The following is a 72,089-nucleotide window of genomic DNA, read 5'->3' on the forward strand; positions in this document are numbered from 1 at the left end:
GATTCGAGCACCATGAGATCATCTGGCTCAGTGCCATCATGTGGCAGAAAAAGGTATAACAGCAAAAAGATCTGAATCAATTTACATAAGAAATAGGAGCAGGAGTAGGCCATCTAGCCCCTTGAGCCTGCCCCGCCATTCAATAAGATCATGGCTGATCTGATAGTGGTTTAGTTCCACTTACCCGCCCGCTCACCATACCCCTTAATTCCCTTATTGATCAGAAATCTATCTACCTGTGACTTAAACATATTTAACGAGGTAGCCTCCACTGCTTCAATGGGCAGAGAATTCCAGAGATTCACTACCCTCTGAGAGAAGAGGACACTGCGCAACCAAGATCTTGGCTTTAACTCCCTAACAATTCCTTAGTTCCTCAGACCTTCTAGTATTCTCTAAACCCCTTTTCCTGGACTCATCCAGGAAAGTTCCTCCTCAACTCTGTCCTAAACTGACTCCCCCTTACTTTGAGGCTGTGTCCTCTAGTTCTTGTTTCCTTTCTAAGTGGAAAGAATCTCTCTGCCTCTACCCTGTCTAGCCCCTTCATTATCTTATATGTCTCTATAAGATCTCCCCTCAGCCTTCTAAACTCCAACGAGTACAGGCCCAATCTACTCAATCTCGCCTCATAAGCTAACCCCCTCATCTCCGGTATCAACCTGGTGAACCTTCTCTGTACTCCCTCCAAGGCCAATACATCCTTCCGCAAATAAGGGGACCAAAATTGCACACAGTACTCTAGTTGCGGACTCACCAGTACCTTGTACAATTGCAGCAAGACCTCCGTGCTTTTATACTCCATCCCCTTCGCGATAAAGGCCAACATTCCATTTGCCTTCTTGATCACCTGCTGCACCTGCAAACTGAGTTTTTGCGATTCATGCACAAGGACCCCCAGGTCCCTCTGCACAGTAGCATGTTGTAATTTTTCACCATTTAAATAATAGTCCATTTTACTATTATTCCTTCCAAAGTGGATAACCTCACACTTGTCAACGTTATACTCCATCTGCCAGATCCTTGCCCACTCACTTAGCCTATCCAAATCTCTCTGCAGACTTTCCGCATCCTCCACGCAATTTGCTTTCCCACTCATCTTTGTATCATCCGCAAACTTTGTTACCCTACACTCGGTCTCCTCCTCCAGATCGTCTATGTATATGGTAAACAGTTGAGGCCCCAGCACCAATCCCTGCGGCATGCCACTAGTCACGGATTGTCAACCAGAAAAGCACCCATTTATTCCGACTCTCTGCTTCCTGTTAGATAGCCAATCCTCAATCCACGCTAACACTTTACCCCCAACTCCGTGTACCCTAATCTTCTGCAGCAACCTTTTGTGAGGCACCTTATCGAACGCCTTCTGGAAATCCAAAAACACCACATCCACCGGTTCCCCTCTGTCAACTGCACTCATTACATCTTCATAAAAATCCAGTAAATTCGTCAAACACCGACTTTCCCTTCATGAATCCATGCAGCGTCTGCTTGATCGAACCATTTTTTTCCAGGTGTCCTGCTATTTCTTCTTTAATGATGGATTCCAGCAATTTCCCAACTACGGACGTCAAGTTAACCGGCCTGTAGTTACCCGCCTTTTGTCTACCTCCTTTTTTAAACAGTGGCGTCACATTAGCTGTTTTCCAATCAGCCGGCACTTCCCCAGAGTCCAGCGAATTTTGATAAATTACAACCAACGCATCTGCTATTACTTCTGCCATTTCTTTCAGTACCCTGGGATGCATTCCATCTGGGCCCGGGGACTTGTCTACCTTTAGTCCCATTAGCCTACCAAGCACTACCTCTTTAGTAATAGCAATCGTTTTAAGGACCTCACCCCCTACAATCCCACGACCATCAATTTTCGGTAAGCTATTTGTGTCCTCTACCGTGAAGACCGACACAAAAAACTTGTTTAAGGCCTCGGCCATTTCCTCGTTTCCCATTATTAAATCCCCCTTCTCATCTTCTAAGGGTCCAACATTTACTTTAGCTACTCTTTTCCTTTTTATATATTTGTAAAAACTTTTACTATCAGTTTTTATATTTTGTGCTATTTTAGTTTCATAATCTGTCTTTCCTTTCTTTATCGCTTTCTTAGTAGTTCTTTATTGTTTTTAAAAGCTTTCCCAATCTTCTAATTCCCCACTAGTTTTGGCCACTCTGTACGCATCGGTTTTTAATTTAATACTCTCCTTTATTTCCTTAGTTATCCACGGCTGGTTAGCCCTTTTCTTACATTCTTTATCACAGGAATAGAGTTTTGCTGAGTACTGAGAAAAATCTCCTTAAAAATCTGCCACTGTTGCTCAGCTGTCCTACCAACTAGTCTGCGCTCCCAGTCTACATTAGCCAATTCTGCCCTCATCCTATTGTACTCCCCTCTGTTCAAGCAGAGGACACTGGTTTGGGACCCTACTTTCTCACCCTCCATTTGTATTAGAAATACAACCATATTGTGATCACTCATTCCAAGAGGGTCCCTCACAAGAAGATCATTAATTTTACCAGTCTCATTACACAGGACCAGATCCAAGATAGCTTGCTCCTTCGTAGGTTCTGTTACATACTGTTTGAGGAAACTATCCCGACAGCATTCTAAGGACTCTTCCTCAAGTCCACCACGTCCGACTTGAGTCAACCAATCAATATGCAGGTTAAAATCCCCCATGATTATTGCTGTTCCGTTTTTGCTCGCATCCATTATTTGCTTGTTTATAGCCCGACCCACCTCAAAGTTATTATTTGGGGGCCTATAGACCTCGCCCACCAGTGACTTTCTCCCATTACTATTCCTTATCTCCACCCACAACGATTCCACATTATGCTCCTTGGAGGCTATATCGTCTCTCAACTACCGCCCTGATGTTATCTTTAATTAATAGAGCTACCCCACCTCCTTTTCCTTCCTGTCTATCCTTCCGAAATGTCTGATACCCCTGGATATTCAGTTCACCCTGCAACCACGTTTCTGTAATGGCCCCTAGATCATACCCATTTGTACTGATTTGTGCCATCAACTCATTCACTTTGTTTCGAATGCTACGTGCATTCAGGTAAAGTGCCTTAATGCTCGCCTTTATATGGACCCAATTTGTTAGTGCATTCTTTCGATTGCACGCTCTGTCCCTGTCGCAAACTGGTTATCCTTCCCCAGACCATCTCCTTACACTGCGTTGACCACCTTCCTTCTTGTGTTTGTCACCTTTTTTACTCTGCCTGAGCCCTGGACTCCTTTAACTAGATGAATGTCCTCATCATTAACCTTCACTCGTACCCTCGCCTTTACCTTTAATTTGGAATTAGGTAAATCAATCAAATCAGGACCGCAGTTTTCCAGGGATTCGAACCCCCCCAAAAAAATAGTGGGTCCAACCCCCAACCCTTAGCTGTACCCTCAAGGGACCTCAACCCTCACCTCTACCTGCTTACCCTGATAATGTCCACAAAGGACAGCATGTGCATTCCCCTGGTCAAGTTGGCTCAATGCTGCACTGTAGGGTTTCTATGATCTAATGCCGTCAGCGAGGCACCACGCTTCCTTCCTGTGTAGACACTCCAGGGATTTGCAATCTCGGCAGAATCTCCAACGTGGATTCTTTAGAGAGGGTGCAAAGGTTTACCAGGATGTTGCCTGGTCTGAAGGGTTTTAGATACTAGGAGAGGTTGGATGAACTTAGATTGCTTTCACTGGAAAGATAGAGGCTGAAAGTCGACCCGATAGAAATTCACAAATTATGAGAGGCATAGATAGGGTGGATAGTCAGAGGCTTTTTCCCAGGGTGGAGGGGTCAACTACAAGAGGGCACAGGTTTAAGGTGAGAGGTAGTAAGTTTAGGGGAGACATGCGGGGAAAGTTTTCAGAGGGTGGTGGGCACCTGGAACGCACTACCAGTGGTGGAAGCAGGCACTTTAGTAACATTGAAGCTGTATCTTGATAGACATGAACGGGAGGCGAACAGAGGGATAGAAACCGTGTATTGATACAGGCTTGGTGGGCTGAACAGCCTTTTCCTGTGCTGTATGGTTCTTTATTCAGCTACAAAGTTGTAAACAATTAAATATATGCAAATACAAAATTAAGAAAAAAAAGGGTAAAAATTACTGACGGGGGTTAAAAAGAATAAAGTTGGAACTGAAAATCTAAGATACTCATCAAGTACTACTTTACAAATACTAAGACAAAATAATATTCTTAAACAACAGGGAAACAATATCAGAAAGCTCAAAATGCAGTGGTATGGATTTTTATTGTTGAACTTTAGAGGTTCATGCATTATAAACATAGAAGTCTTTATTTTGCATCTTTCAATTAATCTCACTTTATACAGGTAGCTGATCAGTCACAAGCAAAACAATGTACATAATTAGACCTTCTAATATAATTAAAATTTGATGTTAAATTTGACAGAGATTAACTGCTCTGAGCACTTGATGGAATGACAAAACAATCTTTGCTTTAGAGTGAGGTCCCTTTGGTTCAAGTAATTCTTCACTGATGTTTACCTGATCATGTCACTGGAATACTCTTCACTTTCATCTTTACTGAGAGTGACTGTGAAGTTAAACCCCTGACCAACGTTTAATGCAATGTCAGTCAGACGTAGTGCTGTAGCTAATATTCAACTTAATCTCATGGGAAGTAAATGTGGTATTGTCCAGGAATATTGAAAATGCAAATTCAAGAAAGCCTCAAATAATGTTGCAGAAATTGGCCACCTGTATTTTAGACAGTAGTTTATGAAGTTACTGCAGTGTGCTAATACTGAAGAGTAATACTTGTGGTTCTGTTCCCCCTCCACATTGTAACATTTCAACATATAGTATTTCCACACTGCCCCAATGTTGTTTTTGTCATTCTTAAAACAATTAGGAAAAACACCTATATATGTTAATACTAATTGGAAGTGACATGGTTATGCAAAATTAAGCATATTGTAACAATAATGATGCATAAGATATAGTCCAAAATTAAACAAAGATTGATGCAGAAGTATTTGTCTGTGATTTTTTTTTCTACAATGAAAATTATACAAAAGTTCAGAATAATTAAAAATGCAATCTCAACTTTTAGATCCAACATTAAGTTTCAACATCATAAGCTGAACTTAAATTACTTAAGTGGTTTTCTTTCTAATTGAACTTTTGCATACTCTAAACAGCAAATGAAAAACACTGAAATTTAGTTCGTAATTTATGTTTTGAAAACTATAGCTCATGAGATTTTTGAAATTGAAGAGATTGGCCTAATTTAAAGTGACATATAACACGACTAGTAATAGTTCTGCCTGTTTTTTTTTGTATTCATTTCTGAGTACCCCAGTGCTTTGCTACAAGCAGGTTATGGTTTTCACCAAAACAAATATTCTACTAAAAGCAGCCATTAGTGCTATTCAGGAATACAATGCCATTTGGCTCCCGAAGCACATTTTTGTTTGTCAGGTTATGTACACGAGTGGTTAAGGCAGCATACACTGTTTCACTGAAAAAAATATGCAAACCAAAGAATGTTTATGATCAACACGCAAAAGTAATGCAACTACATAAATCCTTAAGGATAAAGTGGGGTACTCCCTGGCAAAAATTCTGAATTAGTGTTGCTGTTGGAGGAAAATAAACAGCTCACTCCCAAAGGCTCAATTAAATACTCCACGTAGTTTGGTACTGACCAAAGGAAAATAAAAGGCTCAATGTTGTAAATCACATTGGTCTGTACTGAGCTGAGTTAGGCATGGTATTGGTGGGATTAGCACAACCAACCTGAGTTTCTCCAAACTCAAGAGTTTTGAAGTCAAAATTTCAAGATGGTTATTTTCCCCTCCAATCACCCCCTCTCATCCAAAGAAAACCACACACGCACAAAACACATCAGAAAATTGGACTCCAATTATATCCGTTAAAAAAGATATAAATGCTGTACACAAAGGGCTATTTTTTAATGAGTACATACTGCTGGCATGGACCCTCACCCTCATCTGAAATGTCAGCACAACTTGTTCAGCATGTGCTCTATCGTGGTTTTAAATTCATTCTCAGAATGTGGCCAAAGCTGGCAAAAATCAGCATTTATTGCACATTTCATGTTTCCCTGAGAAGGAGACAGCAGACCTCCTCCTTGAACCTGAGGCATGTAGCAGTTTGATAAAACTGACTGGCTGGCTGAGTCACTTCAGCATGCAGTCAGTTATGAGCCAACCATGCTTGCGCGGAACTGGAGTCACATGCGGTCCAGATTGGGTAAAGATGTCAAGTTTCCTGGCCTAAAGAACATGAGTGAACCAACTGGGTTTTAACAATAATCAACATCATCACTTTTACTGATCATCAGCAGTTATTTTCCATATTTTTAAACTAAATTGAAATTGACACTTCTTTGGAGAGATACGAATTCTGGATTACTAATTCCGCATAACCATTATGTATAACACCTGAATTGCTGCGTTTGGGTAAGGGCCCCCACTGATTGTGTGAACCAATAGACCTTCAAGACAGTAGCCAGAAACTTTGTGAATCACTTTAACAAATAATGTATTCCACTTTTTCTGCATCAAATGGGGAATCAATTAACCTGACCCACAAGAGAAAATTGGGAATATCTTGAAGTTACTCTCTATACATGGAAACTAGGGCCCAGCCACACTAGAGAAAGCTAAAAATCTAAATCAAGACAGGTTATGCAACAGTGAATTAAAAAAATACAAAACATTATTGCTACAATGTCAGACTGATGGTTCATATTTCTCAATAAAACTCAAAATGCTGGACACATTCTCCAAAAGTAGATCAGTTTCTGCAAGCTGAAAAGATTTAAATCTTAAATGTACTAATTTTTTTAAAAATGGTTCAGTACATTTGCAGTCTGGTCAACATATTTCCAAATGAAATTGGTAAAGAAAGCACAAAATAATAGTGGTCTGATCCACTCAAACTCAACCGAAGCCCATCAGTTGGGACACAAGCAGGGGTGCAATTCCAAATGTATCTTCAGAAGAAAACTTACTGTCAAAAGTGAGCATTGAGATTGCTATGCAAGCAAAAGATTTTAAATTGGGAAGCAAATCACAAATCCATAGCCCTGACAGCACAGGTGTTAAAGCGTCATTGGCAAAGAATTGATCTGTAAGGTATGAACTTGGAAACCTCATTTAGGTAGTGTAGCTATGTGATCATGCAGGATCAGTCATGAGCAAGTACAGTTGTCCCATATCAACAGACTTCAAAATTAAAAATTCTGAGAAGCCATTCAATTCATCAAATAAAAGTACTTCCTCAAATGTTAATTTTCAATCTGACAGCCATTCACTATTTGATCAACAATTAAAGAAATCCACAGGTGAAATAATAGAAAAACAAGAAAGAATTCAAGTATTAAAGTCTGGAATACAAATTTGGTAGATCTTCCAATTAAAATGTTATAATATACATACACAAGACAAAGAAAACTTAAATAATGACAATCAGGGTGATACTTCCTCAATCTTGAAAAAGATCCCAAGAAATGCGACGACTTTTTGATGTAGGCTTGTGTAAGTGAGCGGATGCCATTGCCCAAGGACATGATTTTACCTGCGGGCTTCCGAATCTCACCGAAAATAGGGATCAAAATCCCAGTTTGTGGGAAACAACATGACTTGCCCTGGAGCAACCAATTATAGGCTAGAGGGTGGGCTGGCTGCCCATAGGGGGTAGCACAATCTTGACCTTCCAACCTGAAAGCAGCAACGGGATGTCATGGGCTGATGGCATAAAATTCTGTGGCTGCCTGTCTCCATTCCCAACGGTAGTCATGATGTGGAGATGCCAGCGTTGGACTGGGGTAAGCACAGTAAGAAGTCTCACAACACCAGGTTAAAGTCCAACAGGTTTATTTGGTAGCAAATACCATAAGCTTTCGGAGCAGAGCTCCTTCGTCAGATGGAGTGGATATCTGTTCTCAAACAGGGCACAGACACACAAATCAGATTACAGAATACTGATTAGAATGCAAATCTCTACAGCCAGCCAGGTCTTAAATGTACAGACAATGTGGGTGGAGGGAGCATTCAACACAGGTTAAAGAGTGTGTATTGTCTCCAGACAGAACAGCTTGTGGAATTCTGCAAGTCCAGGAGGCAAGCTGTGGGGGTTACTGATAATGTGACATAAATCCAACATCCCGGTTTAGGCCGTCCTCATGTGTGCGGAACTTGGCTATCAGTTTCTGCTCAGCGACTCTGCGCTGTCGTGTGTCGTAAAGGCCGCCTTGGAGAACGCTTACCTGAAGATCCAAGGCTGAATGCCCGTGACTGCTGAAGTGCTCCCCCACAGGAAGAGAACAGTCTTGCCTGGTGATTGTCGAGCGGTGTTCATTCATCTGTTGTCGTAGCGTCTGCATGGTTTCCCCAATGTACCATGCCTCGGGAATGTACCGAGGCATGGAACATTGGGGAAACCATGCAGACGTTACGACAACGGATGAATGAACACCGCTCGACAATCACCAGGCAAGACTGTTCTCTTCCTGTGGGGGAGCACTTCAGCAGTCATGGGCATTCAGCCTTGGATCTTCAGGTAAGCGTTCTCCAAGGCGGCCTTTACGACACACGACAACGCAGAGTCGCTGAGCAGAAACTGATAGCCAAGTTCCGCACACATGAGGACAGCCTAAACCGGGATGTTGGATTTATGTCACATTATCAGTAACCCCCACAGCTTGCCTCCTGGACTTGCAGAATTCCACAAGCTGTTCTGTCTGGAGACAATACACATCTCTTTAACCTGTGTTGAATGCTCCCTCCACCCACATTGTCTGTACATTTAAGACCTGGCTGGCTGTAGAGATTTGCATTCTAATCAGTATTCTGTAATCTGATTTGTGTGTCTGTGCCCTGTTTGAGAACAGATATCCACTCCATCTGACGAAGGAGCTCTGCTCCGAAAGCTTATGGTATTTGCTACCAAATAAACCTGTTGGACTTTAACCTGGTGTTGTGAGACTTCTTACTGTCCATTCCCAACTCCAGCACAGGCCAAAAATCCAGCCCCAAGATCCATCGCCACCCCACCCTTCACCTGATCTATTCTTATGAATCTCCAAGTGTCTTGAGCCTTGGTGCAGTACGGAGACTACAAGAGCTCAAGGTAAACTTCTTTAACTGGTATGAACATGGCAATATAAACATACAGGGCATTCACAGGTTTCCAATCAGTTGGGGAGTAGCTCCAAAGTTAAACGTGATTGCATCTGACCCATCACCTATCTCCACAGAAAACACATCTCGATATTCTCCATCAGTTATGCAACTGAAAGCTTACAGTGCTCCAAGAGGAACCACCAAGTTAAAGATTTAGCGTTTAAGTTGATTAGTAACTGCTACCGATAGCTTGTTTGGTAATTTCACCAATGTTTCACCAATGAGCCATATAGAATAAAAGGAGGATCCCAATTTAAATATCTGAATTGTGTTGTGTTACTCTTACTATAAGTGTCCTCAGCATCTGTGGCTTTGGGAGAGAACCAATCAACCAATGCTACTATTCATGATCACTACCACCACCATACCCATGCATAATGATAGAAATCGGACCTGTATAATACTTCCAATGGTTGAACTGACTGCAGACACTCAAATCAGGACCACATATGAAAAACAGTAACTTGGACAAAACAGGGCTACTAGCATCCATAAAAGTATACCTAGTGGAAGATTCAACAGAAGAAAAACAGTTCAAAGTTTCACAAATGTCACAACTCTTTCTTCAATGTCGTCTAACCCAATACCGCAACTCATTCTCTCGCTAGTGATTTCACAGGACTTTTTGATTTTAGAAGAATCGAACCACCCAAAACTCTGCTTGCATGACAAAAAAAATCATGTTTTTATAATGCTTGATGCTGTGTCTCAAAATTATTCTCTTCCCCATCACAAGACTCAAAAAATCACATCAACCACTGTTCTTTCTCTTTGCGAAATTTTTCTGCCCATTTACGAGTAAGCTCTAGGTAGATATCTGGCTTGTGAGGCAAATAGTCCAGGTAAACTAACTGACTTGACTTCTTGGGCACAGCCTTTTCAATCTGAGTTCCTTCATGCCACTCATTAAAGGAAGTTATAGTGATTATTTCTGGACGCACTAGAAGGGCAGTACTTAATGCAGTCTCATAATACTTACCATTGACTCGGTTCCTAGTATTGTGGTTGTTCCAAGCCCTTATGCTGGTGTCTATATATCCTGGTCCTACACTTGGAATAAACATCAGGTTATTACTATCACAGAAATCTTTTATTGTTTGCCAGTTATGATGGGAAGAACCATGGGAGAATCCATTTGTTGCAAAGTATGTATACATCCCATCAAAACCAGCCTGAAGAATTTCATTTTTATGCTTTTCTTCCACAATCAGGGCAATGAATAATGCATCATATTGAGTGTTTCGAAGAGAATGCGATCCAGATGCAGAGAAAAAATTGGCCCAAGACCCTGGGCTTATTAAGTACGAGTCATAAATGTAGAACATTGGAAGGTTTCTTCCTGCGCTGGTCTTGCACCTGTAAAATGCAGGATGGGATCCATATCTATAAAGGGAAGAAACAAAAGAAAAAAAATACTGGCATTATTCACATGATTTTGCCATGAACATACAGGCACAAGATTTCCGAAACATTAAATTCCAAAATTTAAATTGGCCCACAGATACTGCCAGACCTGCTGAGATTTTCCAGCATTTTCTGTTTTAGTCCCAACCTCAGCGATGGGGAAGCCCAGCACAGCACAAAAGACAGAACTGAAGAATTTGCAACAACCTTTAGCTAGAACTGGCGAGTGGATGATCCATTTTGTCGTCCTCCTGAGGTCCCCAGCATCATGGATGCCAGTCTCCAGCCAAGTTAATTTACTTCACATGGCATCAAGAAATGACTGAAGGCACTGGATACTGCAACGGCTATGGGTCCTGACAACATTCCAGCTAAAATACTGCAGACCTCTCATGGCAGCAGGACAAACAAGGGCAAGGAAACCTTCTGCTGATTACCACAAACTGTCCCCCCTCAGCTGATGACTCCTCCATGTTGAATACCAATTACAGGAAGTATCAAGGGTGTAAAATGTATTCTGGGTGAACGACTTCAATGTCCATCACCAAGAGTGGCTCAGTAGAGCCACCCACAGACCGAGCTGGCTGGGTCCCAAAAGACATAGCTACTAGACTGGGACTGCAGCAGATGCTCATCCTTGCCAACCTGCCTGCTGCAGGTGCGTCTGTCCATGATGGTGTCTGTAGGAGTGACCACCATAGTCCTTTTGGAGACAAAGTCCCGTCTTCACTTTGATGATACCCTCCATCATGCGTGGCATTACCACCATGCTAAATAGAATAGACTTTGAACAGATCTAGCAACTCAAGACTGGGCATCACGTGGGCCATCAGCAGCAGAGTTTTACTCAAATATAATCTGTAACCTCATGGTCAACGCAATGCCTTGGGGAATGAAACACAAGAGTGGTTGTCACCTATTTTGTTTAGTTGAAACAGGTGCAATGTGTGTACATGTTCTGTCCACAAAGTACAGGGCCATATTTATTAATAAATGAGGCTTTTAGCACAGGCAAGTACACCACACTGCGAGCCTGGTTGATTTTTGTCAGTGTAATTCTTAGCACACTGGATTGTTTAGTAACTTTTGTCCAATCGCAGAATCACATCTAATGTTGAACACTGTTTTGGATTTTGCAAGCATGAACTGGTTGGGTACGTTTGGTACATTGCGCATTGTGAACAGCCAAAGGAACATATTTTTAATTTTTTTCATGGGGCATGGGCGTTGCTGGCCGGCCAGCATTTATTGCCCATCGCTAGTTGTCCTTGGAGGGCAGTTGAGAGTCAACCATATTGCTGTGGCTCTGGAGTCACATGTAGGCCAGACCAGGTAAGGATGGCAGATTTTCTTCCCTAAAGGACATCAGAACATGTTTGGTATGATCTTGCAGCCTTTGAGACGTATGGCCGGCATAGTTGGCTTCGCATTGGCACTAGATCCCTTTACTTTGGTGTTCTTGTGATTGGCCTACAAAGCTTCAACATGTGACTTTTTTCAGCAATAAATCAATGTCAAGGTACCTTTAGGTTTTTCAGTGCAGATTAAAATGAAAAACTGTTAATATTTGATCCACAATGTTATCATACTGTATTCTGAAAAAGCATATTCATTATACTTATATTTAAACAACGATTTAAACAAGAGATGAGTTACATGAAAAATTACTGTAATCAACACCAAGATTTAATGCTGATTGGGGAAAAAACTCACTTATCAATGATGTACTTCAAATTACTGTACAAAGTGTTTTCTCTCCCTTCGTATGGCTCAATGTGGAAGGTCACCTTTGAAAATAAAAGATCATGAATCTCTTTTAAGAGGCCCAGTTTTTATTTCAGTACAATTACACATCTATATCACAGTGCATCAGTAATCAACTACTAAAGTGGAATTTGTAAATTATCTCCTTGGGTTAGAATGGTTTCTAACTTGTCTTGCAGCTTTTTGGATTGTTCTTGGCAGTCTCACGAAGAATAATCCATGAATGTTGATACATTAAGTGTGTCATTATACAAAAAAGAAAAAGAATGATTGCAAAGCCATTCATTAATTTGAATAAAAGAATTTGAAATACATTAGATGTTACATATCAGGGGATCACTTAGTGACGAACCAGTTCCATCAGGCAAGTTCTAATGGATATTCTTATTATCTATGCTACAATAAAACAAGATAGATTTCTATTTGTATCAGGACTATTGAAATGTAATTATATCATCATGTTCAAGAAGCAAAAGTAGGGGAAACAAGCAGAAAAATCAATAGAAAATATGACCCAAACCTGTCAAGAAAGTTGCATGATAAATAGGATTCAGAGTGCCTGCCAATACGTAGCATTGTAGGTGAGAAACAAGTCCTTTTCATAAAACTTATTCATTGAAGGTCAGACAGATTAGAAGACATGCATTTGTGTCATCATTCAGACACTGAACATCTCTAAGTGCTCCACAGACAATAAAGTACTTTTGAAATGCAGTCGCTGCTATAGTGTAGGAAATATGTCAGCAAATTTACACACAGCAAGGTCCAAACAGCAAAGTGATAATGACCAGAAATTCTGTTTTTATGATTTTTATGGAGGGTTAAACATTATGCAGCATATATGGACCCCATGCTGCGGGCGGCATGGTGGCACAGTGGTTAGCACTGCTGCCTTACAGCGCCAGGGGCCTGGGTTTGAGTGCCGTCTTTGGTCACTGTGCAGAGTCTTACACCCGCCATGTTTGCGTGGGTTTCCTCCCACAGTACGAAAGACGTGATGGTTAGGTGCATTGGCTACACTAAACTCTCCCTCAGTGTACCCGAACAGGTGCTGGAGCGTGGCGACCAGGAGATTTTCACAGTAACGTATGTGTTTATGTAAGCCTACTTGTGACGCTAATAAATCAACTCAACAACTTCTTTAGTAGTGCCACAGGGACCTTGGTTTAATACTTCATCTGAAAATCATCTTCAGCAGTGTAGCACTCCTTCAGTACTGCACTGGAGTGTCTATTACTCTGTATTATCTGTTCCCACTCGCCACATGTCAAACACTATCTTAATTCTTCCACACCGCTAACATCATATGCACCCTCCCCTGTGGCGTCCTGCATAAACACTCTGATCCAACCACCCCCGGCTCCAAACGTCCTACCTCACTTGAAGCCTGCCAGTGATCTTTTACCATCTATTGTCTTTTTTTTCCAGGTTTCCCACCTGCAATGTTTAGGAAATCCATACGTTCAGGCTTCTTGGCCAAAACTCCTCCCCTGCACTGAACACTCCTCCAAGATAATATTGCGGCCAGAGTCTAAAGCACAGAACAAGGCCATCTTGTTCAATTGGTCAATCTTGGTGTTTATATTCCACATAAGCCTCCTCCTGTTTCTCTTCACCTAACCCATGCAACATAACTTTGTCCCTCGTGTGTCTATCTAGCCTCTCCTTAGATGTATTTGGTTTCAAATGAGTTCAATAACAGTCTAGAAGTTTTACTGGAACAGCATTTTCCTCCTGATTCAGATCTATCCTGCTGCTGTTGTAATCAGCAATCACCCACTGGCCTGTACAAGTTTCTGATCTGTGGTGAACAGTAAAATCAGTTTTAAGCTTCAACTTACTCTTCTTCACTGCTTCAATACTTAGCTCCAAACACTGCTTTCCCTACAATAGTTGGTCCTTTGACCATGGCGCACTCACACAGAGACTGGAATTTTCTGGTTGGAGTTCCCTCTCCAACTTGAACTGCGAAAAACGTATCTCGAGAAATCTATCTATAACATGTTTTGTTGGGGAATGAAGCCGCTGTTTATTATTAATGGCCAAGTTGCAACAATTTCGTAAAAGTTTGATAATTGTTCAAAACAGTGCAGTTGAAGATGTGAGCAGCATCGTTGCTTTTGTGGGTGAAGGTTTGGGGGTCCCGAAGGAATGTAGCCCCTCCTCTGGCTGAAGATCTGTCTCTAACGAAAGCCTCATGATGGTCCCCAACTGAATCAATGACATCGCCTCACACCTAACTCCAGATGAAGGTACCAGGAGCAAGAGGAACATTCTTCACTGCTGAAAATATTTCTTGTGGAGCCCATTACTGCTGCACTATTTTAACACACACGACCATTGGTCTTTTCACCTGGTGTCACACTGCCAAACGTTGCCTGACAGACCCTTTATGAAATTGGAGATAATAGTCTCGGGACAGAAAACAGGCTCTCAAACATCCGGGCTGAGGTGCCGCTTGGCTCTTCAATGTTCCTAAATGAAGCCATCTGTCATAGGTGAAGAAAACATATTCACGCAAGAGCGAGCTACTGAAGTTTCACCCCTTTCAGATAACGTAAACACTGTGGATAGCTGTGTAATAAAGGAATCACAATTGCTTCTGCATAACCGTCAGTAACATGCATAATGTTTCTGTGATAAAATATCATCTGATTGGTAACTGAATGCAAATCCTCTCTCTTAATTAAAAAAGCCATGGTGCTGATATGAAGGGCCCTGTTGCCAAGTTCTACATATGACTCTGCACTCGAGATCATTTTGCGACTTGGTGAAAGCTGCTTGCCTGGCCAGCTGATGCCTTCTTTCCAGTATTCCCCTTACCAAAGTTATTGACATCCCCCTGACACACCAGTGCAGAGCACATTAATTTCTATGGAAGATGTTTCCTGGGGTTACTTGAAAGTATCTGGCAGTACACCAGCTCGGTAGTCACTTTTACACAGTAGATGCAGGTTGCGCAAAGCCAGTTTTAGAGTAATAGGCAGAATATAAATAGTTACAAAAAAGTGTGCTGCCGGCAGAATTGTTTCCTGCTCAAAATGTTCATCTCCAGCAAGATATAGGTTATTGTTAGCTTCATTGTAACCTTCACAGTCTCCAGAATACATGCATTTCATTACACTATGGAAAATATAATGTTTGAAGTGAATATCAGAACATAAAAATGAAGTTACATTGACAATTTAACAAAAAGCATGAATAAAATTGACATTTCCAATGTTTGTAAAGATATGCTGATGAAAAATCGGAGTCACACCGATCTAGTTCAAACACACTATTTCTTAAAAATATTTATAGGTCAAATGCAGCACACTAAAAATATCTCACTTTTGCTTTTAAAAATTGGATTATCCAGGCCTGCAGTTTCATTAATGTCCAAACAGATAACTGTAACCCCTAGGTGCATTGTCCAGGAATAATACTTTAGATGCCATTATATAAAATTATTTTGTTTCAAGCAGCACACACGTTCAGGATACATAATCCGCTTTAGTTTGGATTTTTTGTCGCAATGCCGTTCTCCACCAGATGGAAACAGTCACCAGTTTTTATTTAGAATTAACTCCATCAGTTCATTTGAAAATGACTTTACAAGTTACAGAATATGAAATCAAAGTAATGGCTACAGGGCTAATAAGACAACAAAATTCACCGGTACTCAGTTTAATTTTAAATGATGACAAATGATTTTTTTTTAAATTCAGAGTTTCAAATGAAATTTCTCAACAACCAGTCCAGAAAAGTAAAATGATAACTGAGGCATCTGTTTCAGTTTGCTATTAAATTGTTTACAAGGTAAATGGGAAAGAGAAAAAAGGTATAATAAACACCAAAGAAAAATTAGTTCTCTTATCCACAAGATTGGTACTCTGAAAAGGCTATGTTTATAAGCCAGAAATTCCAGATATTTATTTAATAACAGTGATCTAATTTTGTTTTTAAAAATCAACCTTGCAGAAATTAAAATAAGGTAATGACGTGCGAGAGGTGGGAAATTAACATATGATTTCTGACAAATAACTTGTATTTTCCACTTTGTATGGTTTTTAAGAGAAGACACTGCTGCTTTGGAAAGAATAAGAAATTGATTCTAACTCATCGTTCTTCATCTAGTCATTCTTGTCTGGCATTAACGGTCAGTTTCTGGAATTGCAGCGAAAGACATCGGCACTCAAACCAAGCAGATTACAATGTCTGGAATAAAAGACCAACTGAAACTTCTTCCACAAGTATCAGTGCTGGGGCCTCTGTATATATATATATAAATAAATGATTTGGAGGAAAACGTAGGTGGTGTGATTAGTTAATTCACAGATGATACAAAAATTGGGGGAGTAGCAGATAGGGAGGAGGATTGTCAGAGAATACAGCAGGATACAAATCGGCTGGTGACCTGGGCCAAAAGATGGCAGATGGAATTTAATCCAGATGAATGTGAGGTGATGTGATTTGCAAAGTCTGCTGCAGAAGGAAAGTATGCAATAAATGGTAGAGCCCTTAGAAATATTAGCATAGAGGAATTTAGGTGTGCAGATCCATAGTTCCTGAAGGTGGTAACTCAGGTGGACAAGGAGGTCAAGGCGGCACATGGCATGCGGCATTGAGTATAGGAATTGTTGCGGCATTGAGTATAGGAATTGGAAAATCATGTTGCGGCATTGAGTATAGGAATTGGAAAATCATGTTGCAGCTGTATAAGACTTTGGTTAGGCCGCATTTGGAGTATTGTGTACAATTCTGGTTGCCACACTACCAGAAGGGTGTTGATGCATTGGAAAGGGTGAAGAGACTTACCAGGCTGTTGCCTGGTTTGGAGAATGTGGACTAAGAAGAAAGGTTGAATAAACTTGGATTGTTTTCATTGGAGCGTTGGAGGATGAGGGGGGACCTGATAGAGGTTTACAAGATTATGATGGGCTTGGATAGAGTGGATAATCAGAGTCCTTTTCGCAGGGTTGAAGAGTCAATTACTCAGGGGCATAGGTTGAAAGTGAGAGGGGAAAAGTTCAAAAGAGATGCAAGGGCAATTTTTCCCATAGAGGGTGGTGAATGTCTGAAATGCACTGTGAGAGGAGGTGGTGGAAGTATATTCTATAACAACATTCGAGAGGCATCTGGATAGATACATGAATTGGCAGGGAATAGAGAGATATGGACCACATAGAGACAAGAAAATATTAGATTAGAGAGGCATCTGTGTCAGTACAGACTTGGTGGGCCGAAGGGCCTGTTCCTGTGCTGTACTGTTCTTTGTCCAAAATAATCCCAAATTGACCAATCAAGCGAAAAGAACCATTATTGATCAGAATTATTACTGATAGATACACAGCATGTTCCATTGACCAAAATCTGGACACTCTCAAAATTGCTGTCTCGTTTTAATTCAAAGTATCAGTGGGCACTGTTAGCCTCATCATAAATCTCATTGCAAAACCCAGGTCAGTACACCAAGGCTTTGTCTGCCAGTTCAGGCAGGCATAAAGAGCTCCCCTAATATTATAGACCTGTCAACATCTATACCTCAATAAACAGTCAAAAACAGGCGCTCGCTCTCTCTCTCTGGCATCTTGCCGTGTGCAAACTGGTCACCACATTCAAAGATGTGGAGGTTAGATGGATTAGCCATGGTAAATGTGTAGGGTCACAGGAATAGAGCAGGGGAGAGGACTTGGGTAAGATACGTTGTCAGAGAGTCAGTGCAGACTTGATGGGCTGAATGGCCTCCTTCTACACTGTATGACTCTATGATTCTATTTCTGCCTACTAAACAACAGTGGCTGCATTTTAACAGCAATTAATTGGTTTTAAATTGCTTTGGACTCCTAAAAACATGGAAGACACTATGCAAGTGCAAGGTTTATCAAATAAGATATCATACAACATAATATATACAAACATAATGTACATTTATATTAACTGTACACTTTAAATATTATGTGCACAGTGTTGCATATCTATTCCCCATATCCAACAATAATTCCAAATTAAAAAAACAATTTCTGTTCCCTCCCTCACGTACAATCTCTCCCTTAAGCAAGCTTCCATGTCCAAACAGCTTTGCATTTTATACATTATCCAGTTAGTGACAATTTCCTTTTTTTTGTCCCTCACCGCTGAGCCACCTCACCCACCCTGAATGGCTGGAACTCCAGACACTGGTGAGGAAAGTGCAGCTCACTGCAACAACCCGAGGTACACGCAATAAACTGCAATGATATTTGGTGACGCAATGAATCAAACATTGTTTCATGCCCGATCCAGCTTAGAAGTTCAAGATAAAACTTCCACCCTCTCAAATGCCATGATCCCTTTTATATTCCTTTCACAGGATTCTGGCATTGCTGGCTAGGCTGGCAATTATTGCCCTTCCCCAATTGCCCTTGTGAGCCACCTTCTTGACCGCTGCAGTCCATGTGGTGTAGATACACCGACGCTGCTGTTAGGAAGGGAGCTCCTGGATCCTACACAGAATGGGTCATTACTTTGTTACCTATTAGCACAACTGCACACCACAAAAATACAACTAAATGATGGGATCATTCAAGGAATCCAAAGAGGTTATTGCTTCAGAAAAATGTTTCATCGGTACAACACAGTGTTCGTCTGTGGAGAGAATGGTTTGTTTAGCTTTCTTCTGAATTTTGCTACAATTGGGCCTATACTCTCTGGAATTTAGAAGAATGACGGGAGATCAAATTGGAGGTATTCAAGATGATAAAAGGTATGGATGAAGTAGGCGTGGAGTGGATGCTTCCGCTGGTGGGGCATTCTAGGATGAGAGGTCGTAGTCTTAGGATAAGGGATAGCAAATTTAAAACAGAGTTGAGGAGAAACTACTTCTACCAAAGGTTATGAATCTGTGGAATTCGCTACCCCAAAGTGCGGTGGATGCTGGAACAGTGAGTAAATTTAAACAGGAGTCAGACAGATTTTTAATTGGTAATGGGTTGAAGGGTTATGAGGAGAAGGCAGGAAAATGGGGATGAGGAGCATATCAGCCATGATCTAATGGCAGAGCGGACTTGATGGGTCGAATGGCCTAATTCTGCTCTTTTATCTTATGAACTTATAATAATTGATCCAGATATTTCAAAAGTGTGGAACTTGAGTACCGCTGAAAGAAGAGACATGCTGTTGAAGCTTTTCATTTTGCATTCATCAGATGCAAAAATGTCAAATTTCAAAGGAAGCAACAACTTATCCGGCATTGAAAAGGCTGCTGTTGGTTTGCAACTCGACTCCGGTTTAGATGTTGCCATGGAGAATGCTTCAGGGAACTATTGTCCCCCCCCGCCTCCCAACCACAATTTTGCTTAAGTCAAAAGAGGTACAATGCTTGGACATATTACTTTGCCTGCGTATAAATATATGTAGCTTCCAGCCATAAGTGAGCCGCATTGGAAGCCTGACTGAACCTTAAATTGGTTGACATTATGTCCTAGCACACTCAGGATTGTTCAGCTAGTGCTGTCCAATTGCAAAATTACATCTAACATTACATAGTATGCTCTGAGTTTTGCAAACAGGGGCTGTTGAAGTATGGTCACTGTGCCTACAACAGCTGAGGGGATGTGCTGTTTGGTACAATCCACAAGTCATTGGAATGTATGGCATACGTCCTGCCATTGTACCAATGCTAAGATTCCTATACCATCTTACTAATTTGCGTGATAGGCAGAACAGCTTTTTCCTATACTATATTACTGATGTGTGATAGGCAGAACATCTCTTTTGCTCGATGGCAGCATCCTGTTCGTGGAAATACCCACTGTGTCACTACTGTACAATAGCAGTATGAGACAGCTAGCTTCATCTGTTGCTCAAATTTTTGGCATACCTTATCCTTTCAGGGTAATTTGAGGCAGACTGGGCACTTTACAGCTCTGAAAGTACAGACTTGAGCCCATTCATGAATATGCACGATACACAGCTATCCTGTGTAATATTGGCAACTCCAATCAGATTATTGTTCACTTTGATGCTCCTTATTTTGGTACATTAGATCTGACTCTGTACTCATTTAACTTATGGACTTTGCAACTTGCACAGTTGAGTTCAGTTTTAACTACAGCATATTTGCCCAAATGATGGTGTTGCCCTAGGGCCCCCTCTAGGCCCAGCTACGACTCACCAATCCTTACAGATGCATCATTGAAATAATTCTTTCCAGATGTATCACAGCTGGATATGGCTCCTGCTCTGACCAAGACAAGAAACTACAAAGTGTTGTGAACGTAGCCCAGTCCATCACGCAAACCAGCCTCCCATCCATCGACTCCGTCTACACTTCCCGCTGCCTCAGAAAAGCAGCCAGCATAATCAAAGAGCCCCCACACACCACAGACATCCTCTCTTCCATCGGGAAAAAGATACAAATGTCTGAGGTCATGTGCCAGCCGACTCAAGAGCAGCTTCTTCCTTGCTGTCATCAGACTTACTGCAAATCCAAGCTGTGACTGTAACACTACATTCTGCACCCTCTCATTTCCTTCTCCCCTATGTATTCTATGAACGGTATGCATTGTCTTTATGGCACGCAAGAAATAATACTTTTTACTGTATACCAATACCTGTGACAATAATAAATCAACTTGCATCTGTCCTGATGTGTGCGCAAGATGAAAATCTTCAACAGCATATCTCTTTTTTCAAACAATGCCCAATTCCTTCCACTAGAAACTTGACAAGTAAAAATAATACCTTCAATTGATGTTTATGTGCAGCTTCCAATATAACTGGGACGAGATCTTCTGTGGGTTCACCATTCTCATCAGACAATCCAGGTGGATACCAGGACAAGGCCAACACACCTGCAGAGTTAGTGAACAGGAAGCCAATTGTAACTGTACAGTGCCAAACACATTCCAGAATACTGGCACACACTAAGTAACACTATGCATGGCTCAATTCACTTGATCCAATGGATCTTATTCTCATTAAGCACTATCAAGCAACTCCTTCTGATATACTGCGACAACACAAACGTCAAAGATTGTGACATATGAATAACATAAACCTGTAACACAACCAGAGCCTAATCGTAAAACAAAACGAAGGACAGAATTAGGAAGTGTTGCCACAAGACATTTGATCAAGAATAGTTAACCATTTGGAGGACACATACAGCTTCACCACCATGGTGGCACAGTGATTAGCACCGATGCCTCATTGCGCCAGGGACCCAGGTTTGATTCCCGGCTTGGGTCGCTGTTTGTGAGAGTTTCCTCTGGGTGCTCTGGTTTCCTCTCTCAGTTCGAAAGATGTGCAGGTTAGATGCATTGACCATGCTAAATTCTCCCTCAGGTGTATCTGAAGAGGCGCCGGAGTGTGGTGACTAGGGGATTTTCACAATAACTTCATTGCAGTGTTAATGTTAGCCTACTTGTGATACTAATTTTATAAAAAACCGTTGATTAACTATCCAATCTATTCGCTGCATTGTGTAAAATCATTCAGTTACGACCTGTTGGCTAATTGTACTGTAAGACATGCCTGTTAGAAATCTCTACAACAGTGTGGTTACATATCTAGTATAATAGCTGCTAGTTAAACAAAGCACTTCAGTACAATCACCAAGATGCCAGCAAAGCATAACGGTCAGTGTGCGGCATTATCATGCCAGGTCCCCAATAGTAAAAGGATAGATTTTATTCTTCCTTTCATATATCACATTAGAGTGCTTGGAGGCCTACAGTGAGGAGTATGATGCTAAAGACAACCAAAAATCAGGCCAGCACAAAGTGCATCAGCTCAAGTATGATTTTTATTTTATAAAAGCAAATTACTGCGGATTCTGGAATCTGAAACCAAGAGAGAAAATGCTGGAAAAACTCAGCAGGTCAGGCAGCATCTGTACAGAGAGAAAAGAGCTGATGTTTCGAGTCCAGGTGACCCTTTGTCAAAGCTAAAAGGCACAGAAAGTGGGAGATATTTATACTGCGGGGGGGGGGGGGGGGGAAATGAAAGAAAGATGAGCCATGGCCACAGAAACCAGGGGAAAAGACTGCTAATAGCTGTCCCCAGAGAGAATAAAGGGTGTGACTGGCCAAACGGCAGAGAAGCTGTAAGCTGTGACAGATGGGGGAGGGGTGGGGGGAAAGAGAGAGAGAGAGACAGATGGGACAGAAGTAGAATGTAAAAAAGGGGGAGAAAAGGTAAGGAAGGGGGATAAAGTAGGAGGAAAGAGTGGGGAAGGGAAGAAAAATGAAGAGAGACAATAAAGAAATAAGAGGTAGAGAACAGTATTATTTTCTAAATAAAATAAAATGAAAACAAAAGGCGGCCGACGTGGGGTAGAGCAAATCATCTAAAGTTGTTGATTTCGGTGTTGAGACAGGAAGGCTCTGAAGGCTTTAAAGTGCCTAGCCGGAAGATGAGTTGCTGTTCCTCCAGTTTGTGTTGAGCTTCACTGGAACATTGCAGCAAGCCAAGGACAGACATGTGGGCAAGGAGCAGGATCGTGTGTTAACACATCTTTCATTCTCTCACCCTGCAGTATAAATATCTCCCACTTTCTATGCCTTTTACTTTTGACAAAGGGTCATCTGGATTCAAAACGTCAGCTCTTTTCTCTCCTTGCACATGATTTTTATTTTGTTTAATGGGATCAACACACCAGATTTGTCGGATGACAACATTGCATTTATTATTCTAACTGCCTCAAGAAGAGTATTGGAAGCCATAGTGTCAGCATATTAAAGCTCCATATCCTAATAATAGCTAGCTAGAAAGGGTTTTTACATCATCTATGCCTCATCATTTTAAAAATCTGAAACACGTCTCAGATTTTTCAGGCTATTGAGTTGGATGATCAGCCATTATCATAATTAATGGTGGAGCAGACTTGAAGGGCCAAATGGCCTACTCCCACTCCTATTAATGTATTCCATTTGGAATAAATATTCTCAATGTAACAAGAATTTGAATGGATTTTCTGACGTTTACATGGACTGGATGTTTTAGCTGAATATGATGAGAGAGAAACAAAGAGATTCCTATTTAGATATTTTTCATTTGTACATTCTTCCCCTCTCACATTAAGGGAACACTTCTATCAAAAGAATCCATCAGATTTAAAACAGCCCAAGTTGCTGAATTCAAATTTAAATCTTCCAAAACAGCTTGCGCTTCTTTAATTCAGAGTAATTTCATAAAACAATTCTTAATTAGGCAAAGTAGACTGCAGGGATTGGCATTCAAGAACAGTGCTGAAGAATGAATTGCTCTAAACTTGAATGAATCATGAAAATTGAGACGTTGCTGATGATTCATTGCTCAGGTGACAAAAGTCAATTGGTGAAACCCTCCTGTGCTCTGAAATACATGTGACAGTGTAATAACTATGCTATTTTCCCCCATCTCTGCAGCATTGCTGAAGCATTCTCTTTTAGGATCACAGGGCCCTACTTTGTCATTCAAGTAGATCATGGTTGATCTATATCTCATCTCCATTTTATCCCGATACCCTTACCTAACAAAAATCTATCAATTGCTGTCTTGAAAGCTTCAACTGTCCTTAACATCCAGTCTTTTGGGAGGACAGTTCCAGGTTTCTAGTGTGAATCAGGCTTCCCGATTTAGCTCCTGAATCGCCGAGCTCTATTTTTAAGATTGTTCCCTTTGTTCTGGAGCCCCCACCAATGGAAATAGTTTCTGTATCTATAAACCTCGATAAGATTATCCCTTAACCTTCTATACTCAATGAAATACAAACCAGGTTTATGAAATCTACCCTCATAATTTAACCTTCTAAGGCCCAGTATCATTTTGATGAATCGGCATTGCATCCTCTCCCAGGCCAATAGATCCCACTGAGATGTGGTGCCCAAAAATGAATGCAATATTCCAGATGAGGTTTGATCAAGGCTTTTTGCGTATCTGAAACATAAGTGCCTCCATTTTGTATTCCAGCTCCCTGGAAATAAAGGCCATCATTCCAAAGTCCTTTTTCATTGCTTTTAATGATTTATGTATTTGGACTCCCAAATATCTTTGTTTCTCTGCAGTCCCTGGATTCTCACCGTTTAGAAAACTGTTCAACTTATCTTTGTGCTCAAAGTGCATCACCTCACGCTGAACTCCATTTGCAAATTTTCAAAGGTCACCATTCTGAACATGCAAATATATGAGCTATTTGGCTTTTGTCCTCAATTATTTTAAGACTAGGTCTTGTCAAATTATGTCACACCATTGAAATAACTGGAAAGCTGCAAGCTAATCTTTTCCAGTTTTTTTTTGAAAAAGCTGCTATTTCACCAAAACAAAATTTACTAGTGAATAGCTTATGAGGAATCTTTTGAGATAATATCCACCTTGTATTAACGTATCTTACAAGATGGAGAAGATCCCCACAGAACCGTAACAGCACTGAAGTCTCCAATTAGCAAGTGAATAACATTCACTTTGAAAAGGTTTTACAACAAAGATGACACATTGAACTAAATAGTGAAGTAGTACATCAAAAGCTTGCTGTGGGTTCACTTTGCGTGCAAGACTTAGCACTCAATTTTGCCCTAAGCCAAACCATTGATCCTGGGAACTGCGAATTTGTCCGAAAAGTTGCCAAGCCATATAAAAAAAAACAATCCCAGGTTTAATCAGTGATCTGTACAGTGGATTATCTAAGCCATAGCAGCAACTGTTATAGTGTACTCAGCTTGAGCACTTATTAGTTGAGGGGGTTAGAAAAGCAGGAGAGAAAACTGAAGAAACAAATTCTATTTTTAAATTTCGTACAAGCCAAATGATCAAAGGTTAGATCCCCAGTCTGTGCTGAACGTGTTAATCAAAGTCTCATTACTCAGAGGCTACAGACAAGAAAAATTAGCTGGGTGGCTCCTATCTCATATCATTAACCAATGAACTGTTAGAAATTGCATTTGTGTAGACAGGGTGCTCAGCTGTGCTGCCACTATCCAGGTGTACACAGAGAAAGGTGACTTGGTGCCTGTCAGCATCCCTTTGAAACTGTGCCCAGTATTAATCAGCATTCAATCTTTTTAAAAAAATGTAATTATTCCTCTTATTTACTAAAGGTGTGAATTATTTCCTTGCAAAGGGAGTTCGCAGACTCATGTGACAGCAACTTATTTATATAGTGCCTTTATGTCATACAACATCCCAAGGCACTTCACAGGAGCGTTATAATTTTTTTTAAAAAGCAGAATACAGCCGATGCTGGAAACCTGAAACAAAAATATTCAGGTCAGGCAGCATCTGTGGAAAGGGAAACATATTATATTTCAGGTCTATAACCCATCATCAGAATTTGATAAATATCGTACTTTCTAATGTTGGAGTGTTAAATTCAAGGCAGTTTAGCTCAATTTTAATGTAAAATAATGGAAGGATAAATTTTGGCAGCTTTTCAATTACTTCCCATTCATGTGCAACTAAGTTTCTTTCCCCCAGGGTGGCCCATCTGATTATCTTTATTAAGGTTGCGAATCATTATTTTCCAATTATTTATGGTTAAATTGCTACGGGTATTGCAGCTACTGTTGACAAACAAGAAATTTATTGAGGGGGGGTGGAGGAGTGGCAGGGCACGGAAAGGAAAAGAAAAACAACAATTCTACCAGTCAGATTAAAATTGTATTCAACAAAGTCAATTTCAATGCAATGATAGTCACGTTACCTATTGCAGCTGCTCGGAATTGCTTCATGTGTGCATTCAGAACTGCAGGATCCCTGGAACTGTAAGCTCCTAGCTCAGGATAAAAACTGGCACCAATGTCTTCAGGGGGAATGTGCCTTCCTTTAGGATAACTGCTTGCTATTTTAGGATCCCAGTGGGGAACCAGTGGGTGATTCCAGTGTATATATTTACCATCAAACTTTTGGTTTCCATACCATGAATAATAAAATGCATGCAAATCATAATTCACTGGAGGAAATTGGTCCAGGTTTGCATCAGACATGGGTGTTCTTTTCGTCACGCCAAGCTGTTCATTCATTTTTGAATCACGAGGAGGAGGAGTTCCAGTGTCTGATGATCTTTGAATTTTGGGGAGATCTGCGCGACGCTCACCAACATCAGCTCGGGGACGAAGTTGCGGCAATAATTCCAGTCCTACGCCATCGCCAAACCCAGCTCCTTCAGGTCTCAGAGTCTTCAAGCCCATCATGACACCAAAAACAAATAAAAGAAAAAGTACCAATGTGATCCACATTTTTCTGCGAAATCTTGCCATGATGACATACTCTAAAAGATACTGACTAAATCCACGGGTACAGCACAAGGAAGAAATGCTGTGTTTAAAAAAAATAACAGAAATGCAGCACCTCTTTTGCAAGTCTCAGTCCAATGATTTAGGCCTTGCTTTTGTAGCTGGGCATATTATTACGGTATAAATAGTTCTGGGAGTTAATTAGAAGACAGACAAATTCTGCCTGCTCAATGGCAAAAAGTCATCTTACCATTTCTTCATATCTAAAGATATTTACTGATGCACCTTATTCAGAGATATTTCTGCCTTTCAGACAAACAGAAATTCAGAGGGCCGTACAATTTTTCTTTTCATTGTCTTGTCTTACATGAAGTCCTAGTTATTGAAAATAATCTTTTACAATCCTCAGTTGTATTGTAATTACTGCAATAATCAATTACATCTTCAAGGATCCTCCTTCATTACAATAGAAGCAGCTTCTGTGTTGGGCATCTCTTGATGTTCCATTTTTTGAAGGGAGGCAATAGCTGTCTTTTTTGCCAATGCAATTTGTTGACTGTGTATGGAATTATAGCCTGGAACAAAAAAAAAACAGGATTTATTTTTCTCCCAGCCATTACCTAAGCAACAAACATATTTCTTCCGTTAGAAAATAATTAAGTTTCCCTGCAATTAAAATATGCAATTAAGTTTTACTATAATTTAAATATAGCCAGCTGTGAGTACCAAAAATAGAAAAAGGACAGTGTGATAAAAGATAACAGCTTAAAAAGAAACTGAAATATGACAGAAAAGGGAAGTGGAGTTACATAATTCTATGTGACAGCAAGTGCAACAGGACAAAAATAAAAGGAAGCTGAAAATTAAACACTAAAAGCTACAGATAACCTTTTCAGTTTTAGTTCAGATAAACACGAGACCTTGAAGCATAAAGATGAAGAAATAGTGGTAATATTCCAAAGATTGAAATAAGTTAAGAGGCCACAGCAAAAACAGAAGAAACTGAATCAATACAGGTTGAGTATTAACCAGATTTACCCAAGGACAAATTTTTGAAAAATAAGCAAGATTGCAATTTTGAGTAACACAAGGGTGAACGTAAACACTACCAGCAAAAAAAGGAAACATGCATCCATTAGCTAGTTTTGCAACATAGAAAAACTACAGGACAAAACAGGCCCTTCGGCCCCACAAGTTGTGCTGAACATATCCCTCCTTTTAGACCTACCTATAACCCTCCATCCTATTAAGTCCCATGTACTCATCCAGGAGTCTCTTAAAAGATCCTATTGAGTTTGCCTCCACCACCACTGACGACAGCCGATTCCACTCACCCACCACCCTGTATCTGAAAAACTTACCCCTAACATTTCCCCTGTACCTACCCCCCAGCACCTTAAACCTGTGTCCTCTCGTAGCAGACATTTCCACCCTGGGAAAAAGCCTCTGAGAGTCCACCCGATCTATGCCTCTCAACATCTTATACACCTCTGTTAGGTCTCCTATTATCCTACGTCTCTCCAAGGAGAAAAGACTGAGCTCCCTCAGCCTATATGCCACTCAATCCAGGCAACATCCTTGTAAATCGCCTCTGCACCCTTTCAATCTTTTCCACATCCTTCCTGTAATGAGGCAACCAGAACTGAGCACAGTACTCCAAGTGGGGTCTGACGAGGGTCTTATATAGCTGCATCATTATCCCCGGACTCCTAAACTCAATCCCTCGATTGATAAAGGCCAGCACACCATACGCCTTCTTAACCACCTCCTCCACCTGCGGGGCCGATTTTAGAGTCCTATGGACCCGGACCTCAAGGTCCTTCTGGTCCTCTACAGTACGAAGAGTCTTTCCCTTTATATTGTAATCCTTCACCCCATTTGACCTGCCAAAATAGACCACTACGCATTTATCTGGGTTGAAGTCCATCTGCCACTTCTCCGCCCAGTCTTGCATCCTATCCATGTCCCTCTGTAACTTCTGACATCCCTCCAGACTATCCACAACCCCACCAACCTTTGTGTCGTCGGCAAACTTACCAACCCATCCAGGTCATTTCTGAAAATGACAAACAGCAAGGGTCCCAGAACAGATCCCTGGGGCACACCACTGGTGACCGACCTCCATTTAGAAAAAGACCCATCTATACCCACTCTCTGCCTCCTTTGGGCAAGCCAGTTCTGGATCCACAGGTCAGCAGCCCCTTGGATCCCATGCCCTCTCACTTTTTCTAGAAGCCTTGCATGGGGGACCTTATCGAACGCCTTGCTAAAATCCATATAAACCACATCTACCGCTTTCCCTTCGTCAATGTGTTTAGTCACATTTTCGAAGAACTCCGCCAGGCTCGTAAGGCATGATCTGCCTTTGACAAAGCTATGCTGAGTATTCTTGAGCATACTAAACCTCTCTAAATGCTCATAAATCTTGTCCCTCAGGATCTTCTCCATCAGCTTACCAACCACTGAGGTTAGACTCACCGGTCAGTAATTTCCTGGGCTATCCCTACTCCCCTTCTTGAAAATAGGAACCACATCTGCAATCCTCCAACACCTCTCCCGTCTCCATCGACGACGCAAAGATCATTGCCAGAGGCTCTGCAATCTCTACCCTCGCCTCCCACAGTAACCTGGGGTACATCCCATCCGGACCCGGCAACTTATCTATCTTGATGCCATTCAAAGATTCCAGCACAACCTCTTTGTTAAAGTCCACATACTCAATCTTTTCAGTCCACCGCAAGCCCGCAGTACATCCACCCAGGTCCTTCTCCTCTGTGAAAACCGAGGCAAAATACTCATTAAGCACCTCTGCCATTTCTACTGGTTCTGTACTGACTTTCCCGCCTTCACCTTTTATAGGCCCCATTCCTTCCAGTCTCATCCTTTTACTCTGCACATATTTATAAAACGCCTTCGGGTTTTCCTTAATCCTACCTGCCAAGGCCTTCTCGTGACCCCTTCTGGCTCTCCTAATTTCCTCCTTTAGTCCCTTCCTACAAGCCGTATACTCATTTAGATCCCTATCCTTGCCAAGCTCTCTGAACCTTTTGTATGCTTTCCTTTTCTTCTTAGAACATAGAACATAGAACATTACAGCGCAGAACAGGCCCTTCGGCCCACGATGTTGCACCGACCAGTTAAAAAAAAAACTGTGACCCTCCAACCTAAACCAATTTCTTTTCGTCCATGAACCTATCTACGGATCTCTTAAACGCCCCCAAACTAGGCGCATTTACTACTGATGCTGGCAGGGCATTCCAATCCCTCACCACCCTCTGGGTAAAGAACCTACCCCTGACATCGGTTCTATAACTACCCCCCCTCAATTTAAAGCCATGCCCCCTCGTGCTGGATTTCTCCATCAGAGGAAAAAGGCTATCACTATCCACCCTATCTAAACCTCTAATCATCTTATATGTTTCAATAAGATCCCCTCTTAGCCGCCGCCTTTCCAGCGAAAACAATCCCAAATCCCTCAGCCTCTCCTCATAGGATCTCCCCTCCATACCAGGCAACATCCTGGTAAACCTCCTCTGCACCCTCTCCAAAGCCTCCACATCCTTCCTGTAATGTGGGGACCAGAACTGCACACAGTACTCCAAGTGCGGCCGCACCAGAGTTGTGTACAGTTGCAACATAACGCTACGACTCCTAAATTCAATCCCCCTACCAATAAACGCCAAGACACCATATGCCTTCTTAACAACCTTATCTACTTGATTCCCAACTTTCAGGGATCTATGCACACATACACCTAGATCCCTCTGCTCCTCCACACTATTCAAAGTCCTCCCGTTAGCCCTATACTCAACACATCTGTTATTCCTACCAAAGTGAATTACCTCACACTTCTCCGCATTAAACTCCATCCGCCACCTCTCGGCCCAACTTTGCAACCTGTCTAAGTCTTCCTGCAAACTACAACACCCTTCCTCACTGTCTACCACACCACCGACTTTGGTGTCATCAGCAAATTTGCTAATCCACCCAACTATACCCTCATCCAGATCATTAATAAATATTACAAACAGCAGTGGCCCCAAAACAGATCCCTGAGGTACACCACTTGTAACCGCACTCCATGATGAATATTTACTATCAACCACCACCCTCTGTTTCCTATCCGCTAGCCAATTCCTGATCCAATTTCCTAGATCACCCCCAATCCCATACATCTGCATTTTCTGCAGAAGCCTACCATGGTGAACCTTATCAAACGCCTTACTAAAATCCATATATACCACGTCCACTGCCTTGCCCCCATCCACCTCCTTGGTCACTTTCTCAAAAAACTCAATAAGGTTAGTAAGGCACGACCTACCTGCCACAAAACCATGCTGACTATCACCTATCAATTCATTACTCTCCAAATAACTATAAATCCTATCCCTTATAATTTTTTCCAACATCTTGCCGACAACAGAAGTGAGACTCACCGGTCTATAATTCCCGGGGAAGTCTCTGTTCCCCTTCTTAAACAATGGGACAACATTCGCTAACCTCCAATCTTCTGGTACTATACCAGAGGCCAACGACGACCTGAAGATCAGAGCCAGAGGCTCTGCAATCACTTCTCTTGCCTCCCAGAGAATCCTTGGATAAATCCCATCCGGACCAGGGGATTTATCTATTTTCAGACCCTCCAGAATATCCTGCACATCCTCCTTATCAACTGTAATACTGTCTATTCTACTCCCTTGCAACCCAGTGTCCTCCTCAGCTATATTCATGTCCCCTTGCGTGAACACCGAAGAGAAATATTGGTTCAATGCTTCACCAATCTCCTCCGGTTCCACACATAACTTCCCTCTGCCATCTATAACTGGCCCTAAACTTGCCCTAACCAACCTTCTGTTCTTGACATACCTATAGAACGCCTTAGGATTCTCTTTAACCCTATCCGCCAAAGTCTTCTCATGTCCCCTTTTAGCCCTTCTAAGCTCGCTCTTCAACTCCCTCTTAGCCAATCTAAAGCTTTCTAGTGCACTACCCGAGTGCTCACGTCTCATCCGAACATAAGCCTCCTTTTTCTTTTTAACCAACAAAGAAACTTTTTTGGTGCACCACGGTTCCCTAGCCCTACCAATTCCTCCTTGCCTGACAGGGACATACCTATCACAGACTCGCAGTAGCTGCTCCTTGAAAAAACTCCACATGTCGGACGTTCCCAGTCCCTGTAATCTCCTAGTCCAACCTATGTTTCCTAATTCTCTCCTAATAGCCTCATAATTACCCTTCCCCCAGCTAAAACCACTGGCCCGAGGTTCATGCCTATCCCTTTCCATCACTAAGGTGAACGTAACCGAATTGTGGTCACTATCACCAAAATGCACACCAACTTCCAAGTCTAGCACCTGGTCTGGCTCATTTCCCAGCACCAGATCCAATATAGCCTCACCTCTAGTTGGCCTGTCTACATACTGAGTCAAAAAACCTTCCTGCACGCTTTGAACAAAAACTGACCCCTCTAACGAGCTAGAGCTATAACAATTCCAGTAGGTACCGCACAGCTTTCGTGCACCACGGTTCCTTTAACCTACCAACTCCTCCCTGTCTGCTCGGAACGTTGTCCTGTAGAACCCTAGACAGACATTCCTTGAAAAACTGCCACCTCTCTTCAGTACATTTCCCTGAGAATACCTCCTAATTTGCTCCTCTAAACAGAGCCAATAGATCCATAGGCATGTGACCACAAGACATTCTCACACTAGGTAAGCACCTCTTATACAAAAGTCTCTCCTCACCAACCATTCTTTCAGAATCCACAATCTAGAGAAAGCTGATTGGAAGGGCAGCAATGATGCAGGGGATTACAATGTTATACTTGTATCTCAAAGTCATCAAACAGCACACTTCATTCTGATTCAATATTTTTTATTCATTTGTGGAACACGGTCGTCACTGGCTGACCAGCATTTATTGTCCATCCCTAGTTGCCCTTGTTCAGAGGGCAGCTGTGAGTCAACCACAGTGCTGGGGCTCTGGAGTCACATGTAGGCCATACCAGATAACGGAAGGCAGATTGCCTTCCCTAAAGGACATTAGTGAGCCAGATGGATTTTTTTGACAATTGACAATGGTTTCATGGTTATCAGTAGATTCTTAATTCCAGATATTTTTTTTATTGAATTCAAATTCCACCAGCTACCATGGCAGGATTCAAACCCAGGTCTCCAGAGCATTAGCTGAGTTTCTGGATTAATAGTCTAGCAATAATACCACCAGGCCATCGCCTCTCCATTCCATTTAACTTTGTGCAGATACAGCTGTATACCATTCTACCTTACTTACACATTAAAATTGAAAAGATAAATAAGTCTGTTCATCTGTAACCATGTATACTTCAGGTGGAACTAAAATTCCCCTCAGACTTCATTCAGCTGGTCTAATCATGTATGCATACTTAATAAATGAGCTTCTTGTAGAAGTCTTCATGGAACAAAATGTTGCATTTTACAGCATTTATCTGGCATTTTCTGCAATACGTAAAGTAGCAGTGAACATAAATGCACCCCTTTCACAATGTTTTGAATCTTTGCTTTTGAAACTGCAGTGGACACCAGTGCTCAAGTGGAACTTTATACTTTAAAAATTGTTCACAATCATTTCCAATTGCACACAGTTGAGGTGCAATCATTGTACCACAAGACCTCCTATTTATGTGACATTAGTCTCATTTAAACAATGGATTCACAACTGAACTATATTGCACTGGTTTGAGATCAGACGTTATATTGTCTGTAAAGATCAGTCAACCCTAATATCATGGAACTTCAATCAAAAGATTACACATGTTTCACAGCACCAGGACCCGGGTTCAATTCCAGCCTTTGGTGACTGTCAGTGTGGAGTTTGCACATTCTCCCTGTGTCTGTGTAGATTTCCTCCAGGTGCTCTGGTTTCCTCCCCCAGTCGAAAGATGTGCAGGTTAAATAAACTGGCCATGTTAAATTGCTCCATAGTGTCCAAAGTTGTGTAGGTTAGATGGATTAGCCATGGAAAATGCGCAGGGTTATGGGGTTAGGGCAGAGCAGAGGTGGGCCTAAGATGCTCTTTCTGAGGGTCGATGGGCCGAATGCACTGTAGGGATTCTATGGTTCTAACTACTGTGCAAAACTAAAACTTCCTTTGAATCAAAACTCTTCAGGTGGGAAAATCTGAAAAAACCTTCACCACCCCCCCCCCCCACAAAGTCAGTCACCCCATTATTCTGTTACTTTAAAATGAAGTCCGAGGGCAGATAAATTTTTGAAACACTCAACACCCCGAGTTCAAGAATAACCCTTCCTCGGGATTACTTCCATTAACTATATATCATGGTGATTTTACTCCATTGTTTTTCCATCTTATTTCTGAGAAGAACTCCCTCCATATTTAATTAAACACTGAAGAAATGTTCTCTTCACATTCTTCCTTTTAAAAAGAGTTCTTCCTATTTTCTTCCATTTGCAATTTCATCCCTTGTAGGTGTGCAATTCTGAAATCATGTTTTCAAATAATTTGTCATTAATTCAGTCTTTAGTTACTTTAAAATTAAGATCAAGGCTTCTTCCTTACTTCAACTTGGGTAATTATTCCCACTTTAGTAATCAAGAAATTTGATATCACCCATCTCTACTATAATCTACAATTAAATGAAATAATGTTTATTGTGATGATCACAAAAAAAATGATTCTTTTTAACCTCTAGACTCCAGTAATAAGCATGGTTCAGTGCTGAAACAATTGAAGACAGGTTGAACTTTCCATAGTAACGTTACTGGGCCTCAAGGGGCTAACAATGAAAACGCATTGGAGTACTCTAGACAAGCCCAAGCAAGCAGCTCTCTTTCTCATTCATTCACTTAAGAGCTTCCATTTGGAAAAATATATAAAATTAAGGACAAAAATCAAACAACTGGACCCTGAAATAAAAGAGTGGAAACAGATTTTCAGCAGGTCAGGGGGCATCCTTAACTTTGTCTGTATAGCGTGCAAGAAACAATATTTTTCACTGTGTACTAATGCATGTGACAATAATAAATCAAATCAAAATTATTGAGCGGGGAAGAAATAGGAGTTAACATTTTCAGGTTGATAATCTTTTGATTGGTACAGGGTGGAAACTGGGAGTAAGATGAATGGTTTAATCCTCCAAAGTGTGAAAAGTAAAGGTGGCACAGAGATTAACACTGCTGCCTCTGAGCACCAGGGACATGGGTACGATTACCGGCTTGAGTCACTGTCAGTGCGGAATCTGCACGTTCTCCCCATGTCAGCGTGGGTTTCCTCCGGGTACTCCGATTTTCTCCCACCGTCTGAGAGACTTGCTGATTAGGTGCTTTGGCTATGTTAAATTCTCCCTCAGTGTACCCGAACAGGCGCCGGACCAAGATTGTCACAGTAACTTCACTGTGGTGTTAATGTCAGCCAACTTGCGACACTAATAAAGATTCTGCAGGCTGTCTCTCTCTCTCTCACTCGCTGTCAGTGTGCAGCCTGAGTCCCTGGTGCTGCCAGCTCTGCAGAGAACACACATCAGCGGCTGTGTGTGTGTGGGTGGAGGGGTGAAGCTGCAGCCACAATCGCCCCGCTCTCCCCCTTACCCCTCTCACCTCCTCTCCTCGCGCTGACCGTTACCAGATGGACCAGCCGTCTCGCGCCAAACACAGACAGGCCACGATCCAACCACCACTGACATCCGAGCGGAACTACCGTCACATGCGCGCACAACAGGTCTGCGCGCGACCCCTTATCACGTGAGCCTGCGCCGTGGATCGCCGCGCGCCCCCGGGTTGGAGGGGGAGGAGGAGGAGGTTCCTGCGGCCTGTCAATCAATCAGTCAGCGGGCAGCACGCGCTTCTGCTGCCTGCCAATCATCAAGGCGGAACATAAGCCTTTCAGCTCATTCAACCCCCTGAGTACTGAAATCTATTAGAAACAACCAAAATACTAAACTCAAAGCCTTTCCAGCTTTTTTGTTGTAAAACCCCCTTCAGTTAAATACACCACTGGTCAGCCTGAAAAGTTTCTCTCTCTCCCTCCATGGGGGTGTCACGGTGGCACAATGGTTAGCACTGCTGCCTCACAGCGCCACGGATTCAATCCCCGGCTTGGGACACTGTGCGGTAGTCTGCACGTTCTCCCCATGTCTGCGTGGGTTTCCTCCGGGTGCTCCGGTTTCCTGCCACAGTCTGAGAAACGTGCAGGTTAGGCACGTTGGCCACGCTAAATTCTCCCTCAGTGTACCCAAACAGGCGCTGGAGTGTGGCGACTAGGGGATTTTCACAGTAACTTAATTGCAATGTTGTTAATGTAAGTCTACTGGTGACACTAATGAATAAACTTAAACTTAAACCTTGCCTCTCAGCACCTTCATCTATCTGCTCAAGTCCGAATGTGCTCTGACCGTGTCTGCAGCAGTGGTGCCCAAGGGTTCTGAGTGCGGCCCATGAGACATTTTGTTGACTTGTCCATGCAGAGTTACCACATTCTGCTGGTTTCCATCCATGTAGCTTTTTTCCTACCAGTATAACTGAAGCGATATGCATGTAAAGCCAGGGCACATGAAGTGAGGTGCATGCCGAGTGCACACAACATTGACTATAAGAGCCATGTACCCCCTCTGCATTCAGTCAAGCATAAATATTTATTTTGCTTTTACCCCTTGAAGTTGATAACAGTTCCATTAATATATGAATGATTAAGCATTTCTATAACTAGTTACACAATATTAAATGTGTATTAAATGTGTTCAATCTTACTCAACAATCATAGTGACCAAGCCTGATTTCAATCGATAGGCCAAAGGGCCTCTTCTGCACTTTATGATTCTATACATTACACACACAAGAAATATACAATTAAAGAAAGCATTGTCCTTCTACAAATATGGAAAACAGAGTAGCTAGCAGTTCACCGAAATTTGAGAGTCCAATGAAGAAGTAAGTTTTTTCCACTTTCAGATTGTAGTTCAAGTACTTTCAGATGGTTGTGGTCAGGGAAGGGTGGTCGCAAGGTCAAGTGGACAGGCACTAGTGACTGCTGTTACAGGTGAACTCAGAACTTTTCGGAAAACAGTTTGGAGGCAGCTTGTTAAAAACCCGCAGTTCTTGAAAGACAAGATGGCACAACCTTTCTCTGCAGCTGTGGTATTGTAAATGTTGGTCTGCAGACTGCCCAGGTGCTGGGTTATGAAATGAAAGATTTTCAATATCAGAGAACAGTTTCAGTCACATGATACATGACCATTCATACACAATAGGAGGTAAATGGTGTTCTTTCAGTCGTAAAGAATTAGTTTCAGCCTCATGGCCAAAGGCTATTGTTATTCAGCAGCAGGAAATAACTCAGAAAATGTTATGAAGCAACAAAAGTAATTTTTTAAAAATCCAATCAAGTCCAATTCAGAATCTCATCAGGTGAGACATTCCCGATCCAAGCTGACAAGACAGGGCTCTCACCTCCTGTCTTGGGCTTGATCTACGTGATCCAAGCTGATTGGAGTAGGCATTGCACCTCCTCCAAGGCTTGATCTTATTTGCATCTTAGCCAAAAGGCCGAGATGCCGCTTTTAAAAATTGCTTCAAATGAAGCTAAAATGTAACCTAATGACTTCAACCAAGTACAGCATGTCGATACTACACTTGATCTTAGCCAAAAAGAAGTGATGAATAAAAGTAATTTTTTAAAAGACAAATTCAATCAAATCAAGTCCAATTCAGAGTCTCAACAAGTGAGACATTCCCGGTCCAAGCTGACAGGACAGGGCTCTCACCTCCTGTCTTGGCTTGCTCTACATGATCCAAGCTGATTGGAGTAGGCACCTCCTCCAAGGCTTGATCTCATTTGTATCCTAGCCAAAAGGCCGAGATGCCGCTTTTAAAAATTGCTTCAAATGAAGCTAAAAAGTAACCTAATGACTTCAACCAAGTACAGCATGTCGATACTACACTTAGCCAAAAGGCCGATGAACAAAAGTAATACTTCACAAACCAGGCAGCAGCTTTACTGACTTAATACAGTTCTTGCTTCCTAATTCAGCCTCGGGTATGAGGCACACACGGTCCTCTGTGCGTGTGTGTGTATGTTTTTTGTTTGTTCTGTGGTTTTCTGCTCCAATTGGAAAGCAATCTCTCATCTTAAGCTTCAAATTCAGCACACCTGGCATCTCAAAGCTGCAGTTTTTTAACCACAAACCATGTGCATGATAAGTTATCTTCCTGAATTCTGATTGGCTCCATCAGCACCTGATTGGTTTAGCTCATGCATCATCAGTTGCTGATTAATTTCTCATGGTAGTCGGTTGTTGGCACTTCCTGTTCACTTCTGATTGGTCCTCTAAAGTGTCAATTACTTGTGAGGCCGTCCCCTTCATTATAGCTTTTTTTGATATTTTATTAAATTTTTGACTTTTTATAAAGCAGAACGGGAACATAGTCTCAGGGCCTTATTTTACCATTTTAAACATAATAAGAACATAAGAACTAGGAGCAGGAGTAGGCCATTAGGCCCCCCGAGCCTGCTCCGCCATTCAATAAGATCATGGCTGATCTTTTTGTGGACTCAGCTCCACTTACCCGCCCGCTCACCATAACCCTTAATTCCTTTACTGTTCAAAAATTTATCTATCCTTGCCTTAAAAACATTCAATGAGGTAGCCTCAACTGCTTCACTGGGCAGAGAATTCCACAGATTCACAACCCTTTGTGTGAAGAAGTTCCTCCTCAACTCAGTCCTAAATCTGCTTCCCTAGTTCTAGTTTCAACTTCCCTGCTTCTATCTTATCTATTCCCTCCATAATCTTATATGTTTCTATAAGATCTCCCCTCATTATTCTGAATTGCAATGTATAGCCCCAGTCTACTCAGTCTCTCCTCTTAAGCCAACCCTCTCAACTCTGGAATCAACCTAGTGAATCTCCTCTGCCTCCCCTCTAGTGCCAGTATATCCTTTCTCAAGTAAGGAGACCAAAACTGTACACGGTACTCCAGGTGTGGCCTCACCAGCACCTTATACAGCTGCAACATAACCTCGCTGTTTTTAAACCCCATCCCTCTAGCAATGAAGGACAAAATTCCATTTGCCTTCTTAATTACCTGCTGCGCCTGCAAACCAACTCCTTGAGATTCCTGCACAAGGACACCCAGGTCCCTCTGCACAGCAGCATGCTGCAATTTTTTACCATTTAAATAATACTCCATTTTGCTGCTATTCCTACCAAAATGGATGACCTCACATTTACCAACATTGTACTCCATCTGCCAGACCTTTGCCCACTCACTTAGATTATCTATATCCCTTTGCAGACTTTCAGCATCCTCTGCACACTTTGCTCTTCCACCCATCTTAGTGTCATCTGTGAATTTTGACACACTACACTTGTTCCCCAACTCCAAATCATCTACATAAATCGTAAACAATTGCGGTCCCAACACTGATCCCTGAGGCATTTTAATTCTATGTGCTGGGTGGAATTGAAACTGGGAGTGTTTCAGATCCGAGTTTTAGACCCGTTCTGAGGCAGCCCCATACGCACTCTGCCTACAAAAATATCAACGAGTCTGAATCGTGCTGCTCAAGCCTTCAGACTTAACATGCCCGAAACCCTGCAGCTCCGATTGGTGCCTCCAACTGCACATGCACAGAAAAAAAATGATAGAATGCCACTCCCGTGCCACATCCCTCCCAGGCCGGTAATGCCTCCCCTGGCCCCCACAGACATTGACCCATCCCCCAACATTACTAACCCCCTTATCCTCCCACCCCCTCCGCCATCCAGATCGATCGTGGGCCTCTACCCCACCTTCCCCCCACCCATCTCAGGCAGAGTGGCTGCGGACCCCCCTTCCCCATCACCGATCTCAGGCAGAGTGGCAGTGGACCCCCCTTCCTCACCACTGATCTAAGGCAGAGTGGCAGCGGACCCCCCTTCCCCATCACTGAGGTCAAGCAAAGTGATCCACCCTCCCTCCTCCCCTCTAATATCTCAGGCAGCGTGGCAGCAGACCCCACTTCCCCCCCACCGAACTCAAGCAGAGTGAACTTCCCCTTTCCCCCTCCTCCCCACCCTGGACCCTCCTGCGCAAGGCCCCCATCTCCTCCTGACTCCAATGGCTGTATGACACCTCCCTCTCTCTCCCCTGTCTCCAACCATTGAGGCACTGATCAGCGCACCTGCAAGTGCTCACTTGCCTTCCCCTCAATGCGAACAAGCGAATTGCATGGAACTTGCTGGAATGCTCTGCCAAACTGCCTGCTGCTGACCTGCCCTAACGAGGGGCATTGCCACAAAAAGCCCAAGGATGGACAGGCAGGCAGGCAGTACAGGAAAAAATTACTACACGAGCAGCCCCCCGATTTACTGAGGGCGATTTGGAAAGGCTGCTGGATGCAGCAAAGGCGAGACGAGACACCCTTTTCCCCTCAGGAGGACGCAGACCCAGTGGGGCTGATGGCAATGGGCCTGAGAGGCAGTTGCTGCCTCGGTCAGTGCCAAGACACTGGCCCCAGAACCGGGATGCAGTGCCGCAAGAAGGTCAATGACTACATCCAGGCACTAAGGGTGAGTGCTGAACCCCATCTAGCATCTTCCCCCAAATCGCCCCCAGATCCTCCCAACCCCAGCACCATGCATGCTTCCAGCCCCTGATCCCCAAGCACCTCCTTCCTAACCCCCAATGAGCCCCGTTGTGTTTGCCCTCTAAGGGCCACCACCTGATACTCTGCAGGAGTCACGCCACCATTTCTTTCATGGCTCCTTCTGTCTCCACAGGAGAAGACCGACTATAACACTCGTGAAAGGGCGAAGACAGGGGGTGGTGAGCCAGAGCTCCGGGTCCTCACCCCCTTTGAAGAGCGGGTGCTGGAGATGTCCAGGGAAGGGGAGATGCGGGCTGTCAGTGACAGCATGGTCGGGAAGGATTCAAGAAGTGAGCACCTGTCAATCCTCCACTCAGTTTGAGGCAACTTCCCGGGGGCATGAGTTTTGGGTGCGCGGGGCAAGGTTTAAAGGAGATGTAAGAGGCATGTTTATTTGCACAGAGAGGGAGTGGGTGCCTGGAACTCGCTGCCGGGGAGGTCGTGGATGCAGATACGAGAGTGATCTTTAAGGGGCATCTTTACAGCTACGTGAATGGGATGGGAATAGCGGCATATGGTCCCTGGAAGGGTAGAGGGTTACAAATCAGATAGGCAGCCTGGTCACTACAGGCTTAGAGAGCTGAAAGGCCTATTCCTGTAATATAATTTTCTTGGTGCTTTGTTCTATGTTCAGTGGAGAAATGTGAATCACGTTTTTGCATCCCGGATTCCTCTCCCTCCCTTGCACTTAACCTTGTGTCCTGTGTTACAGGGACAGATCCGGACGCCCCTGGACCTTCTGGCATCATGGCCCCCATTACGGTTCCCGCTCATCTTGGTGCAGGTAGCTCGGATGAGTCCTTGGAGGATATGGGTGAAGGGACCTCCAAGGATGGCACTGTTTTGGCGTCAGCTTCCACCTCACAACTCACCATCCCAGATACTGACACATCGATGGGTCCAGTTAGTTGTGAGGCTTCTGGGTCACTCTCTGGTGAGCACGACCAATCTGATAATGTACATCGGGTGGAGGAGGGAACGTCCGAGGCCTCTGGCAGGCGGGGGCCTGCCGGAGGCGAGGACTCAGCTGGCCCCAGGCTACATGCTGGGCCTCTGAGATCACTTTTCCCACAGCTGCTGGAGTTGTAGCAACAGAGCCAGGGAATGCAGGAAGGGCTGACAGCCACACTGGACCAACTGCGAGTCTGTTGGGAGGAGTCCCAAAGCTTTCAGGCGGACCAGCTATTGCCTGTCTTGCACGGTTCCCAGGCCAACACTACAAGAGTGATATCTGCAGTGGAAAGCCTGGGGCGGGGAATCTTCACCATGAGTGGCAGACTCCAAACGATGGCCAAGTCACTGCGGGCCAAAGCTGAGGGACTGAACAGGCTTCTGGAGATTTTGTGGCCCATGGCTGAGAGGCTCGAGAGCATGCAGGAGACCCAGCGGGACAGCGCTGGGACACAGCACGCTGCGGCAGCAGCACTTGAGAATGTGGCCCAGTCTCAGAGGGTCATAGTTGAGGGGTTGCAGAGCGTGGCCCAGTCTCAAAAGGCATTTGCTGTGGCCATTGACAGGTAGCCCCCGACTCAGGTGGCCATTGCTGAGGGCTCGACCACCATGGGTAGGATGCAGGTGGCCTTCCAGGACTGGCAGAGCCAAGTGACGCCGGAGCTTCTGGAGCTCACTGCAGAAGCACCGCCATCCCATTGAATGACCCAGGGGCCCACAGGAACCCCAAGGGAGGAGGAAGGGTTTGAGCCATGCCGGGGCCTTCCAGCCAGGAGATTGTGGCTGTGACTACACCTTCTGACTCCCCGCTTCCTGACACTGGGGCATCTCAGGGGCAGCGGGATGAAGAGGATGTCACGGAAATGTTCCAGACACCTGGAAGCCGGCCAGGGCCCTCAAGGCCCAGAGCTTCCAGAGGACGCCTGCCATGCGCATCACAGGCAACAGGGTGAGATAGACAGCTGTCCCCCTCCACCTCCACTGTATATTCTGGGGAGACACTGTGACGTAATGGTAGGCCATGTAAGGTTAGGAAGTTGTAGTTGCACTAAGATTGCATGGGTGAAGGGCTGCATTAGTTAGATAGATCTTTAAGCACCTTAACATTTTCCATTCACACGTTATTATGTTAGAACTAATTATTTAAACACCTTTACTGTAATCATTAAATGTTTTTTCGCCACCCACCTGTGACTAATTTGTCTCAGATTTGTCTCGAATAGGAATCCTCTTTCCATTGATGATCGCCGGAGGGATGCTTCATGTTGATGTCAGTTGGGGAGGCCCCTCAATGCTGTGTCACTGAGAAAGGGAAGCCATTGGTTCCCCAGAACACATCAGCGATTCCTGCCCCTCCCCTAGCACCCGCACCAGGGCCCTGCATAGGGGTTTCAGATCCCTTATCCACTACACAGACGTGGGCCCAGGTGCCAGCATGCATGCGGAGCTCAGGTAGGAGTCGGACTAGTTTGCACCAGGGCATCATCATAATGGTGCCTCGTGAGTTGTCATCACCCTCCTGCATGCCAAAGAAACTCGCTAATACAGCATACCCAGGCCCACCACTCTGGTGTGACAATGTTGCAGGAGGTAGAAGGACTTTGGGGGGCGGGGGGAGGGGGGTGCTGGCTGGGGGGAGGTGAGGGGGATGGAACCCACAGACACAAGCCCCTAGCGACTGAAGCGCCTGATGATCAGGATCTCACTTGCCTCCCTCGCATGCCTCATTCAAGCTGCCAGTCCTCCAACGCCTGGGTGGTGTTCCTCAGCGTGCTCTTCCTCTTCTTCCTCCTCCTCTTCCTCCTTCCCCTGCTAGTCATCCTCCCCAGCGATGCCTGGCTGGTCAGCCTCCTCGTCCTCCTCCTCTTCCTCCTCCAATAGGTCACCTCTTTGTTGTGCTAGGTTGTGCAAGGCACAGCACACCACCACAATGCAGGAAGAGATCACTGGGCTGTACTGTAGGGCCCCACCAGAGCAGTCCAGGCACTGGAATCGCATTTTGAGGAGCCCAATGCACCTCTCCACTATCGTGCGTGGTTACATGGGCCTCATTACAGCGGGTCTCCACTTCAGACACAGGCCTCCGCACAGTTGTTATCAGCCATTTCCAAAGCGGGTAACCCATATCACCCACGAGCCACCCCCGCAGCCTGGACTCCTCCTCAAATGCCTCTTGGATGTCTGAGCTCCTGACGATGAAACTGCCATGCACGATACCTGGGTGTCTTGCATAATGTTCATATTGTGGTCACGCACCAGTTGGATGTTCAGGGAGTGGAACCCCTTCCTGTTGATAAATCTTCGTGGATTCTGCAGCGGGGCCTTGAGGGCAACATGGGTGCAGTCGATGGGCCCCTGTACATTAGGCATCCCTGCAATGGCTGTGAATCCAGCAACCCAGGCTTCCTGATGGGCCTGGTCCAGGTTAAATTTGATGTACTGCCCAGCCTGGGCACTCAGGGCTTCCGTGACCTGCTTGACACAGGTGTGCATAGCTGCCTGGGAAATGCCACATACATCTCCGCTAGGGGTCTGGAAGGAGCTAGTTGCATTAAAGTTCAGAGCGGCTGTCAATTTGACAGCCACCGAGACTGGGTGTCCCCCCTGCCTCGAGGTGCCAGGTCCTGCAACAGATGGTACAGGTGTTGCACTGTCTCCTTTCGGAGGCGGAGCCATCGGCAGCACACGGTGTCCGACATCTGTTCAAATGACACTCGTGCGCGGAACTGCCGGGGTCTCCGCTCTCTCCTTCTCCTGCGCGCCCCCCGACTGATCGAATGGCGGCCACCTCCTGTCTCTGGTGGTCATCTCCCTTGACTGGGCCTCCTGCCTGCAATTCTTCTTCCTGCTCCTCCCCCTCAGCTCCAGCAGCAACCAAAAGAATAGCAAGATCAATCGGTTGCATCGCAAAAGCCATCTCGTCACTCTGAAGCGGGGGAAGGCAGGATGGTGGACTGGAGAGGCACACACGCCGAGGTTAAGGAACACTGCTTGTCCCTAGCCCATCAACAGTCACTGTCCATCCTGCCCATTCCCTCAGCTACATGCTCCCCAGAATCACAGACCCCCCCCATTCCCCAACCCACATGCTCCCCATAATCACAATTTCTTGAAAAGTTGAGAAGCTGCAGCAGTGCAATTTGCAAGGGCTTTGTGCACATCCTTCAGCAGGCAGAGTGCTGAGTGCGCTAGGACCCAGCAGCACCACAAGACCCAAGGTCAGTGCTGAGAACCGGGTCCATGCTGCAAATCGGACATCGGAGACCCTGCAGAGCAACAGTCCCCCCACTCCCCCACACACTCGCAGAGCCCACACCGACCCAAGAAAGAAAATGGCCGCAATGAAAGGACCTCCGTAAGCAGCAGAGAGCCGTCGGACACTGGGCACTTACCTCCTCACTAACCCTCACTGATGGAGCGCCTGAATCGGACTTGTATGGAGCATGACTGTTTTGCGCCGATTCCGGATGGGCGAACGCAGTGGTAAAGGGGGAAATGCCGGTAAAGTTGGACGTGCAGCCCATTAAGTCAATTTAAATGCATGCAAATACATTTAAATGGTCGTCGTGCCCGTTTCAGGTGCCTGTCAATATGTGTTGGCTATGGGAGCAGTTTCGGTATTAGATGTTTTGAAAGAAACATTAAAGAAGACTATTGAAAATGTCCCCATAGAACAAAAGCATTTTTAAGGTTTTCTGACTCTATGAGACTAATTAGTTGGGGAAAAGTGTAAATTAGTTAATTAAACAAGCCAATTCTTCTGAATAGTTATTCATCCGCTTCTGTGTAAGTGAGATGTCTTATTGTTGTAACATACACAGACTTCTGCAAGTAATATATAAAGTAGATTCTGTTCTCTGTAAACACTGACCAGCTACCACTAAAGTGAAAATAAGTCACATGTATGATTCTGTACAAGTTACTCTGAATACCTAAAGCATGAACATTTTTGGCACTGCTATTTACACATAACTCTAAAAAGATGGTAAATATCAATTCAATCAAGATGAAAATTAGTCTTAATTCTAGTGAAGCATCAGACCTTTTTCGAAATATCATGACTGCACGATGTTGCTATAACAAACATACGAAAAATGACACACAGTGGGTGGTGGCACAGTGGTTAGCACTGCTGCCTCACAGTGCCAGAGACCCAGGTTCAATTCCTGGCTTGGGTTACTGTCTGTGCGGAGTCTGCCCATTCTCCCCATGTCTGCGTGGGTTTCCTCCGGGTGCTCCGGTTTCCTCCCACAGTCTGAAAGACGTCTGGTTAGGTGCATTGGCCATGCTAAATTCTCCCTCAGTGTACCTGAACAGGTGCTGGAGTGTGGCAACTAGGGGATTTTCACAGTAACTTCATTGCAGCATTAATGTAAGTCTACTTGTGACTAATAAATAAACTTTCAGCTTTGCCAGGAAGAGGCCCATTGGTCCATCCAACATGTCCCAGACAACAGTATGCTGAATGCATCACAAAATATAAACACATCTGAAATCCATGTAATCTCCTGGAAGAAATGGAAAAAGAGATAGAAATCCAAGCCGATGGAGAGGATAAAATCACAACATTTTCTCTACACTTCCTTACGAGCTTAAAAGATGGACAGGAGACCACTCTGGCTCTGATTAATGCTCTAAAATACCTGTCTTTTGTACAATTGTTCTCTAGCACAGCTTTCACTTAAGCAATATAGCAAATGATATTAACTGCACAAATTAACAGCCAGTTCCACGTATCCATTATTTTCTGGGTAAAGAACACCTTGCATAACATGAGATCATTGTAATATAAGGGTCTGGCACATGAAGTGGAATTTTCCCATCCTACCTGCCACAGGAATAATAGTGGCCAGTGGGGGGGGGGGGGGGGGGGCGTTGGGGGGGGGGGGGGGGGGGGGGCGGGGGGATCATGCAAAGGTCCATTAACCTCAGGCGGGTTATTCCAGTTTTGGGGCCAGCACAGCTGGAAAATCCCGCCTTCAGTGTTAATACGTTGGTATTGAATACAATGCTGCCCAAACAATGATGCAAGAGAACACATGATCCTCACCCAGAGTCAGTCAAATGTCAGAGACTTGTGTTTCAGCAAGCACGGAGACAGCTTATAGTTTCTACCCTTTATTGTCTTTTGTAAATTGTTCTAAGAGTCAATAACGAGTTGCGAGTTAACCTAAATATGACTATGAAGACTTCTTCAGACCTGTAACTGAACTATAACCAACATCCTAAAACATGGTGCCAGCTTGTGGAAAAAAACAAGACATCACAGAACAGACAGAGAAAAACTAAAGACTCAGAAAACATTCAGCAAAGCAGTCTGGTCTGGAAAGAAACCCCAGAAGCAAAAGTGCAAAGGAAAGATTTCCAGGATCAAGCTCCAAAGAAAGGCTTGTAAGCTGAAGGCAGAGATTTGAAATTCCTTATTGCAGCCTCTTCTTTGGAACTCTAGATTCAAGTCCCAGACTTAGCAGATCTAGCAAAGGTGAATTAAATCTTTTATATCTCCAGGTTACAGCAAGATCTGGAAACTATTTTCAATAATTCAGAGTCAAAAGTGCGGTTTCAAAAAACCTGTTGCTAAATTGTCTATTGAATTCAACACCTTAACATGTATCATCCAAACTCACATCAAAACCATGCATAAAAAATTAATTGAATACCCTGGGAGATTCACAACTTCTCAAGTCCAGCCATAGGCAAGCAAATGTCAGGATTCAACAAATTTGCAACTCCAAACTTAAACTGTGTAAAAGGACTCTACAGGCAATGTTGCAGTCAACCATTGTTATTTTATTTTCAATCTGAGCATGGTTACCATTTTAATGGAGCTCACCAACCCAGAAAGCATGGGAAATGCCTCCATGGATCAGTGTTCCACACTTCCAAATCAATTCGGACTAATCCCAGGCTCAGATCACTCAAGTAATTGGAGGCTTTGAAGGAAAAGATTCCAAATATACGGCATTGCTTCTGGTTTAGACAAAATGTCAGAAGCAGAGCTGGTCCAATTGCAGACAGCAGTCCTGTTTACAGAGTTTTATTTTGATACATTTGTGGAACATGAACATTGCTGTAAAGGCCAGCATTCATTGCCCATCCCTAACTGTCCTTGAGAATGTGGTGGTGAACTGCCTTCTTGAACCGCTGCAGTTCATGTAATGTAGACATGTCCACTGTGATGTTAGTAAGAAGTTTAACAACACCAGGTTAAAGTCCAACAGGTTTATTTGGTAGCAAAAGCCACACAAGCTTTCGGAGCTCTTAGCCCCTTCTTCAGGTGAGTGGGAATTCTGTTCACAAACAGAGCTTATAAAGACACAGACTCAATTTACATGAATACCGAACATTATTCATGTAAATTGAGTCTGTGTACCGAACATTATTCATGTAAATTGAGTCTGTGTCTTCATAAGCTCTGTTTGTGAACAGAATTCCCACTCACCTGAAGAAGGGGCTAAGAGCTCCGAAAGCTTGTGTGGCTTTTGCTACCAAATAAACCTGTTGGACTTTAACCTGGTGTTGTTAAACTTCTTACTGTGTTTACCCCAGTCCAACGCCGGCATCTCCACATCATCACTGTGATGTTAGACAGAGAACTCTACAATTTTTATCCAGCGACAGTGTAGGAATAGCAAAAGAAATTCTTTCAAGTCAGGATGGTGTGTTGCAGGGGAACTTGCAGATGGTGGTGTTCCCATGCATCTGCTGCACTTGTCCCTTTAGGTGATAGAGGTTGTGGATTTGGAAGCAACGGTGAGTTGTTGCATTGCTGTTCTTCATTGCTGTGAGCTGTGAGCAGAATGCAGAGAGGAGGGGTGAGCTTTGAGGAGGTTGCAGAGATCCTTCAATGTGATTTGGACGAGTTGAGTGAGTGGGCAAATGATTGGCAGGTGCAGTTAAATTTGGATAAATGTGAGGTTGTCCACTTTGGTAGCAGCAACGGGAAGGCAGATTACTATCTGAATGGCCAAAAATTAAGAGATGGGAATGTGCAACGAGACCTGGGTGTCCTTGTACACCACTCACTGAAGCTAAGAATGCAGGCACTACAATAAAAAAGGCAAATGATCTGTTAGCCTTCAGAGCAAGAGGATTCGAGTACAGGAGTAGGGAATTTGAACACTTGGGGCCCGATTTTACCATCAGGTTGCTCCTGTTTTCGGGTGTGAAAACTTGGTAAAGTCGGGCGTGAGGCAAGTAGCGCGATCCGCGCCCGCCTATGTGCCGGTCCCCTTTTACCAAGGCCCGAAATGGCCGCAATCGGGATCGCACCCGAAACAGGCGCGATGGCTATTTAAATTAATTTGCATGCATTTAAATTGACGTAATGGGCTGCACGCCCAACTTTACCGGCACTTCCCCCTTTACCACAGTGTTCGCCCAACCAGAATTGCCGCGAAACAGATATGCTCCACAAAAGTCCGACTCGGGCGCTCCAGTTAGTGAGGAGGTAAGTGCCGAGCGTCCGACGGCTCTCTGCTTGACATGGTGGGGGGGGATGGGAAAGCAGAGAGAAGACATGAAAAAACATTGGCATGCAAAATCAATTTAAAACCAAAGATGTACATAAAGGGAAAGATTATAAGCTAAGTAAAGAGAAGAGCCTATTAGAAAGCAATGAGAAATTAGTAAATGGAATTCAAGCTGGAGGTGTGTGAGGATGACAAAAAGAGACCCTCAGATTGGGCTGGGAGGATGGAAGTCCTGCCCGCCTTTCCTAATTGGCTGCCTCCTCCAGCTGCCATCTGTTAACTGGGCAACTCTGGCAATATTGCTTTCTCACTTCTGATCCCCGCTGCCCGCTCTTACTTTCACCCGGGTTAATCATGCGGAGATATGCGGCTGCAAGGACTGAAAATAATTAGATCAGTGTTGAACTATGCATAATAAAAAATATGCAAATTGATACATACAAAGGGTAATAAAAAAGCTATTAAAAAGGTATAAACAGATACTATACAATTAGATTAAAATCTGATCAACTGCATACTGATCAGAACTATAACATATTTTATTTTTCTAGCTAAAACTCAGAGTTTGTCACAATTAATGCCATTAAGTATATGTTTAATAATTGTATGCTTAAATTAGTGATATCTGCCATTGAGTGTTGCAAGCCCTATTGATTTACGGGTATATAAGGTTAAGCAAAGACATAAGTATTTTCCCGTCAATGCTGTCATAGAAGAAATCATAGAAGCCCAACAGTACAGAAAGAGGCCATTCGGCCCATCGAGTCTGCACCGACCACAATCCCACCCAGGCCCTACCCCCGTACCCCTACAAATTTTACCCACTAATCCCTCTAACCTACACATCTCAGGACACTAAGGGGCAATTTTAGCATGGCCAATCAACCTAACCCGCACACCTTTGGACTGTGGGAGGAAACCGGAGCACCCGGAGGAAACCCACGCAGACACGAGGAGAATGTGCAAACTCCACACAGACAGTGACCCAAGCCGGGAATCGAACCCAGGTCCCTGGAGCTGTGAAGCAGCGGTGCTAACCACTGAGCTACCGTGCCGCCCCTCCTCCATCAGAACCACTAAAATATTCCTGTTAAATAATTTCATATTCAACCGCTATATTGTTATAAATCAAATATTAACAGTCAAAGTTAGTCCTATGCATTAAATTTCATACAAAGATGACTTCTTAAAATTTGCTAATCTCTTTGAATGCATTAGTTAATAAAGCAGGAGAGAGAAAATGTGGAGCCATCGTTACAAATCACCTCTTACTTTATTGCTTTCTGTTGATTTTATAATGCTTGCGCTGTAAGGATAAAATAGATCATGCTTACACTTTCACAGTGAAGAATAACATCCCAGAAAATGTTTTTATCCTTCTTAAGCATATGTTTAAACAATTCACACGTTCATTTCCACATGCAAGAATTAAAGCATCAAAGCGAATTTCGTCAACGTGTTATTTGCTGAAATCTATCCTTGGTAAATTTTTAAAACAAGCTTCTGACTGTAGTTTCTCACTGGTTATGTTAATAAATCAAGGGTTTGCATTAATAATTGCAAATAGCCTAATTTGAATAATTTGCATTAATTCAGCGAGATCAATTTGTAAAGATTTAAAATGTAATTACAGATGTAAAACTAAAGGCAAAATTATAATATAGTTTAATGTTCATGTAAATAAGCTAATTTATGAATCTATTGAGGAATATTACACATTTCCTTGTTTGCTTCTGCAGGTGATATTTAGAAATCCACTGGTGTCTGTTCAAAATATGCTTGCGTATAATTTAAATCAAAACAGGTAAATATCAACATAATTAAAACTGAATTACACTTGAATACCTCAATGTGTACAAATTTCAAAATGCTGCCTCACAAAAATAAATGGAGCCATGCTTTTAAATCATATAAATTAGAATGGGTTAAAGCATATGTGGCATTTTGTTTTAAAGATAATTGTTCTCCTGTGTCATTGCCTACTCGAGCCTGGATTTTCATCTGAATTTTCCCAATTTTGAGAAGAATTTTGGCAATGAATGACGTAAAATGGCTGTTTAGAGGTTATTGTTCCAAGCCAATGCAAAAAAAATGGCTCACTAGTTATTCTCCAGAAAATAAAAGTTTAGTTTGTATTCTTCGAGTGATGGTTGCAGTTACTTTGCATAAACATCTTTAGTACTTTGCAGGTTCAGTATGGATCATTGCTTATAGCTTTACTCAACTCTGTCCATTGTATGATTTGCAATGCATCATGGGGTTTACAAAGAACAAAGAACAATACAGCACAGGAACAGGCCCTTCGGCCCTCCAAGCCTGCGCCGCTCATGTGCCCAACTAGACAATTCCCAGTCTGTTCATGTGGCTATCTAAATAAGTCTTAAACGATCCCAGCGTGTCCGCCTCAATCACCTTGCTTGGCAGTGCATTCCAGGCCCCCACCACCCTCTGTGTAAATATGTCCCCCTGACATCTGTGTTGAACCTTGCCCCCCCTCACCTTGAACCCATGACCCCTTGTGTTCATCACCTCCGACCTGGGAAAAAGCTTCCCACTGTTCACCCTATCTATGCCCCTCATAATTTTATACACCTCTATTAGGTCGCCCCTCATCCTCCGTCTTTCCAGGGAGAACAACCCCAGTTCACCCAATCTCTCCTCATAGCTAAGACCCTCCATACCAGGCAACATCCTGGTAAACCGTTTTGTACTCTCTCCAAAGCCTCCACGTCCTTCTGGTAGTGTGGCGACCAGAACTGGATGCAGTATTCCAAATGTACCTAACCAACGTTCTATACAGCTGCAACATCATATGCCAACTTTTATATTCTATGCCCCGTCCAATAAAGGCAAGCATGCCATATGCCTTCTTGACCACCCTCTCCACCTGTGCTGCCACCTTTAAGGATCTGTGGACTTGTACTCCCAGGTCCCTCTGTGTGTCTATACTCCTGATGGTTCTGCCATTTATTGTATAGCTCCCCCTTACATTAGATCTACCAAAATGCATCACTTCGCATTTATCTGGATTAAATTCCATCTGCCATTTCTCTGCCCAATTTTCCAGCCTATCTATATCCTGCTGTATTCTCTGACAATGTTCACCATTATCCCCAACTCCAGCAATCTTTGTGTCGTCTGCAAACTTACTGATCACACCAGCTACATCTTCCTCCAAATCATTTATATATATCACAAACAGCAGAGGTCCCAGTACAGAGCCCTGCGGAACACCACTAGCCATGATGTGGAGATGCTGGCGTTGGACTGGGGTACACACAGTAAGAAGTTTAACAACACCAGGCTAAAGTACCAAATAAGCCTGTTGGACTTTAACCTGGTGTTGTTAAACTTCTTACTGTGAACACCACTAGTCACAGACCTCCAACCGGAAAAAGACCCCTCCACTGTTACCCTCTGTCTTCTATGACCAAGCCAGTTCTCCACCCATCTAGCTAGCTCACCTTTTATCCCGTGAGATTTAACCTTTTGCACCAGCCTGCCATGAGGGACCTTGTCAAACGCTTTACTAAAATCCATATAGACAACATCCACGGCCTTTCCCTCGTCAATCGTTTTTGTCACCTCCCCAAAAAACTCAACCAAATTTGTGAGGCATGACCTCCCTCGTACAAAACCATGCTGTCTATCACTAATGAGATTATTCAGTTCTAAATGCGCACATATCCTATCTCTAAGAAACTTCTCCAACAATTTCCCTACCACGGACGTCAAGCTCACCGGCCTATAATTATTCGGGTTATCCTTGCTACTCTTCTTAAATAACGGGACCACATTTGCTATCCTCCAATCCTCTGGGACCTCACCTGTGTCCAGTGAAGAGACAAAGATTTCTGTTAGAGGCCCAGCAATTTCATCTCTTGCCTCCCTGAGGAGTCTAGGATAGATGCCATCTGGCCCTGGGGATTTGTCTGTCCTAATGTCTCCTAAAAAACCTAACACTTCCTCCCTTGTAATTGAGATTTTTTCTAACGGGTCAACACATCTCCCTGAGACACTACCAGTCAACATGTCCCTCTCCTTTGTGAATACTGATGCAAAGTATTCGTTTAGGATCTCTCCTACTTCCTTTGGTTCTAAGCATAATTCCCCTCCTTTGTCCCTGAGAGGTCCGATTCTTTCCTTAACAACCCTCTTGTTCCTAATGTATGTATAAAATGCCTTAGGATTCTCCTTAACCCTGCCAAGGACATTTTGTGACCCCTTTTTGCCCTTCTGAGTCCCTGTTTGAGTTATTTTCTACTTTCTCTGTATTCCTCCAGTGCTCCATCTGTTTTTAGCTGCCTGGACCTCATGTATGCCTCTTTTTTCTTTTTGATTAGACCCACAATTTCACTGGTTATCCACGGCTCCCGAATCCTACCTTTCCTATCCTTCCTCTTTACAGGCACAGGTCTGTCCTGCAGTCCTATCAACTGCTCCTTAAAAGCCTCCTACATGCCAGATGTGGATTTACCCTCGAACATCCTCTCCCAATCAACAGCCACCAAATCCTGCCTAATCCGGCTGTAGTTAGCTTTCCCCCAATTCAGCACCTTACCCATAGGACAACACTCATCTTTTTCCATTACTATCCTAAAGTTTACAGAATTGTGGTCACTATTTGCCACATGTTCCCCTACTGAAACTTTGATGACCTGACCGGGCTCATTCCCCAGTACTAGGTCCAGTATAGCCCCTTCTCTAGTTGGACTGTCAACATATTGTTCCAAAGAACCTTCCTGTACGCATTTTATAAATTCTTCCCCGTCCAGGCCCCCAGCCCTAAGCGATTTCCAGTCTATACAAGGGAAATTAAAGTCTAGATTGGAATTCCCCTCATTTTTGCAGTGCAAGAATAGGAGGATGAGGATATTGAAGGAAACATTTAAGAGGCTAGATTAGGATCAGGTTTTGCAGGCTGCATCTCTTCCCACTGATGTGCATTTCAACACCAGGGATGCAGAATTGTCACTGTGACTTTTCTGATTACCTGTGTCTCAGAAGGCTGCATTTTCCAGAGCCTACTGGAGAAAATACCGACGGATGGATAAAGATCTGCAGCTCCCTTCGACCAAGAGCACAGTGTTGTCTGTATTAGCCTACGTCACCACTGCTTTCAGTTTCTTTGGACAGAATTTTCCCCTTTTAGGTTTCGACAACTTTTGATGCATGAGGTGTTTTAATTTCCCAGAAACTGATCGTGGGTCAGGATCCTGGTGTAATCCAATCCTCTTCTGACTTTTTCCTGGGTGGATTCCAAGTCCCGTGTGGAACCCACTTGAGCCTGATGGAAATGCAATTGATCCAATTAAAAAAGCAATTATGAACAATTTTAACACTGGATTCCTTCTCTTTTAGCAGTGCACAGGATCCAGGCTGTGTCGACAACTCACTGGGGTCACCAAGGTGAGTGCATAGTGAGAAGACCTACTTCAGGGAAACTGACACTTGGAAGCTTTGATTCGTTATACTGCAGAACTCAAGTCATGCTCACCGAAAGACCATAAGACATCGGCCATTGGGTCTGCTGCACCATTCAATAAGATCATGACTGATCTGATGTGCTAATACTCAACTCCACTTTCCTGCCTTATTCCTATACCCCTTGATTCCCTGACTGATTAGAAATCTGTCTATCTCACTCTTGAACATACTTAATGACCCAACCTCTACAGGCCTCTGCAGTAAAAAATTTCACAAATTGACCACTCCTTGAGAGAATAAATTTTCCCTCATCTCTGCCTTAAATGGGTGAACCCTTACTTTGAGATTATGGCCCGAATTTTACTGTCATGCCTGCCCCAGAATTGGGGTGGGCCAGGCTCGCAGAATGGCATTCTCTGTTGGCCTTGTGTGGGATCTTACAAGCCTTGGACGGGTGAGGCAGTAAAATTCCGGTATATGGCTGATGTTCAAAGCTCCTCTTCTCTCAGAGTGCTTTCACTGCTTGACAAGTGATTATCAACTTCTGGGAAGGCATTTCACCTGTCTAGCCCTTCACTCACCTTCGGCTCCACGTCTCTGCTGCTCATCTTCACCAATGCATGGAAGCAGCCCCATCTTTCATCTCTGCTGTAGGGCAAGGGCAGAGTTTGCACAACCGCTGCACACCGTTTTCTGACTGAAGGTGACACTCTGATAAATTATGGGAAGATTTCACCTCACGTGTGTTGTGCAAACTCCTGTAAGTTCTGAGATACTTTAAAGTTTTGTAAATAAATCCTGTGAATAAAGTATTTTAAGTTTAAGTTTATTTAAAAGTCACATGTAGACTTAGATTAACACTGCAATGAAGTTACTGTGAAAATCCCCTATTTGCCTTGCTATCATATCTGCATTGCTCTGAGGTAATTCAGGCGTCTAGAATATACAGCAAACTGACAAATATATAACAGACTTAACTGGATATTACTGTGTCAAATCTTTTTTGTCCTCTTATATCGACTTCTTGGAATTTTACATAATTATTTGCAAGAAAATACATCAGAAACAAATAAAAGGGAAGTGACAGAGGGAAATCAAAAATAAAGATGAAAAGATTAAAGCCTTGAAATTACATCATGGAATACTAGCATACGAAGACCACTTTTGAAATTCTAATACAGATATAACTCATTTATTTTAAATAACTTTCACAAAAACACTCAAATGTTTTGCAGCGAAGATAATTTAGTTTTGCATTTTATTGACCTCTGCTCGTAGGCCATGTCACTAAAATTATACCCTTTTAACCAAAAAAAACTTGCTATTTGTAGCACAAATATTCCCTTTTTCCCTTCAACTCCCACAAAGTTCGGAGGCAAATTTGTTAAAAAATTACATAGTTTACGTAGTTTTACTCATCAATGACAATTATATAAGTTAAAAAGGTGTCAATGGATATGTCACTCTGATACAAATTAGAACCATCTAAAAATTCTGTAATACTTTGAGTTGATTATAATAATTTTTACTTTTTTTTCTGTGCCTATTATAAACTATGTTATTCTGTGAGTAGAACTTCTGTTAGTGAGGTGAAAATTTGAAGCTATTTCATCATTGTGCACCAGAGGTCTCTCTAGTCTAAGTATCTGAACAAGCTCAGATGGTCAAGTTGTCAGCCTACTTAAATATAACATTACAGAGCAGGAAAATCTGATGGAAATAATTGGTGGGATAATAAGAAATAAGTATGTAAAGGAAATAAGCAAAAACAAAATCACATTTCTGTCAGAAACTTTAGTGAGGAGAGTATTCTGGCTAATTATCTACTGCTACCTTTGTGGTAAATTGGAAGAGTCATGTCATGACCTGCCCATTATTGAACCCATATGATTTTCATCTCAATTGAATTCAATAGAAATAAAAGTTGGACAGTACGTATCCTTCCCTGAACCAGATGGAGTTTTACCGTTCTTTGGTAGTTTCATGCAAACACAACATACTGCGGATGCTGGAAATTTGAAATATAAATGAAAATACTGGAAATACTCAGCAGGTCAGGGAGCATCTGTCATGGTTTAATGGTCACTGTGTACTGGATTCTACACTCTCCAGCAAGTGGACATACATTTCATACTGTGTCAAACTGAAGTAGTGTGAAAATCCAGGAATCTCATTCCACAGGGAGGTTGGGTCCAGACTTTACCTTCTGTGTGTAAATACATCCTTGCCATTATAAGGGGAATTCTGTAGTTTGGAAGGTGTCAAATGAATGAGTTGAAATACAGCAATTAGACAATTCCAGTAACATGGAAAACACAAGATTTTTTAACATAAAAACAAATTGGGCCACATAAACTTCTCTTTGTAATGTGGAGTAATACCAAATATTAGAATCATCCCGGCCTTTATTCTTGAGCTATTTAATGACATTTTCCCTCCATGCATCTTCTTTGCCTTTATGGATTGGGAACAGTATGATTGATCTTACAGATATTTCCATAGGTAAAATCAGTAGGTGTCTGTGGCCAACCCAACAAAGGACAGGCTTGAGCATAAAAAGATTCATTCCACCTCCATTCCACATACACCAACTAATTTATCATAGAATCTACAGCACGGAGACAGGCCCTTCGGTCCAAACTGGTCCATGCCGACCAAAATGCCCATCTAAGTTAATCCCATTTGCCTGCATTTTGCCCATTTCCCTCTAAACCTTTTCTATCCATGTATCTGTCCAAATGCCTTTTAAATGTTGTCAATGTCCCTGCCTCAACCACTTCCTCCAGCAGCTCATTCCACATACCTACCACACTCTGTAAAAACGTTGCTCCTCAGGTTCCCATTAATTCTTTCCCCTCTTAACTTAAACCTTTTCCCCTCTAGTTCTCGATTCCCCAACCATGGGAAAAAACGGAATGCATTCACCCTAACCATGCCTCTCATGATTTTATATCCCTCTATAAGATCACCCCTCAGTCTCCTATGCTCCAAAGAAAAACATCCTAGCCTGTCCAATCTCTCCCTATGTCTCAGTCCCTTGAGTCTTGGCGACATCCTTGTAAATCTCTTCTGCACTCTCTCCAGTTTAATAACATCTTTCCTATAGCAAGGTGACCAAAACTGAACACAATACTCGAGATGGGGCCTCACCAACGTCCTGTACAACTGCAACATAACTTCCCAACTTCTATACTTAATGCCCTGACTGATGAAGGCTAACATGCCAAAAGGCTTCTTCACTGCCCTATCTACCTGTACTCACCTTTAGAGAACCCATGCACCTGAACCCCAAGGTCCCTCTGTTCCATGATACTCCCTAAAGTCCTACCATTCACCGTGAAAGTCCTACCTTGATTTAACTTTCCAAAATGCAACACCTCAACTTATCTGTATTGAACTCCATTTGCCATTTCTCGGCCCACTTCCCCAGCTGATCAAGATCCTGCAATTTTTGATAACCTTCCTCACTGTCTACAATACCACCTATTTTAGTGTCATCTGCAAACGTACTGATCATGCCTTGTACATTCTCATCCAAATCGTTGATATAGATTACAAACAGCAATGGGCTCAGCACTGACCCCTGAGGCACACCACTAGTCACAAGCCTCCAGTCCGACAAGCATCCTTCCACCATTACCCTCTGCTTCCTACCATCAAGCCAATTGTATATCCAATTTGCCAGCTTTCCCTGGATTCCATGTGATCTAACCTTCCAGAGCAGCCTACCACGTGGAACTTCATCAAAGGCCTTACTGAAGTCCACATCAACTAAGTCGACTGTCCGCCTTCATCAACCTTCCTGGTCACTTCATCAAAGAACTCTAACAAATTTGGTAAGGCATGATCTCCCATGCACAAAGTCGTGCTGACTACTCCTAATTAAATCCAGTCTTTCCAAATGCCTATATATATTATTCCTCAGAATCCTCTCTAGTAACTTACCCACTACAGATGTTAGGCTTACCGGTCTATAATTCCCAGGTTTTTCTTTGCAGCCCTTCTTAAATCAGGGCACAACATTTGCTACCTTCCAGTCTTCTGGACCTCACCTGTTGCTAACGATGATGTAAATATCTCAGCCTGGGCTCCCGTAATTTCTTCTCTAGCCTCACCCACTGTTCTTGGATATACTTGGTCAGGACCAGGAGATTAATCCACCTTCATACATTTAAATACGTCCATCACCTCCTCTACTGTAATGCGAACTATCCCCAATATATCGCCACTAACTTTCCGAGGCTTCCAAGTCTTCATGTCTTTCTCCAAGGTAAAGACAGAGAAGAAATATTCATTGAGAACCTCACCCATCTCCTGCGGTTCCACACATATTTCCTAGACATAATGATGAAAATTAGTAAAATCTTCCACCTTGGGGAAGGTATGTCCTCACATTTGCTCAGATTAAAGGGCCCATTGACCTCTGTTCTGCTCTCCAGAAGTGTCTCCTTTTGCAGGGGAGGGGATTTGCAGCTAGTCGAATCTTTAACCTAGTCGTGTTGCATTTAAACTTCTTCTGGGATTGGGACATCATTTACTTCAGTGTCCCAGAAAGAGATACACCATGCAAACTAAATTTATATGACCTTCAAATGTCACTTGGGCCTGCGAACACCATCCTTACATTTCTGTTGTTCCCAGGTCAGGGGTAAGTTACCCCCGATATAAACTGCCATTACTGACCCTTGCCTTCTTATGGCTGCACGATTTAATATTGCAAACTGAGAAATTTTGTGCATTTGTGCACTTTAACTCATTTTGAAATAGTCCGCTCTTGCTCAAAGTACACTCTGAGCAGAGGTTTTAAGGAAGCCCAGCATCCCCTTCTGCACACTTACATTTTTCAGGAGTCAGGAGTTCTTGCCTTACTTTTGCTGCTGGGTTTCCTAACCTCTCGGAAACGGCAGCAATAAAATTAAACTCAGGCTCCCAATTGCACTGGGGGAGCCTAATTTTCAAATGTTAATAAAGTATCTTGCCTCCCCAAGACACCTCAAAATCCATTATTGTTCAAAAAGCAATAGGCACATATCCAGTGGGCTGGGACTGTCTCCTCCAATTTTTCCATCTTTAACTGCTTGGCTTCCAAACCCTCTTCTGCCTCTTAGGGCAGGGGTTTGAATAGAGGTCGGGGAATCAAATTTATTTTATTTCCAATTATATTTATTATCATTTAATGTTTTGACATACCATTCCATATGATCTTCTTGCTCTTCTCCAGGAAATCCTCTGTTTTGAATACTCAGTCATCTTTATGTGTCCAGTTTAACTCATAGCACTCAGGACCTATCACTGTCACTGGCATCCCTTACCGAATAACAACAATTCTACCTACCTCCTTTCTATCTTTAAAACGGACTTGTTTATGTCTCGACGTTACTCCTTACTTATGCAGTTGTTTTCCAAACTTGACCCCAAATTTTGCTGTTTCTGAAGAATTTTTGTACAACTGATAATGACTTCCTGTTCCATTATCTCATATAGGACCAGAATATTGTCAATTTATTCTGCCCCTTTCACTCCTATACTCTATTTCCAAAAGTTGTATTTTGATCATGGTAATATTAACAACAGGAGTTACTTATACATAAATACCATCTAAATCCAGTAATTGCAACAAATGATTACTTAATAGTCATAACTCACAAATACTATCAGAGTATGCAGATGTCCAGAAGATGAATGGTTGGCTCCTGGGGGATCCAGACAACCTACTGTTGCCTTGGATTATGATCACTTGCACCTCAATATTGTAAACGAATGACAAAATAATGAAGCCCATGCTGTCAATGAGAACATCATCAAGAACACTATTGGATCCAAAAAATAGAGTGCTGAGCATCCTACTGGTCTGGAATTATCTTCGAGTCCACTTCAGAGAAAGGTCATCCAAAAGTAACATGTTGCATTCTCTTCAACCTGACATCACCAGCAGTATCCACATGGCATCACTGCAGAAGCAGACCCAAGGAGGAATTACCAGATACAGTCAGGATAGTTGATGAGGAGCTTTCCAAAACCATCAGCAGCCCTTCTGTACTGTACTGAACTGCCAGCAACAACATCTTGATGGCCCTGTCCCCAAAACATGGTGTGCTGCAGTGCCACCAGACAGACTGGTGGTAGCCTGTAAAAGGTCGTAAAAGAGAAGCAATTGGAAGAGGTACAAAAAAAACTCTTGGGTGCAGTGTTGAAGGCACTGGTCCAGGGATATCCTGTTTCCTGTGGGAAGAGAGCCTTCAAGTCAACATCTCCATCAGTAGTGGAAGAGGTCACAAAGGAGGTCAATGCTAGGAGCTTAACTCCCAGGACATGGCTGCAATGGATCAAACAATTTCAGAGTTATGAATCTTTACCTCTAAGATAAACTAAAACACAATTCTCCCTTCCCTGATTACCTTCATACTCCTACAATCCCTTCACATTGTTTCTTTCTGAAATAGAACATAGAACATTACAGCGCAGTACAGGCCCTTCGGCCCTCGATGTTGCGCCGACCAGTGAAACCAATCTAAAGCCCATCTACCTATACTATTCCAATATCATCCATTTGTTTATCCAATGACCATTTAAATGCTACTGCTGCAGGCAGGGCATTCCAATCCCTTACTACTCTCTGAGTGAAGAACCTACCTCTGACATCTGTCCTATATCTATTACCCCTCACTTTAAAGCTACGTCCCCTCATGCTAGCTATCACCATCCGAGGAAAAAGGCTTTCACTATCCACCCTGTCTAATCCTCTGATCATCTTGTATGCCTCTATTAAGTCACCTCTTAACCTTCTTCTCTCTAACGAAAACAACCTCAAGTCCCTCAGCCTTTCCTCATAAGACCTTCCCACCATACCAGGCAACATCCTGGTAAATCTCCTCTGCTCCCTTTCCAATGCTTCCACATCCTTCCTATAATGCAGCAACCAGAACTGTACGCAATACTCCAAGTGCGGCCGCACCAGAGTTTTGTACAGCTGCAACATGACCTGGCTCTGAAACTCAATCCCTCTACCAATAAAAGCTAACACTCCGTACGCCTTCTTAACAACCCTATCAACCTGGGTGCCAACTTCCAGGGATCTATGTACATGCACACCGAGATCTCTCTGTTCATCCACACTACCAAGTATCTTACCATTAGCCCAGTACTCTGTATTCCTGTTACTCCTTCCATAGTGAATCACCTCACACTTTTCCGCATTGAACTCCATTTGCCACCTCTCAGCCCAGCTCTGCAGCTTATCTATGTCCCTCTGTAACCTGCAACAACCTTTCTGCACTGTCCACAACTCCACCGACTTTAGTGTCATCCGCAAATTTACTAACCCATCCTTCTACGCCCTCATCCAGGTCATTTATAAAAATGACAAACAGCAGTGTCCCCAAAACAGATCCTTGCGATACACCACTAGTAACTGAACTCCAGGATGAACATTTCCCATCAACCACCACCCTCTGTCTTCCTACAGCTAGCCAATTCCTGATCCAAACCGCTAAGTCACCCTCAATCCCATGCCTCCGTATCTTCTGCAATAGGTTACCGTGGGGAACCTTATCAAACGCTTTACTGAAATCCATGTACACCACATCAACTGCTTTACCCTCATCCACCTCTTTGGTCACCTTCTAAAAGAACTCAATAAGGTTTGTGAGGCACGACCTACCCTTCACAAAACCGTGCTGACTATCCTAATCAAATTATTCCTTTCTAGATGATTATAAATCCTATCTCTTATAATCCTTTCCAAAACTTTGCCCACAACAGAAGTAAGGCTCACTGGTCTATAATTACCAGGTTTGTGTCTACTCCACTTCTTGAACAAGGGGACAACATTTGCTATCCTCCAGCCTTCTGGTACTATTCCTGTAGACAACGATGACATAAAGATCAAAGCCAAAGTCCTGCAATCTCCTCCCTAGCCTCCCAGAGAATCCTAGGATAAATCCCATCCGGCCCAGGGGACTTATCTATTTTCACACTTTCCAGAATTGCTAACACCTCCTCCTTATTAACCTCAATCCCGTCTAGTCCAATAGCCTGTATCTCAGTATTCTCCTCGACAACATTGTCTTTTTCCTGCATCAATACTGACGAAAAATATTCATTTAGCGCCTCTCCTATCTCTTCAGGCTCCACGCACAACTTTCCACTACTGTCCTTGACTGGCCCTAATCTTACCCTCGTCATTCTTTTATTTCTGACATACCTATAGAAAGCTTTCGTGTTTTCCTTGATCCTACCTGCCAAAGACTTCTCATGTCCCCTCCTGGCTCTTCTTAACTTTCTCTTTAGGTCCTTCCTGGCTAACTTGTAACTCTCAAGTGCCCTAACTGGACCTTCACGTCTCATCTTTACATAAGTCTCCTTCTTCCTCTTCACAAGAGATTCAACGTCTTTTGTTAACCATGGTTCCCTCACTCGACCACTTCCTACCTGCCTGACAGGTACATACTTATCAAGGACACGCAGTAGCTGTTCCTTGAACAAGCTCCACATTTCAATTGTGCCCATCCCCTGCAGTTTCCTGCCCCAACCTATGCATCCTAAATCTCGCCTAATCGCAACATAGTTTCCTTTCCCCCAGCTATAACTCTTGCCCTTCAGTATATACCTACCCTTTTCCATCGCTAAAGTAAACGTAACCGAATTGTGGTCACTATCACCAAAGTGCTCACCTACCTCCAAATCTAATACCTGGTCTGGTTCATTACCCAGTACCAAATCCAATGTGGCCTCACCTCTTGTTGGCCTATCTACATACGGTGTCAGGAAACCCTCCTGCACACATTGGACAAAAACTGACCCCTCTAAAGTACTTGAACTATAGCTTTTCAGTCAATATTTGCAAAGTTAAAGTCCCCCATAACAACTACCCTGTTACTTTCGCTCCTATCCAGAATCATCTTTGCAATCCTTTCCTCTACATCTCTGGAACTTTTTGGAGGCCTATAGAAAACTCCCAACAGGGTGACCTCTCCTTTCCTGTTTCTAACCTTAGCCCAAACTACCTCAGTAGATGAGGCCTCATCAAACGTCCTTTCTGCCACCATAATACTGTCCTTGACTAACAATGCCACACCTCCACCTCTTTTACCACCTTCCCTGCTCTTACTGAAACATCTAAACCCCGAAACCTGCAACAACCATTCCTGTCCCTGCTCTATCCATGTCTCCGAGATGGCCACAACATTGAAGTCCCAGGTACCAACCCATGCTGCAAGTTCACCCACCTTATTCCGGATGCTCCTGGCATTGAAGTATACGCACTTCAAAACACCTTCCTGCCTGCCGGTACACTCCCGAGATGTTGAAATCTTATCCATGACCTCACTACTCTCAATCTCCTGCACAGTGGAGCTACAATTCAGGTTCCCATCTGCCTGCTGAATTAGTTTAAACCCTCCCAAAGAGCATTAGCAAATTTCCCCCCCCAGGATATTGGTATCCCTCTGGTTCAGGTGTAGACCATCCCGTTTGTAGAGGTCCCACCTACCCCAGAATGAGCCCCAATTGTCCAGGTATCTGAATCCCTCCCTCCTGCTTCATCCCTGTAGCCACGTGTTCAATTGCTCTCTCTCCCTATTCCTCTCCTCACTATCACGTGGCACGGGTAACAAACCAGCGATAACAACTCTGTTTGTTCTAGCCCTAAGCTTCCACCCTAACTCCCTGAATTTCTGCCTTACAACCCCATCTCTTTTCCTACCTATGTCTTGGGTGCCTTTGTGAACCATGACTTGGGGCTGGTCTCCCTCCCCCTTAAGGATCCTGAAAACACGATCCGAGACATCACAGACCCTGGCACCTGGGAGGCAACACACCAGCCGCGAGTCCCTCTCGTCCCCACAGAATCTCCTATCTGTCCCCCAAACTATGGAGTCCCCAATAACTAATGTTCTACTCCTCTCCCCCCTTCCCTTCTGAGCAACAAGGACAGACTCTGTCCCAGAGGCCTGTACCTCATGGCTTATCCCTGTTAAGCCATCCCCCCCAACAGTATCCAAAACGGAATACTTGTTATACAGAGGAACAGGGGATCCAGGGGATCGCTGCTCTGACTGCTTCATATATATGCTCTACACCTCCTTCTGCAACAAATCTTCACTTACTCACATCCCACATCTTCCATACAATATAGAAACAACTAGGAACAGGAGTCGGCTATTTGGTCCTTCAAGCTGCTCTGCCATTCAATATGACCATGGCTGATCCTCGATCTCAATGCCATATTCCTGCTTTCTCCCCATACCCTTTGATGCCATTAAAATCCAAAAGAATTATCTCTCTTGAATGCAGTAAGAAGTGTCATAACACCAGGCTAAAGTCCAACAGGTTTATTTGAAATCACAAGCTTTCGGAGCACTGTTCCATCAGGTGACCTGATGAAGTGGCAGTGCTCTGAAAGCTCGTGATTCCAAATAAACCTGTTGGACTTTAACCTGGTGTTGTGAGACTTCTTATGGTGGCCACCCCAGTCCAACGCCAGCATCTCCACATCATGGTTATCTTTTTGAACACATTCACTGACTTGGCCTCCACAGCCTTGAGGATTCCACAGGTTCGCTACTCTTTGAGTGAAGAAATGTTTCCTCATCTCAGTCCTGTGTCCCCCTGGTTCTAGATTCCCCAAATGGGGAAAACACCCTCCCTGCATCTGGCCTGTCCAGCCCTGTTAGAATTTAAAACATTTCAATCTCTTCTCATTCTTCTAAACTCTAGTGATACAGGCCTAGTTGAATCACTCTTTCCTCATTCTAGCATGACAGGCAAATTTCAAAACACCTCACTATGCCTGCAAATAAAACACCTTTTTCTTTCTTCTAAAAGAAAGTCAAAATGTACATCAGGAAGGGTAGGCTGTTTATGCCTCAGCATCATTTTACCTCTGGACAAAGATGTGATGACCATCATGGAGGGGGACAGACATGGCTGCATCAAGTAGCAACATGGATATCTCGTGCAGGGATTCTTCACAATTATCACTGTTTTTTCTTCTTATTTGCATGTGAAGCTGCACAGTGTAACTGTGTTCAGCAGCCACACATCTCTTCCTGCTTCCTTTTCATGCTAAAAATAAACCCTTGTCACTTTTTTTTATACCAAGTGCTGAAAATGTCAATCGCAAAAGTGCCATTTCAGGAAGATGACACCAGCCATACTGAAGAGGCAAGGTCACACAATCTCACCCTACCAAGCATCAAAGACTGACACCATCACAACTGTCGAGAACAGGCTAGGGCAGAGGTCTTCACTTGGTGAATCACTAATGAGGGCAGGTGGAAATAGCATCACAGGAGCCAACCCAGAGAATAAGATCACAAACTAGTTATTCTTCAGTGGACTAAGATGAAACTTTAAAAACTCTGTCTAATGCAGATGGTGAAATGACATCATTAAGAAATGCTCAGTTCACTATACACTGTGCACAATGGTTCACTATATGGAGACGTCCAATTCTAAGTTGTGTCTGGTCTTCATACTGAGTAGGGAGACCATTTTGTGAAGCATGGACTGAATGGTCATCTCAATGGAAAACACACTGATGCCTATCTTGATGATGCCTCTGCTGACAGCCTCCTTGGCACCTCGCTCAGCTGCCATGGAAGTTTGGATATTGATAACGGGGCTTCTAGAATGTCACATCACTTTTGCAATCTATTTTTGTGAAGAGCCACAGCAGTACTTAAATGCAGTCCCAGGTTAGTAACCTTGGCTCAATGTGAGAGGCATTTGCTGCCTTCTCTTCAGGCAACAACATGCCTGCTTCCTCACCATTCAGTCTGCTAATGTCTTCATTCGTGCCACATAGGCTCTGACCCAAACTACATACTGAAGCTGCAGTGCAACCTCAAGGCCCAGAGTTGCTCAAGGCTATCTGAATTGTCTCAGTGAAAGCTCAGGAGATTTCCATCTGTCCAGCTGTAGCCACCGCTACATCTGGGCAGATGGAAACAAGCACAAAGGGTGATTCTTAATTATTCTAATTAACAATTATATACAGATAGAATTTGGCTATTTGAGTATTTTTTTCTAGATTTGGTTTTACTATTTGTAGTGAAGTAAGAATGAGAACCATTTGCTAGTCTGACGGAATGTAATTGGATAGATGGTAGTTGGGGCTGTGTTGATAAGAATTGAAAGGCTGTTGGTGTATTGGGAATGAGAGGAATGGTTTGCGTGAAGCATTCTTAGCTGTGCTGCTTTCTGAGAGCTCTGGGGCATTGCTGGTTGATGCTGCTCATACCCTTCCCCCTCTTCATGCTCCTCATTCTCCTCCTGCTCCCCCTATAGTTCTTGTCAGCTAGGTCATGTTAAGGGGGTCCATCCTCATTATTGCGAAGCTACGCAGCATGCAACAGATGGTCACAAAGCTGGAAATATAATTAGGCCCCCATTGCAGTTTCTCCCAGTCTGGGTAGTGTAACCTTATGCATACCTATGACCTCATTTCAATTTTCCATTTTAGCGAGTTCAGGTGTCATTATAGATAAATTGTTGGCAGCAGATTTCATCACATTTCTCAACTACTTTAGTTGAAACAGTGAACTTGTTTGCGCATTATTGCCATGACATCCTTTGCAACGTTCTTTTAATACAGGACCCTGTTTGGGACCATTAATTTTGAAGGTGCGCTTTCCTCAATTTCCTGTTTACTGGAGCTCTGATCGGGTGCAATTTGCATACTTGAGAAGAACTTTCCTCATCAACACCCAGCATAATTTTAACGTTTATGAGAAAAAAAAATAGGAAAAATGTGGGCTTAATATTATTTAGTTTTAACAAAATGTTTCTTCAGGGGTTATAACTGACTGTTCTTTGCAGTAACTTTACATGGAAATTTCCTGATAATGCTTGCAGTTACAGGCAGTGAACAATAGTCAGATTTTCTGCACAGGGATCATAATTTACCTCACGTTGCTTCTGTATTCTTCCTAGCAACTGATTACAAAGGGACATGGATAATGACAGTATTTTACCCTCCTGGCATGCCACCATGAACAATTAAAAGAAATAAAATAGCAAATAATACATTGATTTAAGGAAACCTCAGATTTCAGAACATCTGTTTTACAAACAATTTGTGCTCATCTACACAATTTTTTGTATGGCACCAGCTGTCTTGAATTTGCCTTTGTAATGATGCTACACTTCACATGTGAATTAATGTTGATTTAAGTACATTAATACAGCTCGGCAATGGATCATTTTGGGGAAATTATAGTTGTTAATGAATTTCTAAAGTACTTCACCAGTGCTGCAGATGTTGATTATTGCATCTGATGGAATCTGCTCCTACTCTAACCATCTGTTACAAATCAGCAAACTGCTTCAGTACATAGTCTGTGCAGATATTACTCAGCGCTGTTGTAGAAATAAAATAGAAGATAGGTATATGGGTGGGCTGTGAGAGTAAACCAAGTTTTGCTGTAAAAAGTTGAGATTCTGACAATTATTGCTTCGAGTCAAAGTGTGCAGCATTTGCTGGCAAACAATCTGTTGTGATTTATATAGTTGTTGCTGTTAAATTGCACAATAAAATGAGACAAAGAATTAATGGCGAATGCTGAACAAAGTTGATTTTTTTTTGTATTAATCAATATACAGGAGAACAAAATAATTCACACTGAAATGCAGATATCTCCCACAAGCCTATCCTTGTAAGGTAAAATCCACTAATTCTTATGCAGTTATGTGGAGCACTGGACTACATCATTCTCAGAACTGCCAAGTACGGTATAACTTATTTAAAATGTTAATCATTGCTTTAAAATTTTGATCTACGTTGATGAAGCTTGCCTTTATAAGTAAATAGCTCAGTTTAATGGGGTTGTGATCTGTGCCATCCATAACAATCACAAATCCTACTGAGGCTGACAGTTCTGCAGTCCCTCAGGAAAGGGATCAGGAAATGGCAACACATCTAACATTTCCACTCCATTAATGTATATTAAAAACAGGTGTAATGATGCACACTTCAGACTTCATCAGGAACAATGATGGTATTTATTAACGAGAAGAAAACTGTACAGAGGTCGGCAGTCCTCCCCGTTGCCCTGAAGCAGTTCACCAGCTGCCCTCAGTCCCTGCATGTCTTGTCAATGCCTTCTCCCAAGAGAGGACTCAACTCCCCGGGGTGATGTCCCAATTGGTGCCTCAAGCCAGGTGACCCTCTTCTGCTGTGTTGCCCTTAAAGGGACAAACACCACAATCATCACATCTCACCACCCCCCCTTAACTCATTTATACAACTTTCAAAACAAATTTACTCAAGCCCAAATTCTAACTCAACATTACACACATGAGTTAGACAATTATAATTCGAGTCTTTGAGTGGTTTTTCTGTTCCTTGTAGAGAGGTGCAACCCTGTAGTCTGAGATCCTTCCACAGGGTCAACATTCATAGGAACTGCAAATAACGGGTATCTCATCTAGCACAGGCAGTTCATTGCAACTCACTTCCACGGAGACATCAGTTATGTCTATAACAGGCCGATCAGACACTCAGGTACTTTGGTGCTTTACAATTTTGAAAATATTTCTTGATGGCTCATTGATGTGATCTTGAGACTTGTGTGTCCAAACATAAACACCTTTACTGGTAGGCATTAACTTTGTACAGTTCCAAATACAGTCTTGCATGGAACTGTTCCACACAAGTTTGCTGCTTTTCCATTCGCATGACTAATTCAGCAATCTTGGTCTGGCATGTGACTTCAGTCTCTTTGTCTGAATTGCTGATTCTGCTGCTAATTCCACTGTTTTTACCATCATCAGTTTGTTTCTCATTGTTAAGCTTCCATTCTTCAAGCTTTTATTTTCCTGATTCAATTCTTGTGTTTATTTCCTAGTTGTTTTTTCCATGGATTTTAGATTATTCTGCATTGTCCTATTAAGTTCTCCCTCTTCTTAATTTCATTTTGTAATTTTTTTGCAACTTTTTGTTCTCCAAGTTTATGGTCAATCATTTCATCTTGTTGTTTTCTCCAGAGCTTTAATTCTTTTTGCAGATTGTTCCAAATTTCTTTTGATGTCTTTAATTTCTGCATTTCTTCCAAGGTGAATCCACCATGTTCTTACTGGACATATACATTTCACAAATTGAATCATCATTTCAACTTGTCCTAACTTCAGCTAAACCCTTTTCCGTTTCACTGTTGGTCAGATCTGTCTCTGACAAAGTATTGACTTGTTTTCATTCTGCAATTATTTTGATGCCCTTCATTTCGTCATTTATTGTCTTTCGTTGCCCACCTTCTGGGTTCTTTCATAGTTGCCCTCCTGTTAGACTCTTTCTTTACCCTCTTGGGGTCTTTCGGTGCCCTCCTTCTGGGATCTTAGTTTAATTTATTTATTAGCGTCACAAGTAGGCTTACATTAACACTGCAATGAAGTTACTGTGAAAATCTCCTGTTGCCTCTTCCCTGAGGTCTTCATTGTCTCCTCCTGAGGTCTTCCATTGCTTATGGACCTTGTTTCAGAGTTGTCCTCTATTTGGGGTCTTCTCCAATTTTCCTGTCCATTGCCCCTGTTTCTCCTTTGTGGTTGCTGCATTAAATGTATTACCACTTTAAATGCATTGCCTCTTTAAATGCTTTACTGCTTTAAGACTGTCAACTTTAAAAAAAAACTGTCAGCAGCTGCCAGTTCTCTTTCTCTGCTTTCCCCATGCTTTTGAAGTTTTGAAGCAAAACTGGCAGGTCCTCCTTTGAACTTTTAAAAAAAACTTATAAGCTACTCTTTTAACTCGCCAAAAACATTTCCTTTTTACTGATAGAAAATTCTCTCTGCAACTTTTCTTCTTTTAGCTGCCTGGAGACTCCTTTTCTTCCTTCTTCTTTTGATGTGGCCATTTCTTCCTTTGTTAATTTCACTATCAGATCTAGCACAATCCATGCGGTACCATTATTCAAAAAACTTTTAAACTTTTTTTTCTTTTAAGCAGGTTGGGGACTTCTCCTCCCCAAAACTTCGAACTTCACTGTCCGCAGTCCTCCAGTGCAGTGATCGCTACCCGGACCCACCCACAGGATCTGCTCAGACCAGGTCCAGCAATCTCAGCCTCTTCACTTTCCCACACTTTCGGGACAAGTCCTGCAGTTCCCTGGAGACTTTTTCCTTTTTACTTTAAACAGAGTTTTTGTGCTCTCCTTTTTTAAAAAAAAAATTCAGCAACTCCCTGTCTTTTTTTTAAACTTAAGTTTTAATCAAAGTCAAAGCTTTTGCTTCTCTTCATTTTCTCTATATATTTCTAAACTTCGGACTGAACCAGCGAATTCAGTTTTGCTGTGTGCCTGTCTCTCAGGGTCTGGCAATATCTCACTACTCACACGTCTTGGCCACAGGCAGTGTCCTCATAATCCATCTTATTCTCATTGGCAATGTAATGATGCATGCTTCAGACTCTGTCAGGAACAATGAAGTTATTTATTAACAAGGAAAAACTATATAGAACCCCGCAGCCTTCCCAGCTGCCCTCAGTCCCTACACATCTTCTACATGTCTTCATACATGTCCACTGCTGGGGTGACTTGGTCCCTCAAGCCAGGTCACCCTCTTCGGCTGTGTTGCCCTTAAAGGGACAATCACCACAACAGATAAATGCCAGAACTCTACCAACAATGGAAATCTCTGTTGACCTCGGGCAGGAATTTCCAGTCTCGCCCAAGCGAGGCTGTAAAATCCAGCCCAAAAAGTCAGATTATAATTTGAGCAGGTTACTAAAACAAGAAAGATAAATGATTTTGCATGTGTTTAAGCCATTCAGTCAAGGTAACGTGGAATCGTTATGGGTAGAGATGAGGAATAGTAGAGGGAGAAAGACACTAGTAGGTGTGGTATATAGGCCCCCAAATAATAATGTTGAGGTGGGGAGGGCTATAAACAAGCAGATAAGGGATGCGTGTAAAAACGGAACGGCAATAATCATGGGGGACTTCAACATGCACATTGACTGGCAGACTCAAGTCGGTAAGGGTGGAATGGAGGAAGAGTTCTTAGAATGCTGTCGGGATAGTTTCCTTGAACAGCATGTTACGGAACCGACGAGGGAACGAGCTATTTTGGATCTGGTATTGTGTAACGAGGTAGGTAGAATTAAGGAACTTATTGTGAAGGACCCTCTTGGGTCTAGTGACCACAATATGGTCGAATTTCTGATTCAGATGGAAGAGGAGAAAGTTTGGTCTCAAACCAGTGTCCTCTGTTTGAACAGAGGGAAATATGATAGGATGAGGGATGAATTGGCTAAGGTAGACTGGGAGAGCAGGCTGGCAGGTAGGATAGCTGAGGAACAGTGGAGGATTTTTAAGGAGATCCTTTTCAGTTCTCAGCAAAAATATATTCCAGCAAAAAACAAGGATTGTAAGAAAAGGGAGAACCAGCCGTGGATAACGAAGGAAATAAAGGAGAGTATTAAAATAAAAACAGCTGCGTACAGAGTGGCCAAAAATAGTGGAGAAACAAGTGATTGGGAAAAATTTAAGAAACAACAAAGAGAGACTAAGAAAGCGATAAAGAAAGGAAGGATAGACTATGAAGCTAGGCTAGCAATTAATATAAAAAATGATAGTAAAAGTTTTTATAAATATATAAAAAGGAATAGAGTGGCTAGAGTGAATGTTGGACCCTTGGAGGACGAGAGGGGGGAGTTAATAGTGGGAAATGAGGATATGGCTGAGTCTTTAAATAAGTTTTTTGTGTCGGTCTTCACGGTGGAGGACACAAATAGTATGCCAAATATTAATGATAGAGGGTTGGCAGCAGGAGAAATACTTAATACGATTAATGTTACCAGAGAGGCAGTGCTGGGTAGACTAATGGGACTGAAGGTGGACAAGTCCCCGGGTCCGGATGGAATGCATCCCAGGGTATTGAAAGAAATGTCAGAGGTAATAGTGGATGCGTTAGTGATTATTTATCAAAACTCGTTGCATTCTGGGGTAGTGCCGGTTGATTGGAAAACGGCTAATGTTACGCCGCTGTTTAAAAAAGGAAGGAGACAAAAGGCGGGTAACTATAGGCCGGTCAGCTTAACGTCTGTAGTAGGGAAAATGCTGGAATCCATTATTAAAGAGGAGATAGCAGGGCATCTGGATAGAAATGGTTCAATC

The 72,089-nt window shown here is 43.0% G+C and overlaps 1 protein-coding gene across 2 annotated transcripts; it reads right to left on the bottom strand.

The window, feature by feature from the left end:
* Positions 1-9,776: 9,776 nt before the first annotated feature.
* LOC144493556 (glycoprotein endo-alpha-1,2-mannosidase-like) lies at positions 9,777-35,226 on the bottom strand. 2 transcript variants are annotated; one of them, XM_078212650.1, is made up of 6 exons: positions 34,722-35,187; positions 26,953-27,087; positions 25,981-26,455; positions 21,045-21,154; positions 12,291-12,364; positions 9,777-10,556 (listed from the first exon to the last, which is right to left on the bottom strand). In XM_078212650.1, exons 3-6 carry the CDS (start codon positions 26,297-26,299, stop codon positions 9,920-9,922), a joined length of 1,140 nt encoding a protein of 379 aa, XP_078068776.1. In that variant the 5' UTR covers positions 26,300-26,455; positions 26,953-27,087; positions 34,722-35,187; the 3' UTR covers positions 9,777-9,919. The 2 variants fall into 2 exon arrangements, with proteins under 2 accessions (XP_078068776.1, XP_078068775.1); XM_078212649.1 differs by having other exon boundaries at positions 25,981-27,087; positions 35,107-35,226.
* Between the last annotated feature and the right edge of the window lie 36,863 nt (positions 35,227-72,089).

This window comes from Mustelus asterias, chromosome 5, assembly GCF_964213995.1.
Source record: "Mustelus asterias chromosome 5, sMusAst1.hap1.1, whole genome shotgun sequence".
NCBI lineage: Eukaryota > Metazoa > Chordata > Chondrichthyes > Carcharhiniformes > Triakidae > Mustelus > Mustelus asterias.

What these genes read in the sequence shown, in the direction of transcription:
- LOC144493556 (XM_078212649.1), bottom strand. Translation starts at nt 26,536, where the DNA reads ATGGCAAGATTTCGCAGAAAAATGTGGATCACATTGGTACTTTTTCTT. An exon ending in ATTCCGAGCAGCTGCAATAG is followed by an intron (nt 21,155 to 25,980) that starts GTAACGTGACTA and finishes CTAACTCTGCAG; the next exon opens with GTGTGTTGGCCTTGTCCTGG. An exon ending in TTGAAGTACATCATTGATAA is followed by an intron (nt 10,557 to 12,290) that starts GTGAGTTTTTTC and finishes TTCCCTTTATAG; the next exon opens with ATATGGATCCCATCCTGCAT.